General features: G+C 40.9%; 1 protein-coding gene across 6 annotated transcripts; it reads right to left on the bottom strand.

Moving 5' to 3' along the window:
• Window positions 1-30,924: 30,924 nt before the first annotated feature.
• Window positions 30,925-71,718, bottom strand: PCDH10 (protocadherin 10). Of its 6 annotated transcripts, XM_080387752.1 has the most exons (7): window positions 64,873-71,718; window positions 63,258-63,316; window positions 62,593-62,699; window positions 53,814-54,119; window positions 40,391-40,486; window positions 38,300-38,374; window positions 30,925-35,880 (listed from the first exon to the last, which is right to left on the bottom strand). In XM_080387752.1, exons 1-6 carry the CDS (start codon window positions 67,477-67,479, stop codon window positions 38,340-38,342), a joined length of 3,210 nt encoding a protein of 1,069 aa, XP_080243878.1. In that variant the 5' UTR covers window positions 67,480-71,718; the 3' UTR covers window positions 30,925-35,880; window positions 38,300-38,339. The 6 variants fall into 6 exon arrangements, with proteins under 6 accessions (XP_080243878.1, XP_080243879.1, XP_080243880.1 ...); XM_080387753.1 differs by lacking the exon at window positions 38,300-38,374; XM_080387754.1 differs by lacking the exon at window positions 40,391-40,486.
• Window positions 71,719-72,089: the final 371 nt, after the last annotated feature.

Raw genomic sequence — 72,089 nt, 5'->3', positions numbered from 1 at the left:
CCTATCTTCTTTGTGAAAAAATTTTGTACACACAAGGATGAATCATTTCTTCTGTTCTCATACCTTTCTGTGATCCAATACACACTGCAGCTTTGCTGCTCTGGTGTGAATAACTCAAAGAGTAACTAAAAACCCTCTGAAGTCTAGCTCAGAATTGCACTGGACAACAGACGAAAACCTGTTCCCATCTCCCCTCTTTCATAGTCTCTTCCAGACAGTCGCACTCACAAATTATACACAACATTGCTCTACACACTGCCCCCGACACGATGGCAGCATTTTGCAGTTCAGGCTGCAACAATTCACGGTACATGGCATGCCTGTCAGTGAGGCGAAAGACATCTCACAAGCTAGCTCTCTGGCAGCAACATGCCTTAGCCTAGGTCTCTTAGTAGAAAAGAAAACAAACCCCAAAAATAACCCAAAGCATGACATGACTTTCACTCCCCCAAGAGACATTTCAGACATCAGAAAACATAGTGGTCCTATTCTGTCCATTGTTATGCTCTCAAACAGTTGTCACAGTTTAAAAATCTGGTTTGATTTCCTTACATATTATTAAAATCCCAACTGCAGAGTAATCTGTGCAGGCACTTACCTTGGTATAATGGTAGTTGAAGAAGAATAGATACAAGATTTGCCATGCAGATCTACGCACAAAAGTATTTCCAGCATAACCAAACACCTAATACTGTATGCAGGCTTAGGTTTAATCAACTTTATGGTTTTCTCTTTCAGAGGCTGAAGCAGTCTCAGATGGATAAGATTAGGGCTCTGGAAAATGCTTAGCAAGGCTGAACAAGACAATGCCAGAAAGAGCCTACCTTTCAGTAAGTATTTATTCTACCTAACCATCCCTTCCATCATCAGAAGACATAATTTCAGCCTAAGGGTAAGAAAAGAAAATAGCATACAACAACTAAGTAACACAAATTTGAAAATACCCATTTTATAATGACCCAAAAGGCCTATTCCTTTCCATCTATAGTGTCAGAGAATTTAAAGAATACCTGAAGTACTGTTAATGCACAAGAAATTCCCTGACTTGAAAGGGCTTGAATTACACTGTTGTAGAACTACAAAGGTACTTAAAAATAAATCTTCAGCAAATTCTTTCTGTGAAGGAGGAATTCTCTTTTATACCACCCAAACAACCAAACAAGCTCTCTGGAAGACCAGACAGCCCGTACAGTTACTGCTCCGTCTTTTACCATTCTGTATTTATGGTATTTTAGAGATCAAACATGGAGCTTCTCCATAGTATAAAGAAGGAATCCTTTGCATTTGTTCCTTAGATGTTTTGCTCACATAACTATTTAGAGAGCCATGAAATAAAGTTGTTTCAAAAGAAGTTGTTTGCAATACGAAGTTGATGTTTTCAACCTGTATACATGGGGGGGGGGGGGTGGGGGGGGGGGGGGGGGGGGGTGGGGGGGAGTGGGTGGCAGCAGCCGAAGTGCAGTGTTCATTCATGCTTAGATTAGGTTAGGATAAGAGTTGACATGTATTTAAGCTTTTCATGACCCATCAGAACGCTGCCCCAGCTATTTGTTTATTTTTTCAGACACCTTCCTTAGGTAGTGGATAATATGTTGCAATATTGTAACAATACACAGTCTCACAACTCCTGATTCAGTCAGGATGGTACTGCTGTATCCCACCAACTGAGCTTTTCAAGAACAATGTAACACTGCACTGAGCTGCTGCTGTACCGAAAATGAAAGTTGAAGTTCAGAACGTGAGGTCCTTCACCTGCATCTGCCCTGGTATCTGCCTGCCTTCTTGATATCCACAATGGGAGACAAACTTTTGGGGAAAGCAAGATGAAAGAAAAAAAAAAAAGCTGTTATCTCAAAGCTTTATTTTATCAGGTATTTGTATTTATTGTTAGCTTATTTCTAAGGTTATGGATGTTTTGTATATTCTGCGTGCACAGTTCCTTACGTGTGCCTAGTATTGTGCTCAACTCCAGTATCAGGTCACTCACACTCGTGAATTTGCAGGACAAGATCTGTTACGTAACTACTTGTCTAAGCAATTCCCCTAAACTTTACTCAGGAAATTACTCCTCTAATGTCATATATATAACTGAATATTTGAAAACAAGGACTTAATTTCCTTCATAATTAATAAAAACTTTTCTTTTTTAGTCTCCTCTTTTTATTGAAGCCCTTATAAAGTTGGTGCAACATTCAGTGGAAGCTGAAGAACTCTATGGAAAGTCTATATAAACCCAAACAGGTTTACTCCAAATAATCTAGAAATCAAGTCATTTTTATAGACATTTTGGTAGAAATATAACTTATTTATTCATAACCAAAACCCCACCCATAGTCATCTCATTTTTCCTCTCTGTCTACATAAATGGAAGGGGAGAACAAATCCTCTTCATAGGTAATACACTGAGACAACAGGTGAGAAAAGCTTTTGCCCACACACTCGTTCAGTTATATCTCTAAGCATGCTACAGTGTGTGGAAAAAAACCACAGACTAAGTAAGGCTTTTCATTTGCTTAATATGAACTTTGTATGTGATTATGCAAAAACTTTTGATGTGCAAAATAAACTCAGAAAGTTTCAATAAATCCTAAGACAGCTTTTAAACAGACAACAATTTTAACACCTTTATGACACTTACACCCGTCTTACTGTACAGAAGTTGATATTACATCAAATAAGCATACTTTGACATGCAGCAGTGCACAATTACTCAAAAAAAACTGAGTTTGAGTTCCTGCCATACAGGAGGGCTCTGTGCCTAGGTCTGAACCTCATTCATTCAAATACTCTTTCTTACAGGTGGTCGTACAGCCAGTCACAACTTCATCAATTATCACTCAAGTAGTTAGTTTATTCAGGCAAAATAAACACTTCATGGGCTGAATTGTTCAGTGGCCATCCTGTAACATAACGGGGTGCTTACTGACAGGCTCTGGTAAATCTTACTCTAGTAGTTTACATTTGTGAAGCCTGAATTCCCACACTCCCCTGTTGCCTATCTACCAGAGAACACCACTTCACTCCAGACTCCAGCTTCCTCATACAAAGCCGTCTTAATTGATAATTTAAGATAGTACTCCATACTTTGTAATGAAGCACATAGATTACTCCTCTTCATTATGCCCTGGAGAGCAGACTGACAAAAGGAATCAAGTGGGAAGGGGAACATTAACCACTCCAGTAGGATTCTCCAGGGCTCACCAGTTAGCAACCACAGCCAGAAGTACTTATTGCAGCCAAAAGGAGAAAGACTGTTGTGATTAATGGGGGATTTTAATAGTCATTAGGTTGTTTTAAGTCAAGATAAAAATTAAAAAAAAAACAAACCAAACCCACAAGAATAGGGTTGTGCATGCAAAAAAGCAAACCACACCTCCAGAGACCTGAGTACAGTTGGACTCCAAAAGCCAGCTATAAAGGAGATACAGGAAAGGCTTTGGTAAGGACATTTCTCAACCTGGTAAAATCACTTCTCCTTCCTTGATGTCCTTCTTAACTTAAGCAAGGGATATTTTCTGCCCTTCCCAGATCATGGCAAACTGAAACAGGAGCCAAGTCTGTGCAATTTGGTAGGCTTAACCCCTAGACATAGACACAGCCTAGCTGTACTAGCACATAGGCCCTATGAATTCACGTGCAACATTACACTACAGTGATATACTGTCTCTACTCCAATCATGCTCGTTATACTTCATTTCTTCCATAGAGATTAAATGGCTTGAGTCTCCTCGGTTTCTTAACTCATCTGAGCAAAGGAACAATTAGATTTGGAAAAATAATAAAAGAATTAGTGCTGCTCCACTGATCTGCAGATAGTTTTTATAGGATACAAGCAAGATCAGCAAGGGGGAGTGAGAAGGGGAAAAAAAACCCTACTACTTATCACTCAAATTCTTCTCAGGAAATTTGTCCACCCTACCACTGAGTTACCATCAGTTTCAATGAACTAGAATTTTGAAATCCTACTACAAATCATTTCTGCCTGCTCATGAAGTCATAGGCTATGACAGATAGAAAAATACCATACAAGCTATTCCTGTTGTCTTGTAAGATGATCTTAGAGATGCAGAAAAAGCTAACAAGATCTTAGCAAAACACATTTCCAGCTTCTTCATGGAATGCCCGTTCCAAAACCAGAGTTAACCTTTCAGGAACACTGGCACTGAATATGGATGAGTGACACATAAAATAGAACTTACAAGGGAATGTATCTGACCTTGGGTTGTCTCCTTATGACTCAGACTTTAATTTCTGCAAAAGCATGCTACATGTCTGTCTTGTTCAGATTACACTGCATCTGTGTTCTTTCTTTCCATGAACCAGGGGAGTATTTAAAAACATGAGAAGTCTGGTAGAAAGTTACTGGTAATTGCCGTTGTTCAAAGATAAAAGCTATGCAAACGTCAACAAAACTCAAGATATACGAATGATAGTCCCCATGTTCCCGCTTTGGATTTGTGGTTGGGTTTGGTCTGGATTTCTTTGGCAAATTTTCAAAAGCGTTGAAGAGTCTGAACAGCTGGCTTCAACTGTAGAACTACAACTGGTCTTGATTAATGCTTTTAGAATTAAGCACCAAATCACTCTTACCATTTCTACATCACTTCTGCTAGCTCAAGAAGAGATGCCCACCAGCTGAGATGTAGTATCATACTGTTAGATGCATTGGCTGCCTTTCCCATTTGACACTCCCACTTGAAGTGCAAAGCAGGCCTCAAGTGTCAGAATCAGATTCCTGCAGAGACATCCAACAATGGAGGCTGACAAAGTTATTTATGCACTTGCTCTTCTATGGAGCTTTTTCTAGTCATTACAACTGTGCACATCAGGACTTGGCAGGTTTTAGGCCTACAGTATCTTCAGGTAGTAACAGCAGTCATAATCTGAAGCACAAAGCCTCTCTTACCAAGCCCCTATGCAAGGGAGAATTTTAAACTAAGTTTTACTCATGCAAATTACTTATATCTTTCATAGACAGAATCTGACAATAAGTAAACACTGTAAGATATAATACCATTGAGTGAAGTACTTCACTTCATGGGGGGACTTGATTCAGGAGCCAGATAACACCGTAATGAAGCAACCGCTGTTGCAAGGCAGCTGATTATCTTTTCTGCAGAATTTCATGTATCTCTTACTGGGCAGAAAAATGTTTGAGGCAAGCTTATCCTTGCAACTACCAGTTAAAACATCTAGGGAATCTTTTTTCCCCAAGCAGTTCAATAAACAATGATCCTTCCTTGTTAGAATTCACTTTAATATAAATTCCACATGCTATTTTGCAAATAGTGACAACTCAAGTGTTAAACTTAGTAATAGATTCAATGGCCTTTATTCAAAAATAATTTTACTCAAACTTAAGTTTCATGAAAACAGCTATTACTTGCTCCTGCAAAGTCCAACATAATTAATGTAATTTCCGCCAGATGTAATAGGAACAGTTTCAATTACCCTACTTTTCAATTATCCCCCATAATATCTTTTCTTTTAGAAAGACTAGAGTGTCTTTTATTAATAAAGTGTTAAACTGGTAATGATGATTGGGGAAGTGAGGGGAAGAGGGGAGGAACTGTCTACACAGGAAAAATTGTATCATATATTATTTATCCTATCTCACTCAAACTCCAAAGAAAAGGGAAAGACAGCATAAGTGACTTAATGTGAATATCTGAAATGGACACACAGATGAGTTATAAGGATTAAGGTCAAAGGATAGATAAAGGGCATAAATCTGCTCAACATTCATTAAGATGCAGATGTTTTAAAGACACTCCTAATTCAGACTAGCGTTAATAAAAAAACATCTGTAAGACCAGCACTGTCAGATTTCTACTAAAACAAGCTCTTTTTGAACCTCTGCACATGACTTAAGCTAGCAGCACAAAAACGTAATTGGAGAAAGGTCCTTTTTCACTAGGTGCTTAAATCCCATTTTGAAGTACGGGGCGGGGGGGCAGTAGAAAACGTTGCATACTATTAAAAATGCTGTGTCAATCCTTTACAGTCAAAATTGCTGTTTTCCAAAATAACTTCCTTACCTGACATAACATACCAGCTAATTGGTAAGTGTTCATATCCACATATCTAGTCAAGGATCCACAAGTACATTGCACTTGCACAAGCAATGGTATGCCCTGAGGTTACAGGGCTTTCAGAGCACAATAATGCAACAAACACAACCACTTCTTCCAGTGGTGTCCTGGACCATCAGATATTAGAAGGCTTTATTTTAATCTTAAAGAAAAAAGGTTTCTGTGCTTAACAGTGCTGCTATTTAAATTGCTGTACCAGAGCTCTACAAGCCATGAAGTACAGAATATTTTATTGCATAAAAACTGTTCACATATTGACTTACACAGGGCTTTAATTTGCAAAGATCAGCATGCATTCCCTTGTTGGGTGGTTTTTTTGGTTCCTTTTATTTTATGTAAACTTATACTTCAGCATTTTAGAGAATGCACCCCATTCATTTTGCTTGCCATCCCAGAAAGTCATCATCAACTTAAAAGCACTAAATAACTTTTTGTGCTAGACTTAATAATTACAAAGACATCAAGCCAATTTTATAAACTAGACTTAGCTGTTTAGCAGTATTTTATTTTTACTATGCCATCAAATAAATACAGATAGTACAGAACAGAGAATTAAGAAAGCATAAATACCTCTAAAGGTAAAAATTGGGCTAAAACTGTAAGAGAAGTCATATTTAAACAAGTAACGCTGAAAGATAACACAATGTGTATGAGTGGCACCTCAAAAACATGGTATATATTCAAATGTCTAGTCGTGTTTCTATTATAAATCCTGCTTGGTAGCAATTAAAGACTTATCAAAGTTGATTTCCATCAATGTGAAGCCTGGCATTATAGTCCTCAATTTAGACACATCTCCCCTTCTCTAATTTTGATGAACAGTTGATGTAAATCATTCCAGACCTTTTCATTACTACATGAGAAACTCATAACCTTATTCCTTTCCTAAACAAGCAAAAAAGGCTAATAACAAGGAACTGACACAATCAGTTAAATGTTTTGTGGTTGTTTTTTTTTTTAATGCCTAAGAGTAAAATGAGTCCCCAAGACCATCATTACAAAAGCTTCTTAAAAAAGGCCTCACACAGACTGTATTCCAAAGTAATAGGGCCAAGTATGTAGAATCAAAATGATACGTCATTCAACACAATTTATAAATAAAAATATACAAAGGTCCCCTATAGCACTCCTTCCTTGGGTAAAACTGCCTTTTAATTTCAGCCTAGACAGCTGCAAGATTAAGTCTACTATCACACCATGCTAATAGCAGCCTTGTAATGGACAAGTTCTCTTTCAATAAACCACCATTTTTAATGTTCTTTAGGTAAGGTCCATGACAAGACTTCAGTTACAGCTTTGAGACAAATGCTTACCCCACTTCAGCTGCACAGGTGACTGGACACAGCAAACATGCTCCTGACATGGGAAAGCAGAGTCCGGAGCCATACCTTCACATCTCAGAACAGACCCAAGAGCAAATACAGTTACTGAACTCTTCCTCAAACCCCCTTCACAATCTATCCTGCCTCACCAAGAACTGAGGAGGATTTTACAACAGTATCCTTGAGAACACCTGGTGCTACAACATTAAGGGATTAGCAGATTGGAAGTGCACTTTTAAGCTTTCAAACATACACATTTACTATGCTTCATTTTGGACAGTGGGGTGGACACCAGGTTCCTTTTGGGTGAAGCTAAATCACAGCACCCCTTGTACCCCAGTCAAACAGATACTCAGCCCATGGAATCAGATTAAAATTAACCCAGAGTAAAAAAGACAAAAAGTTGTATTGATATGCTTCAAGTGCGCAATGAAGTCCTCAGTTCCTCCCAGCTCACACTTTACATTCACCTCTGTTGATTCACACCACTTCACAAGGCCAACGCAGCCAGAGGCAAACCAGACAAACAAAATAACTTCAGCCAGAAGGAGGAGGAAGACCTGCTCTATGTACAAGACCTCATTCTTTTGCTGGAAGCGCCAGTCCTCACTTAAAGCTAGCTAAAGCTTTACTAAATTTAATAGTTGTCTTTTTTTCAAAGGTCTTTTTTCCAACCTAAACGATTCTATGATCATTCTATGATTCCATGGTTCTAAATTGCTCAGTATTTTAAGATACACACAGGAAGAGATTATGTTAACCCACAACCACCAGCAACCAGGCTATTACAGCACAGTCCTCAGAGCCATTCACTCACATCTTCACTACATTGCCAATGCTATTCTTTAATGGCTGAATCTGAATATCTGACCCAGTCATCAGTAGAAACATTGCACAACAAATTAATGAAAGGAACATAAACCACAAACGACTAGGACAGTCACTCAACAGTTCATCCGAATGGTCCTAAGGAAATCTGAATACAAGTAGTTGAATAACCGCATCCTATAACTTGTCAACTGCATGAGCACATACAGAAGAGGAGTTGTATCTATTTGTCACATAACAATCTTTAAAAATATTTTCAAGAGAACAATAAATTTGAATCCATCAGTTGTGTACAAAGCAAAAAGTAAAACCCATTTAAAAAAGAAATATTAGCAGACATGAACACAAACCAGGGAAAGGAGTGATTTGTTTAGGATAAGAAATCACTTCTCAGTTTGAGCTGAAGCTCTTTGAAGGGGTCAGAGAACACATGGGTAAAGTTGTCAATAAAGTATACTCGTTTTTCCTAAAAGCTTTGTTGACAAATCCTCATTAAAGGTTACTTAGGAACTGAGTTGTAATCAGATGAGAGAAGATCCTACCTTTGACCACTTGTTAACTAATGAAAAAAGTAAACTGTCCTTTCAAAGCAGTTGCTAAGATAGTCCAGGAAATAGATATCTGGTCCTTCATGGTTCAATTCACTCAAGTGATCAAGGGGCAGAGAGGAAGATGGCTCATAAAGAGAAAGGCAAGTAGGGTAACAGAGTTTAAATTTCAAGAGTTGAGGATTACTGTGACAGGTTGGACAGTACGTTGAGCAGGTGCGTGGAGACACAGATAAATACAAAGATGTACATGGAGGGGAAAAAAAAAAATAAGATCAGTCTCCACCTCAAACAAACATTTAAGGAGGGAGAGTTACCACCCAGGAAAGATACTAGAATTAACTCACTATTCAGAAGCAGATAAATTGAAAGTTTTAAATTATTAGGAAAGGAAGAGTAAACCAGAAAGCATCATGATATCCCTTTAAAAGACTGCACACACCATTTATGAATTCACATTGCATGCAGTTCTATTAATCCCATTCCAAAAAAAGAAATCGAAAAAGTAGAAACAATGCAGAATGTTGCGAGGATAACCAAAGGTATGGGAAACTCTTCTTTAGAAAGGGATTAAGTAGATTAGTTTGCCAGCTGAAGAGAAAACTAGAGGAGAGAGAGAGCAGTAGTCTAGAAAATTATGTGTTGTATAAAGGAGCTGAAGGGGAGATTACTTTCTTCTACAGCAGGGCAGGGGGAAGAACTAGGTAGCCCCCAGTAGAGTCATCACTGAGGAATTTAAAGTGAAGTTTTAAAAAGTAATTCTGCTTTTCATGCAAATTTTCATTAAAATTTTGGAAGCTGCTGCTGAACAGCAGCAAATTGAAAGCAACAGTAGGTAGCCCTTAGACCTTCCTGCATTCTTAATCTACAACACAGTACCTGTGCAATATCCATTATGTCTCCAATTCTGCAAGGAGTCAACATGCACACAGCCCATAAAACTATCATTTTTATTCATGTTACACGGGGTTTGAGGATTTATCTGGTTTGTTTGGTTTGGTTTTTTTTTTAGATTTCAAGCTGGCCTGGAAATTTTTGCTTGGCTAGTTCTCATGTAACAAAAAGCATCAGCCTGCATAATGCTCCAAAAAGGATGGTAGAGGAGTTATTTTCCTATGCAACTCAAATCTTTCCCAAAGCATTCACTAAAATTAATTTTAGCATAACACTTATTTGATCACTGCAAATGTTAAACTTCCAGAGGAGGAAAAAAAACAGAAAGAAGAAAACTGGTCATTGGCAAATATTTCATTATGTGCTCTTACAGAACAGCCATGTATTTCCTACAAAGTCTATCTGCTCAAAACCGCTGACAGTCCTCTAAAAATCAGTCCAGTTTCCCTACCTGCTGCTCTTATGAGAGAGAGAAGGGAAAGCACGAGTGGCAGCTTTTGTATCTCTCACCCACAATCCTTCTTCTCTGGGTATGAAATTCACTCTGGCAAAGAACTACTAAATTTCCACTGAAACCACCAAAACCAATACTTGGATACTTAGTCAAATATACATGCATTTCCTGTGTGATGCAAAACTTCATTTAATTTTGATCCTGACTACATCAGCTGAAGTAGGGTAGATGAAAGAAGCCTCACAAGATTTAGAAAGTATTCTGCCCATCTGTAACAGCAAACTAAATCCTGAAACTGCCTGAATTTCAGCTGCCTGAAGTAGGCTTCCCATTTTACCTAAATGCTGAACTAAAGGATGCAATTAAAAAACATAAAAATAAAAATAATAAAAAAACCCAACAACCAACACTAAACCTAAAAAGTAATAACCTGTCAGAGAATTAGCAACTGCTGGGCAGGTTTCCAAGTACAGGACTAGCCATGGCCTTCTTTGGAGCGGCTATAAACTAGTATGCCATGTTCACAAACAGTTGGCTGATCAGGAGTTTGTATGACTATTAATCCATAAATAACTGTGATACAATTGCTGGTTTTTAGTATAGCACTCCTGGGCTCAATAGTTTGTCTTTCTTCCCACGTACAGCTATTTTTAAAAACAAAGACTACTCAGCACAAGTTTGTGTAACTATATTGATTTCAAAACTAATGCATCAATTTATATGAAGCACTTACCTCTCAAAAAAAAATGGTTTTTTACACTAATAGGAAGATACTGAAAAGATTAAAGAGCAAGGACCACCCATTTTGTACAAAAGGATTCCCCCTTCAAAATCATTTTGACAAGGATTAGGAAAAACATAAAAGAATTCCACACAGTACTCTTGTTAAACTGTATTCCTATAGCTCCTTAAGAAAGCAGAACTGAGAGAAGCATACCTTTCATTACAGAAAAGATATAATATATGAAGACCAAGCTCCAGCTTGACCTTTATCTTCATAAGCGATAACTCTCAAAAGTGACCAAAAGGTTAACTAAACTCTAAAAAGGTCATCTGTCTTTAATCTGGCTATATAGATCCTTTTCTGATGTTCAATAATACACAGCTACTGTTCATTAAATATCACCCGTCCATTCTGTATTTTCACCTTCTGTTTTCAAGCAGCAGATAGGTTTTTGTTCTGTCACATGAAATAACTTGCAGCTTCCTTCAGTTCAGCACATTTTCTGGGATAGGAAGTGTTTTAGAGCATTATGTAAATAAATTCCTAACAGTTCTCCTATAAGACTTCTGCAATGTCATATATATATATATATATATGTATATACCCACTAGTTCTGAGCTCACTAGTGCCACCTCCTTTGCCCAAGTATGAGTCTTTCATACTTTTAAGACACAGTAATCATCTCTTTTTGCTCCTCAGAAGTGATGCAGCTCAAATCATATTCAGCTAAAGCTAATTTCAAAACAATTATATAATCCAAAATTGTATCTGAAATGAAACACTGAACTCCAAATTTAATATACAAAGTAATAGTATGCAGAATCAGGTTCTTCAGATGTCTAGAGAGTTAAAGAACAGTGAATGAATGTAAGACATATAAAGGTTGCTTCCTTTTTTAAAACCAAAAAAATTGCTATATGTGCAAATACATTCTGAAAGTTCACATCTTATTGAATTATACAGTTCTTGTCTCTCTCCTTTTTACTATTTTTGCAAGCATTGCTAGTTACAGTTTAGGTTTAACATTGCAGGGAATTAAGTTTACCACTTTTTTTCCTCCTTTCAAGGACAACGGTATTCTGATGGCTTAGTTCCTTCCACTCTTCAATAATCAAAACCCAGCTGATCAAACAGACAAGTGTTATCTTTTCATTTTTCATCAGGTATGTAATGAAATCCATGAAAAAGACTTGATCTAGCACTCATCTGGTTAGCTTTCATGTTTTCTGCAGATCTCCCTTAAAGTCAGTCTCCAATATGCACTGTGAAGAACTTCACTTCTCAAGTATTTTTCTAATTTTTATCTTTGAAAACTGAGAATTTTGAAAGATCACCTAGCATAGAAAAGGAAGTTATTTACAAAAAGCCAAACCAACTCTTCAAACTACAATTAACCTGAACAGAAACTATGTATCAGGTCACCCAAAAAACTTGCTGGTGCTAGATGGGCTTCTCCAGTCCTCCTTGCTTCTGGGATTAAACAAAGAACGTGACTCACAGGCAGATACTACTTGTCCACTTTACCTATAGCAATACAGGAGGAAATGGAGTGTACTTCCCCATGTAGATAATTTTCTTCCAGCTCTCTTCCATCTGTACGATAATTGTTATAATTATCATATTTATTGCAAAGTTCAGAAGTAAATCTTCACTGTCATGCCCAAATTTGTGCATGAAAAGTCGATTCAAACCTAACTCTTCACAGCAAGAGCCAAATAGCAATCACTATCCAACCAAGCACTAGTCTGAAATGCTGAGAGAAGACAGGCTTTCAAAGGAGTGACATCTCCTGAAGGTAGTACTACCACAGACAGATATGTGAGAGAGAGACACAAGAAAAGGGCAGGGGATGATTTAATCCCCAGCAACCGTAGAGTAGTGGACAGGGCTGCTTGTCATGGAGACCGACAAAACAGACTCATGTAAGTCCTTCTTTCCTGGATGCAGAGCATGTAATGGCTCTGTGATTCCCAAGAGGTTTGAGGTTCAGTGTGATGAGGAGTCGTCCAAATAGCAGCTGTGCCTGTCCTCTCTAATGCTCCAAGAGCTGCACAAACCTTAGCATGTATCCTAATTAATTAGGCAGCATTTTATCCTGGTTTCTTCAGGGTAAAGTTATGAGCGAACCATCATAAAAATACCTAAGTCTCACTGGCATGCAAATGGATGTTCATTCTGTCACATGGTTGCAATAAATCACTGGATAGCGAGATGTGACATACTAGCCCACACAGCCATCAGTGTGGCATCTCCAAAATAAGCCTAATATAAAATAGTCTCAACAATCAGAAAGGTGGGTAAGGGTTGTAATCATTAAAAAACTTGAACCTTCCAATGGCATATTGGTTTGTTAACACACATCTGAGCTTACAAATATAGTGGAGAAGACAGATAGATATCAAGCAAGAGGAGAGCACTAGGGAAAATTACTTTCTCCCCAGCATGATTAAAGGAGTTTTCACAGAAAAAGACTTCTAAGCAGCAGTTTTATTGTATGCAATGACAATAACCAGGTACTTTAAACACAGCAGTATGAAATGCAATTTCTTTCAAATTAAGTGAGGTTATTTTGATCAGACAAGTTCAGAAACCTTACCCTCTAAGAATTAAATTGCCTACAAATGTCTCTTTCCAAAGTAGTCTTTTTCTTAACCAAAGAAAAAAGATTTTTATGCACTAGAAGACACAAAACCCCCTATAAATCAAGAACTAAATGGCCAAGCATTTGTAACTTAAATCTCAGAGTTCCCATATTGGTTATCCAAAGAAATTATCTCTTACACCTCTTCCCCTCCATTCAAATTTCTTCTGCACTTTAAAGGAAAGAGTCCAGGCTGAAACAAAATCCAGTACCATACAGAGACTTGGTCTCCACAAGACTTTGGGGGGGTCACTGCCTAATCCTTTTATGCTTCTCCAAAGACAGTAGGCTTACAGGCTCAGTGTTCTATTAGAATGCACCAAGACATTGTTTTGCAAGACAGCATATAAACAGAAAAAAATTAAATCTTAAATCCAAAGGCTGATCAGATTAAAGAAACTGCTGAGGTAGGTGGAATGTCTCTGTCCACCTACTCACATCTCTGAAATAAAGGGGAGGGGTCCCTCCCAGTCCTGATTACTAGCCCATCAGCTTTCAGCCCTTTCTCAAGTTGAGCAGACCTCAAACGACCCTCTCTAAAGTCTCTGTAAAGTCTGTCATCACTCCTGAAGTCAGGCTCACCCAGCAGCTTCTGACCAAAAGCAGGATCTCCTCTTGCTGCCCATCTCACTTGCTGATCACTTTACTCCATTCACCAGAGCCTTCCCCAGTCTGAGCACACTAGGAAAGGAGCATTTTCTCCCTCTTTCCCTTTCCAGTGAAAGTAAAATATGTCCAAGAGTGCAGCAGCAGCCAGGATATCACAGTGTCTCTTTTCTGTCCAGCCACAATTTAACATAACATACACTGTTCAGGTTGCCTGATTAGCAAAACATTTGTCATATACCCTGAATGTGCTACTCCAAACACTGAGCACTCAACCTATTCTTTGACTATTTCACCTCTTAAAATGTATGCTATCTGAACTCAATGCCAGTTTGCGTGACAATTGCCTAAATCAGAACTTTGCTTTCCAGATTTCCTATGTAATGAATAAATAAAAGTTAAGTCATGAGCACAAAAATGAGATTCGCATAGACACTGGCATCATGTTTTCAGTCAGTATTACCTGTCAGTTAACTGGAGAGGTCTTGCATTCAGTGCACTCATTTCTCCGAACCCAGTTTTTAATGTCTATCATGCTCTATATACTACATAAAGGTTCTGCAATGCTTATTCAACTATAGAGAAACTGTCAGGAGCCATACTGTATGTAGACGCTAGTTTGCACATCTCAGTTCAGAGATGTCAGCAAATAGGTTGATAAAAAGTCAGCATAGGGTACCACACTGCAAAGACACCAGTTCAGGTCCCAGAAGTAGGAACAGTGGCAACAGCACAGGATTGCATCTAAGATAAGTGGCAGCGGTACAAGAAGGAAAACTCCTTACTGAGGGCAGGATTTTGTGCTGGAGACATCTGAGCTAGCTTGAGATCTCTGTGCTGTACTGCATTAAAAGAGTGGACACACGGTATCTCCCCTTTTGACTTTAGCCCTTTCAAGCACACACTGAACACTGGATCAGTTCTCCAGGAGGTTATAGGACCAACAAGCTGCTGAACATGCACCCTTACCAAGGAAATACAAACTTTCTTAATTGCTATTTCTAACAAACATTGATAAATGTGTCATCTTTCATTTGATAAGGTGAGTGAAGCTACTACACACCTGTTGTGAGCAAGAATTCACTTTCAGAATGAAAACACATGTCCTATTGCTTTCTCATTTCTGTGAGGATTTTCATACCATTTTCTGAAGTGGTTGGCCAAGGACAACTTATTTTTTAAAACATTTCCTTCACTAAAAGCAAAAGACAAACTTACACACCAAATAATTCTAAGATATGAGATCTTACCAGATAAATCAGACTTCTCATTAGAGTTCCCTCTCACTTACCACCGCCAGAAATTTGTCTGTTACAGAGAAGAAAATGTACTGTTCATGCTGGTGTTCCTGTCATTTTTTTCATTGTAGCAGAACAGCTTTCAGCAGAGAAAAGAACTAGCACATGAAAACGAAAGCAGAACATATGCCTGAGCTTTAATATACAAACTTCTGTCTGGTTTCCCAGAAATTAATAGGTCTTGATCTCAAGATTCCTTCAAAAAACTTTAAATAACCAAGTTTTCAGCTATTACTGCAACCTAAGAACTTCATTAAAACTTCTATTGCCTTCACAAAACTTGAACTGTGGAAGCAGATACAAGATAACAATCATAGCAAAGAGTATCAGCAAAGGGTGTAACTAAGTTCATTAAGTATTTCCACAGCTAAGCCAAATACAGTTCTCACTGCCAGTGAATTTGAATTAGGATATTTGACCTCATGAAGCTGATAACCCAGTGAAGAATCTGAATACAAAGAAAGGGGCGGGGAAGGAGGAAAAGAGGGTGTTAGAACAATGAACTCTACGGTCATAAAAGCACTTGTTTCAAATCATATCACTTGTTTCTACCACACTGAGAGTTGGTTTCTTTACTTTGTCAGCTATAGAGATGCTTTAAGTCAGTGGTCCCCAAAGTCAGGTGCATGCGTCCCAGGGAACGTGCAAGACAAGACAATTAGCTGGGGTGCAGGAAAAAATACTTTTGTACCCATAATAAATAAAGTAAGATTTTTTTAAAAAAAAAATAGGATTTGTTTCATCTTTCTCTCATCCTTTTTTAATTTCTGTGTCTGTGTTTTATAATATCCATAATATATTAGACAGTAGAGTATGTATATAATTTATAAATACATAATCATACACTAGGTGTGCATTTTTTTTTACTATCGGGGTGTGCGATCAAAAAAGTTTGGGCAACTGCTCTAAACAGCGCATACATCCAAGAGTAACATTCTTAATATCCGTAAAGTATTTAAACCCTTCTCAAACATCCAGAACTACAATTTTCTGTTCCATCTCCAAGCAATACCAAACAACAGACAATTCAGCAATAGCATCAGTTAAACTAATCTGGCTATAACACAACCAGATCCTAGCACACATTAATTTTTCTCTTTGTTCCTTCATAACCTCTGAACACAGATAATCCATTTTCAAGTACTAAAGGAAAATGAAGGTTTTCAACTGGCCTATCTATTAAAGCCTCCAGACTGGCTAGATCAAGGCTGAGCCTTTCCATGGAGGTGGAATGAAAAAGAAGGGAGAGATATTTCTGAATATCCACCACCACCACTTGACCGTGACAAAGCAGGTTTCTTAAGTTCTTAGATTTCAGCCCGTGCTTAGCCAAAGAAAACCTCCTATTGTTTCACCTTTTAAAAGCAAACACAAAAAGCTTTCATCAATATATGTAAAGAATTCCAAGATTCAGAAAGTATTACCTCCAGAGCAGCTATTTCTTACGCAGCTCTATTTCATTATTTATGATGCCTCTATTTTTAGAGTAATACCAACAAGAAGAGCACAGCGGTTGGCTTCCATCAACAAAACAAATGCAGCGTTGAGGTCCAGCGCCTGGTACAGCCTTGAAGGGAAATCCATCTGGAGTAACACTCCAGAACACTGTCCTATATAACTCCAAGCCTACACCAGCCCCTTGATTATAGTATCTCACCAGGGGTTTTGCGTTTGGTGGTGGTTGGTTGTTTTTTGAAACCTCACCTACCACTGGATGTGACCAGAGGCCTCAGCAATACATTACTACCACCTGGTGCTTGCAGCCCCAGGAGGGGCTCCCCGGCAGCTGACGCGGCCTGAAGCCTGTCCAGCTGGAGCCGTTTGCTCTAGCCCAGGTGGTACCTATTAGCCCAGTTTTCCCATTGCTACTGCCCAATCTATTTTTCTTGTCTTTGAAGAGCTCGAGCCTCCACCAGCGGAGGCAGGTGGCGGCGCCGGCCCGTCCAGCCCTGTGGAAGCCGGTGGGGCACCGCTCCGGGGCCTCACCGCGCCCTGCCCCGGCTCCAGCCTCCAGCCGCGACACCGGACAGCTCATCCCCCGGCCCAACCGGAACCGCCGGCAGCTTGGTCAGACCCGCCTCACGGCGACGACCACTTCCCGTGGGGCCTTTCCCCGGCCCCTTGAAGAACCTCCCGCAGAGGCCGGGCCGGGCCCGCCCCGAGCCCGCTCTGCCCCGCCCCGCCCCGCCCCGAGCCCGCCCTGCCCCGCCGGCCGCTCACCCCGCGCTCACCCCGCACACACCCCGCGCAACCGGGACCGGGCGGGCGGCCTTCAGGTGCCACTCGAAATTTAAACAACTTAAAAGGAAGTTTTTAAAAAGCCCCAAACCAAAACCTTGGCACTTTTGTGTGACTCAACAACCTACAAAAGTGTGCAGGTGTTTTGGAGGGCCTGACTGGAAACCCTTTCTGTGCAAACATGAATGAAAAAAAACCCAACAACCCACTTTAACAATTTCATAGATAATACATTTTAAACAAAAATGGAATATATATGCACATAATCTAGCAGGCTGCGTTAAAATGTACACATGAGAAAACACTTTACCTATAAAGAGACCTGGCACATAGCCATTCACGGGAAGAATTTGCGTGGCTTTTCAATAGCAGAGCAGGTATCAGTTTTTCCAAAGTAACGTTTTTACGCTGCTAAAACATGCGGAACAGGGCATGGATGTTTCCCATTCCTTCAGCACTGCTGCCCCAGCACAGGCCGCGGAGCAGCGGGCTCCTCCATGGGGGAAAGGCCGAGCCTCGCTGTGCCTGCCCAGCCCAGCACGCTGCAGGCTGGCTTCCTAGGGCCAGGAGTAGTATCTCCATGTAAATAAAAAGATAAAGTAATAAATGAGTAAATAAAGCCCGAAGGCAGTGGGTGGCTTTGTGGCTTCCCGCCTCTCCATCCCACAGGAGAGGCCAGAGGCTGCTCACCCCCCGGCCTCACCAGCCAAAGTGAGGGTGGCCCTAAGGCCTGAGGTAAGGCCTCCCTGCTGGGCCACAGTGGTATTAAAAATATAATCTTTTTATATTCCATAAAATAACATAATTGGCATGACCATGGTGGGACCGCCCAGGGTGATGGTGGGCCGGTGCCGGCAGTGGGGGGGATTGCAGCTCTCCTGGTGGTCTGCTTCTCCCCCCGCACTTAGCACCTACTCACCTTTCTGCTTTAAAAAAGAAAAATGTAAGCTGATAAACTATCCCTAGGCAGTGTTTCTGTGCTGCCCAAGAGAGCCTCTGTGGCCGAAAAGATCCTTCAATAACTTGTCAAGAACTGACGTCGCTGTGTAAAGAACGGTTTGTCTCTGTATCTCATTTTAGATGGATATACATGCCACTTTCATATCCTTCAGCTCAGCATAACATTTGCCCTTTCATGTTCTCATTTAAGCCACTGGGAATTCAAAGCTATTTCAAAGCGTAATTATAGCAATCTGCATATAAAAGGCTATATGTCCTGTGGAGGGCTCAGCGAAAAAAAAAAAAAAGGCAAACTCCTCAAAAGAAGAAAATTAGGAGTAAATCCCACAACTAAGATTCAGTAAAGTTAATACATTTTTCATCTGTTGTGAACAATCTGTGGATTCATATAAACCACCCAAAAATTGTTGAAGCCACTGCACCAAGCCAGTCTGCGTCCATAAGCAAAAAATATAGCTGCTACGAGGGCTTCAAAACTTGCTGCTGGCTGGGCTGGGTGACGGGTCCCTTGTCGACCTCAAAGCACTCTGCAAGGTGGATTTATTGAAGTGGGCTCTGAAGGACAAGCATCTTTCTGGCTGGGGGCTGTTGCAGGCTGTTTAGGCAGGAGGGGTCTGTAGCAACCCTTAAGATGTGATGAAAGAGCTACGGAAGAGAATTTTTAAATCAGTACACGCATCAAGCAGTCTTCACAAAAATATTTTCACCGTGGATAATGAATCATATAATATTGTTTGGGTTTGACTGTATCATGCCACCTTACTATATAAAAAAAAAATGAGATAGAGCAATTATGGCCACAAATGCTATACATGCTGCATCACAGAAATCAGATCATTCATAATATTCCTTACACTGAACATGCAGAGTTAACCTCATGAAACTCAAAAAAATCATTAAAATGTTTTTAATTTACCTTACTCGCTTTACGCGCTTGGCTTAAAATCTGTCTGACAGCTAGAAATATATATTTTTTAAAATTTAAAGTTGAGCTGCACGTAGTCACAGGACTTGAGGAGCATTATAATAAATTAAAATTGGAATATTTGCAACCTAATCACGAGCGTTGGTAATACTGATTTTCTGGGATTAAGTTTCAGAGGTGATTTCCCTACCACACAGCTTCTCCTTCTCCCTCTTTCTAATTTTCCTGGGTTTATATTTGCTGGGGATTACGTTTCTTGGGTTATGTTTCAGGGGTGGTTTCGCTACCATATAGCTTTTTCGTCTCTCTAATTTTCCAGTCTCCTTCCCCACCTCCCCCCTTGTCATGATACCTTCCTTCATGCCAGTCACTTTTCAGTTCTTCTTAAGCTCAGTCTCCTTCATCACCTTTCTTCTTCGTAATTTTAGACTGTATGTAGAAATTGTTGCAGCTCCAGTAGAGCTACCTTTTGCCTTTCCCACTACTTTCTGCAAAAGCAGCCAGCCATTTCACCCTTCCTAGGTGACATGCTGCAGACAAACCCAAGCTTTTCTGTTTTTCTAGGAGGAGCCTGGTAATCATTGTTTAGCTGAGAAGAGCCTGACAAAAAGTTAAAACCAATATTATTAATGATAACAAAGATTAAAGAATTTGCATCCTGGATATTTAGAAATGCAGAGATATATGACTTCTATAAAGCTATATTGTGAAGAGGCTGGAATGCAAGTTTTCATTTCAAAAATTGCAGATTATAATACTCTGGATTCTCAAAGATACGGGAATGACTTAGGGGAATCAGTAAAAACCTGAGAAATGTACAACTAACATTACTGTATTTATAGCCTCTTACTAAAAAATGGATGCCTGGTAATGTTTACCAACTTTGGTTTTTCTTTTCTTTAGCAAAGATATTGCATTGATTTCTAAACTGTAAGAAAGGTCCTTCAATATGGGTGCAGCTCTGATTAAATTTTCTAGGCCATACTACAGTAGCGAAATTAGTAACAAAGGTTGTTTACTTTTAAACAAACTTTAAAACATCCCTTTGATTATAGGCAATTCCTGTGTGAGCATGTATTGGTAAACACATATTACAAAAAATAAAATGCTGGCAAAAAGATTACAAGTAGAAAGAGAAGATTTTTCAGAAGTTCATGAGAGGCAGCATTCAGTCCTGATTAAAAGAGTTTTCTTGCTTGTTATTTGCAAATGCCATAATTTGCCTTTATTTTAAATCCTGTGTATTTTAGAAAATGGATAACTTCAGGCTTTTAACATAGAGTCATTGAAGCATATGGTAATCCCAGTCCCAAACACTAAAATGTGCCTGTCTGTGCCAGCTCTTAATTACCAGCTCATTAACACTCAGGTGTCAATTGCTGGTGGCAAAGGCAATACTCAGTTGGCCTGGTTTCTGTCATGCACAATGTAATTAAATTGACCTCCGCAAAAGAAGCCCAGTAGTTGCCTGATACCACTTGGACACCGATTTCCGCACTAATCACAATCGTGTAATTTAGTGAATCACACAGTGTAATGAGGGAAGACTCTGGAGAGTACCAAATTGTACTTGCATATGTAATAATGACTTTAAGGACAATTAGGGAAATAATCGCTGCTCTGTTTTCTTCCAAGCTAATAATGAACTGCAGTAACTATTTGAGTTTCTGTTGTTGATTTAAAACTTTAGTCACTATCTTCTATCTTCAAATAATGGTTAGAAGCAATTCAAATGTAAAAAAAATAAAAATTAAAAAATTTCCTGGTTTTGTCTGGGGTAGAGCTCATTTTCTTCACAGTAGCTAGTGTGGGGCTGTGTTCTGGATTTGTGCTGGAACAGCGCTGGGAGCAGGGGGGTGTTCTCGTTACTGCTGAGCAGCGCTTACCCAGAGCCAAGGGCTTCTCTGCTCTGCAGCCCACCCCACCAGCGAGTGGGCTGGGGGGCACCAGGGGCTGGGAGGGGACACAGCCGGGACAGCTGGCCTCCGCTGACCCAAGGGATCTCCCATACCACGGGATGTCATGTTCAGCTTGTAAAGCTGGGGGAGGAAGGAGGAAGGGGGGTGGGGGGGGACACACATTCGGAGTGACGGCGTTTGCCTTCCCAAGTCACCGTTACATGTGACAGAGCCCTGCTGTCCTGGGCATGGCTGGACACCTGCCTGCCCATGGGCAGTGGTGAATGAATTCCTTGGTTTGCTTGGCTTGCATATGTGGCTTTTGCTTTGCCTATTAAACTGTTACCATCTCTGATCCTATTCTTACTTTTATCCTTCCAGTTGTCTCCACCATCCTGCTGGAGGGGAGTGAGCATGCGACTGTGTGGGGCTTAGTTACTGGCTGGGGTTAAACCACAACAAATTTAACGCTAACAAAAAAGTCCCATCTTAATTGTTAATTAGCCCCACAACAGATTATAGTTTCAAGTACTATGGGCTGCCTAGTTAGTATCTGAGAGACCTCGATTAGATGGTGTGTCCCAAGAGAAAAGGGTGATTAAAAGGACTTCACAGATATCCAAAATGGGCCAGCGTGCAGCCACCGTCACCTCACGTGCCCTATGTATGTGACATGCTGTGGATGGGGGCAGACAATGGGCATGATACTTCCCAGGTAAAGGCTCTAACTTTGGCACTAACATTTGAACAATTTGTGTAAACACAATCACTCAGTTTAGCCAAGATTTTAAAAACGCAGCTTTCTCTGGTCAATGTACAGCTTTTGAAGAGGGCTCTCTGCCTTGGGGCTTAAGAAGATGAAGTGCCTGAGATTCAGTTTGTCGTATTGAAATTTTTGCACTTAATTGAAGCGTCAAAATTTGGAGCATAGTTATCTTTAGCTCCGTCTTGGCCAGGTAAGCAGCACTAGCAGTCATTTCAGTGCTGCTTCAATTCCAACTCCCTCAATGCTCTTCTCCCTTTCCCTGTATTATTTAGCACCTTACTGCTGTATCCTAATGAGGTCACCTAATGTCGATGTCTAAACTTCGATGGGATCGATCTGGGCTATGACATGCCACCACAATTCAAACTTGTGAATTTCCAAAAGGTCAGACACACCTTAACTTCAGCATTTTGTCTGCATTAGTCCTGAAGACCGTGTGTCCCTGGAGAGATCTCTAGACTTACAAAAGTACTGAAATTCTGGGCTTATATGTCTGTGGAGAAAAGCTCTAACGTTCAATTTTTTTCATCCCTGCTCATCCTCTGCCAGTAGGCCATCTTTCCTGCAGATCTCTTACGCAGTACCACTGATTTTCAGCACTGTATAGATTAGGTTCCTGCTTCTCATTATTGGGCATTTTCCCTTGTGGTCCTCTGTTTGTTTCTCTAAATCGTGCTGTTGACTTTAATAAACTGTAAGATCAGTATGATGAGGGTATCTTTTATTAGCATGTTTGTGCATTCACTAGTGCAAGTGGCACTGCCTATGGATGGGTCTCCTATGTGCTATTGTTTTACCAGTAATGATACATAAAAATCTGATATCTGCACCCAAGTATGAGTAAGAAAAGGTATTTTGTCCTTGTACTGATGCATTGCATGCATTTCATTAATCTGCAAATCACATACAATAAGAAGCAGAATTTTTATGATACATGCAAGTAACTTTTTTATATATAATACAGAATGTCAGGTGTATTTGCATGGGAACGTTGGTTGGTGTCATTTTATAACACATGCTAAAACTAAAACTTAAAAAATTCAAGACTCTGCTCCAGGTATTTTACATATAATAAAAATCTGCATCTTAGATTTTTCTTTTACACTGATACCAGTGGGATACCTGAGCCCTGGGCTTGTGTGTGATCAATTTGATTGTCACAGTGAGTGGTTAAAAAACTACCACCACCGAGTGCAAGCCATCTGATGAATAGTTACTGAGCTGGGAGAACAAAGATTTTTTAAAAAGTAAAAACTTTAGTTCTCTGAGAGAGGTAAACAGATTTGCTGACAAGTTTATGCAAAACACGTAGAAAGAGCAAAATAATTTCTAGAGACGTTACAAAATCTAAATAGATGAAAGCATTTTGTCGATGATGTGTTTATTAAAGGCTGTGAATTCTGGAGAAGTGATCCATCTAACAAAGAGAAAGCAACGCTGTGCAGACATGAGGAACAAAAGAGAAGGATCCTTCTTGAAGAGTGGCAGGCCATCAAGGAAAGACACTTTCCAGTGAAGTGCTAACAGATGTAGCAGGTGAGACTCAATCAGTTGAAAGGTACCCAATTTACAAACAAGAGGAATTCAACACTGTTTCATACATAAGTTCCTACCTGCAAAACAGTGCTCAGCATGGATTGCATAAATATGCAGCTAAGGGAGGAACAAAAATTCACAGTACCTTCCCAGCAGACATTTGTACATGTATCTTGTGTTTGTTGAACAAAGAAAGCTTAACATTGAAATAAAGATGATGGAAATGCCACATCCATAATTCTGGGAGAAAGGAAGTCAGAGTCTTTTTTAATGTACTAACTTACGTCTGAAAAACATTTATACCAGGCACCCTTTAACCTCTGGTTGCTCAGAATTTTTAAAAATAATTCTTTGAAGACGTGAAGTATTTTTAGATTAAAAAAAATTACACTCAACAACTAATTTCTTTGCAGTTGTGAGTTGTTAAGGAGCCACTCTTCAGCCTGAGTATGGACAAGTGATGGTTCCACAGGAATGACCTGCCTCCCACTTCATTCAAGGAAAGGTAACCAAAACATGGTCCCATGTGAAGTCCCAGTGAAGTGAGCTCACTGTGCTAAGAAGCAGATGGTGTTATCCCCCAAATAAGAGTTAGCTGTAATCTTCTGAGACTCCAAATTTTTGCTTATTGTAGTAACTTGTCTGACATAAGCACACATAAACAATCCTAATAAAAGTGCCTGACATTTTAAAGCATTTTTCATTCCCTTTTTGAGTGGCAATACTCAATACAAATTCAGACAGAAGCACTGAGGTATGCAAATGATCCTGATAAAGCACTTGCCCCATGTTCCTTTTACAATGTTGTCACTTATTCATTCACCACCTGTATTGTTTATACCACTTCATTTCTATTTCGTTTTGCTTTCTTTCCCTAAGGAATGAAGCCTTCATTTTTGCCTGTGTATGTTTATCCCCTCCAACACTGACTACCACTCTTTCTGATCATGACAGCTGCTGGTGATTTAACGTACAAATGGCAGCCAGAAATCAGCAGGCCACAGAGTGTCATTTGTTATGCCATTTTGTCTTTGACTTCACACACTCTAAGGGCAATAAAGAGAAGGATGGTACTGATATAATTCAAGGTGATGAGCAGATTCTTCTAAATTGAATGGGCTTCTTGTGATCTTCCATATTATTTAAGGGTTCACAGCCTTCTGAGATTTTGATCCTTTAAGAAAGCCATTTTCTCTCAATTTAGCTTCTGTATGTTGAGTAAGTGCAGGGGGGATACAACAGCACATTAAAATACAAGATCAATCCAGAGAGGTATTCTCACCAGCAGCAAGACAGAACAGTCTCTGTTGCTCTCTTCTTTCTTTTTCAAAAGCCCTAAGGGAACACAAATCCTGGGAATAGGATGGGAACAGGGAGAGATCTTAACTTCTAGCAATATAATCTGGAAGCAATATAGTCTGGATGGCTGCTGAAAAATGGACAAACTTCTGGTATAATCACCTTATATCAAAAGTGCAGAGTGATTAATTTAGATTCCCTTTTATACTGTCTCATTTCTTCTTCCCTAAGTTGTGAGTTCTGTGCTATGACTTCGAGAGGGACAACCCCTTAACTCACTTTTTAATTTGTTTTGCATTCATTGACTATTTATGTATATTCACTCAACTATAAAATTGTAGTTCTAGACAGGTGTTTGGCATTTTGATTAATGGGGTCAGTTTACCTTCTTTACGATGGACCTGGCAGGGCAAGACATTCATCTGTAGTAGACTGGAAGTACACAAACACACACTAGTCTAAGAACCTACCTTTATTCTCCTTGGTTTATGTAGACTAAACTGGAATTGAAGGAGGATTTTACCTGCACACCAACAAGTGTACAAAGTTCTTCAAATGAATTTATTTCCATATGTCTCCTACAGTTTCTTTCGTTATCTTGTTAAAGGTACTGTCAGGCCAATTTAAGTGTCTTGAAGGGGTAGGAGATTGAGGAAAGAGGGAGAGAGAGAGAACTCTTATGGGTGCAAGGTTTTTCTTTGTAAGAGCAAAGCAAGACCAAGAAGATAAAACAAAGACCTTGAGTAACACTAGTGACAACATTTGCACAGGAAATGTTTGATTTATTTGAAACAGCTGATACTCTGCAATCTAAATACTCTAGTATTTTACAATAACATAACATCAAGGAAATAAAATTATCAAAACAAAGCTACATCTCAACATGAATTATTCCTTTCTTCATCCTCTTTGGAATCACTCTTTTACAATGGAGGCATGTTGTGCCTGGCATTTAGTACAGTCTGTAACAACAGGTTAGGTAAACACATATTGGTAATGGCATTCAAAGTACTGATCCTGCAGCAAGGCAGGATAATTGGGAATGATGACCTCCCAGTGTCAGGGTGTTGAGGGGCTGGCGGCTCCCTCGGGACTGGGGGTCCTTGAGGGTGTCAGGACAGGTACCATCCCACCGCCCCGGCCAGCTGCAGGGCAGGCAGAGAGTGGTCAGGGACAGCCCCAGCCCTGGGCATCCAGCATCTCCCTGGGGATGGGCCTGGGCTGAGGAGGGGCTGGAACATTGGCCCAAGGGTGGGGGTCAGCACCAGGCCTGGTCAGGGGAACCAGGATGAGACACAGACCCAGGATGCCTGAGGCCATCAAAATAGTCCAAAGGAGGCTGAGGGGTAGGCAAATCTTTTTATACCAGCAGTTTCATAAGCCACATTCTTATTTTGTTTTTCCTATGTGTCTTTCCAGTATATAATGATAGTGTGCAGGTATTTATTCCAGGGAAATGGTGAAGAAATATTGTTTCTCAGCCTAACTGGTACTGTGATTCTGTTGTCATCCATAGGATGACTTAGGAAAGACCTACTTTCTGGAACTTTACCCAGTTGTCCAGAATCTCCGAACTTTTCAACATCTTCCAGGTAAATACCAGGCAAGTCCTTCCCAGTAATGCATTCTGTTAGTGTAAGATTCTTAGACTGGCCTTACCACAATTGTGTCCAAGTATTTTCTGATAATTAATCTATTTGACTAACATGTCAGGTGTAGTTCGCTCTCTTGATCTCTCCCTTTGGCAAGAGGGCAAGCTCTCTAATGGCTCTGTTATATGCCTAGTGTCACTCTGTGTGTCATCTACAAATACCTACTGAGCAAGATTTTGTACACAATTATACTCACTGGATATATACTTTAGATTGGATTTTATACAACAATACTCACTGGAGAGCAAACAAATGAGTCTATATTTAAGCAGCGATTAGCTGTAGAAAGTGGCACACGTGCCTAGTTCCTGTACCAAGAGATGTTTAAATTCTTTTGGAGACTGGAACAGCAAAACAGGACATAATCCTTCAACTTGCTGTATAGAAACCCTTCCAAGCTGGATATGGGTGCAGAAATTGTCTGAGATGAAGAGAACTGGATGCAGATTTCTCACATCCTGAAAAAATATTCCAAAAGTCATGCCATCTGCTCTGGAAATCTTAGGTACTTAGTCTTTAACATCTTCATAAACATCTTGAAAAAACAGGACCTTATTTTTAGGTGTTGTGGGAAGACATGTATTGAACAGAAAAACTACAGGAGAAAGAAATGCTGACAGAGGTCTTTGTATACCATACCGATCATAGCATTTGCCCATGATGTCGGCCACTGAGGACAAATGATTCTTTTATATGATGGGATCTAGACCCAATTTTGTTTTCCCAACCCTCCCTAATCATCAAATCCAAATGGATTTAGGCTTTGCATGGAAAGATGAAGAGCTCTTCATTTTTCTCTTTGAAGCTGTCCCATTTTGCAAAGAATAATTACATATTCTTCTGACAGAGAGACCAAGGGCACCAAATTATATACTGCTTTCCTGACTACTAGTTAGCTCATTAACCTGAATGTGGGGACATCTTAGTATTGTAGCACCCTTGCAGTTTTATGTTATTTTATATTATAATCACTGTTGTTATGGAGTTTTTTTCTTATTATTTTGATTAAGGAGCTAGGATCTATTCCTACCTCTGCAATAAACTGCATTATGAAATCTCTCAGTTATGATTCAGTCAAACAGGTGTAGTGATACAGGCATCTGTCATAACACTGGGGTACATTTTGCTTACTAATAAAGGATGTGAAGTGCACAGAGCAGTGGTCAATAAAAATCTAACTTTAAAATAAATGTTTTTTCGATTTCCAGCTATGCATAGATTTTCCACTGCTCAACATTATTTTTTGGATGAAAACAGTAAGACTTTTTCTTTCCTGAAGCTTTAGATCTGTGAATATTAGCAATGTGTTCAGTGAAGCTGTAGATTTCACTCTGCAAATGAAGAGTAAAACACCTAACAAGTCTGCATGCAAATGGTGGTTTCCAGTTTACTCCAGAGAGAATGGAAACAGGAAAGAAATTTCCCCAGTCCAGTGAAACACTGTGCAAACTTCAAACTTTTTCTGTTGCTGCATTTCTTGTCCTTATCCCTGAACAGTGGAAGGTCCAGAAATTATTTATATAAAAAAGAAAAAAGGTAAACTACCTGCTCTTGCCTGGATTTTTTTTTCTGGATAAGTGGTAATACTTGGATCAGATTTACTAAATAAAACAAAATTTTATTCCATTAATAATAAAATTAAATTAATTCCCATGTTATCACAGAAGAAGTGACAACAAGAATTAAAGTAGAAAAATTAAACCCAGAAACCTTAATATTAGTGTCTATATGATAAGGTTAATTGAACTCCACCATAATTATAAAGGTATAATTTAAAAGTTAAGCTGGCGTCTCTGTTACTTAACTATATATAATGCCAGGAACTGCCAAGAAACAGCTGACACAAATGGTGAAAAGCACAATGAAGTAACAGCCATTTAAAAGTACTATGTGAAGTAGAATATCATAATATATCTGGGAAGGAAGTTTGTCAGTTGTTAGTTGTTCACAAACAGGGTGAGAAACGCTCCTGGGGGGGTCAATTCTGAGGGCTCGGGGCTGGCCTGGCACCAACACAGCCAAGGGAGGTCCCCTCCAGCTGGGGGCTGTGGGGAGAGGCTGCCTGGCATGCCGTGGGGTGGCCCTGGCCAGGTCCCCCTCCAGCCCACCTGTCCCAGGGCTCTGTCTGACCCTGGTTCCCTGCACCGGGCTTGATCCTGACCCCCAACCTGTGGGTCAACAGCCAGGCTCAGCCTCAGCCCGTCCCTGTCCCCAGGGAGGTGCAGGATGCTAGGGCTGTTGCCCACTTTCCCCTGGAAATAGGTGTAAGAAAGAATATGATACTTCACATGCCATTATTTTTCAACTCAGCTGTGATTGATCTAATTTAAATGTGTATTTGGACTGTCAAGGAGCAGAATTTTTTTTTTTTTTTTTGGGGGGGGGGGGGTGTTGTTTGTTTGTTTAATTTTTAACAGATCATTTCCAGAAGCTCAGTGAGGTTTAATGATATCATTACAAGGCATTTTCCCCCTAGCTTATATTAATTAACTATCTTTTACTTCCAGCACTCTGTCTCTCTTCTCTTTTTTTGTTGACAGTCAGAATATAAATCACACCAAGCCTCTCGCAAAAACTGAATAGCCGTGAGCTCCAAGGGCATCATTTAGCCTCATCTTCAGTGGGCTGAGCAGGAGAATGTTTGCTTGCATTCATCATTTTTTTTTGCAGATAGCATAAGCCACAAAAATATATTGCTCTCGTGGTGAAAACTTTCTCTTTCGTGGTATTTATGTTCCTGAACAAAGCACTATTTAAGTACTATTTAAGTATTAAGTAATGTCATCTGTGAGACTAGGAAAAGCAGAGAACATTCTTTCCGCCACTCCCCCACCCCCTCCACCTTTTTCTTCTTCACAGAGGAACACTACTGCCACACTACTGCTTTTCTGTCAGCATCGCATAAAGTTTCTGCCCTAAATTATACTGCTACCTGCCTAGAAAAGCTGTAGTGATGGGGTGGAATTACCAGGTAATTTTGACATCAGATCTCATCTAGGTCTTTTTTTCTGTTATTGTCATCAAATGGGAATACCCCACACACTGAGGCGAACATGCAAGCCCTTCAGAGGACTGCTTTTATACTCCTAGTAAAAGTTAGACCAGAAAAGATGATAGGAAACATCTTTCAGTCTAGCTCTGAAAGGAGGTAATGTGCTTAGGATCTGTTTGTTACCTTCCAAAGCAAAACTTTCCGAAATACTCATTGTGGAGGTTGTATTTTCTTTGCTTTTTTTGCTCAGATTTTCAGCCAACAGCTATGGCAGTGTAAGATTACCCTGCTCCAATGAATTTTTAATTCTCTGCCCTTCTGCATAGTAAAAACATGAACCTACCTCTTCAGGACTGCATTTCTGTCTTTGTCTTAGAAAATCTAAACAGTGATATCATTTAACTTCTTGTGTTATTTTGCTTTGAGATAAAATTATTAGAAATATGTCTGGTATAAACTGACACGTAGCCATGTCCAGATTTCCAGACTTGATTGCACAGCTTGTTAAAAGCAGAGCTAGTGAAGTTTCCCTTTTTCTGGTGTCAAATAATTTTATTGTAGGCTGCTCTTGCTTAAAAATGCATGTGCATAAATAAAGAAATGAAAACTTCCTTTTGCTCTCCTTCAAATCACTGTAGCTTGGGCCATTGCCTTTAATGGAATTAGGCTCTGATGCATATAAAATACAGTTCAGTTTTGCAACCTGAATGGTTGGATCCAAGATTTCTAAAAGTTAAGATTGGTTTGGTTACATTCCCTTTACCGTGTTGTCGTAAGGCTTTGTTATATATTACTTTTTCCTGTTGGTGTAACTCAAAGATGAGTTTTTCGAAATATGCTTTGAAGCTGAGCATCAGATGAACTTTAATCTTTGAAGTGCATGTATTTGGAAGCAAACTGTTTCATTAATCATTTGGCTTAACTGAATTTTCCATATGGTATAATATACATAAATACTTCAGTATATATTCACCTGTTGCCTTCGGTTCTCTTCAGTAAGAATGGTAAATGTTACCTGAATCCTGTCTGCCATTTTTTATATCTTCTGATTGACTAAAGTGGTTAACATCCAGAGGACACTTTAATCAAGTGCTGACACAGCGAACAAGAAAGCTTTAGCACAGTATGTTTCATCTTGACTCAGCAAGATTTCCAGCACTCACATTTATACATTTTTTGACAGGATGCTTCCTAAATGAAACATTTGCCTTCTGGAGAACTACACCCACATAGATTTCATTTTTCCTGATGTCTGTCAATATCATGAACTTTATTAACAAATTCAAATTCAAAAACAATTTCAATTCAAGAAAGCTGTCCACATTAGTTCTTGCTCGTTTCTTACATATGAGGATATCTACAAAAACACAGATGCTTGTCAATGGATTTTAATGGATGTGTGTATTTGTTTATATATATGTATCCATTTCATACCAAGACAGATTAGCAGATTAGAGACAAAATAAAATGAAGGAGCTCTTCAAGAAGAATTTGAGCTCTGACTGTAGGGATCAGTGCAATGGATTTAACTCACAGTTTCAGAATTTCTCATAGTATAAGATAATAATAAAATCTTGCTGGCTGTCTTTTACATTACTGCAAATTGAATAAACAACTTTCAGTTCTTTAGAGACATCTGATGCCAATGTTTTGCAATCAAATTGCAATAAGTAAATGTATCTCAGATATACTTATTTTGGCCCCTATGCCTTTGTATAGATTTTAATTCAAAAGTCCCAATGCCATGAAACTCAAGACTTGAACATGGAACAATGGCAGGATATGATCAGCTTTCTCCATATAAGACATACAAATATTTAACAGCCTTGCAAAATTGCAATGACAATTTATCAGCCTAGGAAGACTATCTATGTATCCACCCTTTACCCTGAGGAATGATAGTACTAAAAAAAAAAAAAGAAAAAAAAAAAAAGAAGTCTACTATGGGCAGGTAGAATTTTGAAAGTCAAATAACAAAATGTCTGCTTGGTTGTGGGTATAATGCATGAAGAAGGGGCTGAATTCAAACCTTGAATGCAATCCTCCATTCTACACTAAGGAACAAGTCTAACTTTGTAGTATCATAAATGTATTTCTATCCTTCTGTTTGCATTTACTGATAGGAGCATACTCCTGTAAGAAAAAATCCAGTGACAACTTACCAGGTTTTGAACTATAATTATATACACACACACATATCTCCCCACACACATATATAGTGACTATAATGGAGGAAGCATAATCTTCACAAATTGTATTTATCTGTGCATTGTCATTCCACTTAAATTTGCAACAATACTGATGAAAAATTACTACACCTTGTTCAAATCAGCTGAGAATATATTAATGGAAATACCTCTTCTTTTTTTCTTTCTTTCAATAGGCAGCTTAGTAAGAACTTGCATTAAATAACTGGCATTTTATTTCAAGTAGTGAAATGTTCTAGTATTTCTAAGTTTTGGAAGAATCCATCTGAAAGAAACTAAAGTCTGATTCTGAAGAAAGTGAATAGGCAAGCTGCTTAGAAATCCATTGCTACATTTCTAAATCAGGAATTGGGGGGGGGGTAAGGATTTACAGATCTGATTCCACTTCGTTATCCTTTATAAGATGCTGTCTTCTGTATTAGAACTCTAATTTACTCCAAAGACATAGACAGCTTGTTCTCTTATGCTCATAAAATGTAAATTAAAACATTGAATATTGCTTCTGATACCTAATTGAAGGATACAATACTCTTATCCCTACAACTGTGTACAGAACACATCCGCCAAAGCTTAGCGTGCCCTACGAGGAACATCAGAGAACAGCAGGACTGAGAGGCTAGTCCATGCTTTTTCTCTGAGGCAGGTTTAAGTACACTTGTATCATCCCTGACAGCTATTTTTTGAACTGTTTTTGAAAACGTTTAATGAAGGAGATTTCATAACCTTTCTTATCCCAGCTTATGGATGTAGATATTCCCCCTTAATATCTAAACTTTTTCTGACTACTTTTCAGTTTACTTTTGTGTCCAATATGTAAACCAGAGTCCTTATACATTTGCACGGCCTATGCTTAAAGGCAGAGGCGAATACAAAAGCTGATGTTTAAAGGCATTTACATACCTATCACTGCAGATAGGCACCTAGTGGCATGATGAAGTACAGGGGAGATGCTGAACAAGTCAATTTCAATGGGAGCTGGCTGGATGCAGCAAGTATCTTCCCCATTAACACAAAGAAATAGGAGAAATGAGACTCTGTACTGCCCAATGTGCTTCTCAGCACTTCTCTTGGGACACAGCAGCTATGTACTGGGTTTCGATGTGTCCTAAAGCTTGTATCATCAAATGTTATCATACTAAAATTCACAGTGAGCTAGGGAAATGGGCAAAAGGTACGTCTCTAAATATCTTGGGAGCCCAGACTGCAATACTTAAAAACTTCCTTTTCCTCAACAGTTCTGCATCCTATCATGATTTCCTCTGGGGGTCTCCCAATAAATTCAGAAGGATTTCTGTGCATATATGGTCCAATGTCTACGTTACCTAACATTAAAAAAAAAGAAGAAGAAAATAAATCGGTATATGCATTACATACACTGTTCATGGAAAGAGTTCTGTTACAGCAATGAGTGACAGGGTATGATATGGTTGAGTTTTTCAGACAAAATGGCATGCAAAATGTGAAGGCAGTTTCATTAAATAAAAACACTTCAATTGTCCATGGCAAAACATTTCCTTTTCCTCCCAAAGACTGAAAACAACCTTAAAGGTTTACAGTATATGTCTAATATTAAAGAGATACTTAAAAATAAAGAAAACCCAGTTCTAAGAAGAGCAAGGACTTTCTTGCTTTAAAAGCAGAAACAAGACGTTAACAAACTCCTTTAAATGAAATTTGTCACAAATTTCATTGCTTTTCTTCATAAAATTAACAGAGCCTGTAGGTTACTAAAGGTCCCGCTACCTACAGCTAGAGAAACATTTCACTGTTGTGTTTGCTCAAATCAATAGCTATTGTTGGTGCTTTTTTTGTGTGTGTTTTGTATAATATATAAGTTTTAAAAAAGATCCCACAAAATATTTTGTAGTTACACATATGTGTTAGACATACACATTAAAAGTGTTTAACAAGCATATTTTTTTCTTCGGAGTATTAAATTAACAACATTGGGGCTTAGTCCAGTAGCTGTTTGTACAAAGATCTCTCACAAACTGATCAGGAGTCTTTTTTCGATCCATAGCAGGATGGTTTCCATACAGATGATTTATATATTTCTATCTAATAGAAACTGTCATCGTAAACAAACAAACAAAGCAAAAGGAAGAAACCCAAACTCTATTATGACATAGCAGTGGCTAAATTCAGCTTCTCACACATACATCCTGTGGCAGCATTTGTGCGGATGTCAGAATTTCTACATAACAGCATGATCCAAATTCCACTGCAATCAGTAAGAAGTTTTCTCTTGTCTTACTTAATATTGAATAATTGCTAGGAATTTGTTCAAATTTGGCTAGACATTGGTTGGTAACACAGTGTTCTCTCATTTGTTTTCAATGTTTGACATATTAAGATACAGTGGGGGAAAAAAAACACAATACAAAAAGGAAAAAAAAAAGAAAAAAATTTACTAGATTTTTACATTTAGTAAATGGTACTTAAACTCCATGGACATGAAAGTAATTTTAAACTTTACCTTTGAAATTTTACCTTTTTCAATATTTCATAGAAAAGAAACGCTCTAAGATACCGTTTTGGGCCACAGAATTATTACAGAACATAAAGATTATATGCAAGGGCTTGATGCTTGATCCTTTTCCCAGCAAAGATGGTGGCCAACCCTATTTTAACTCCAGTGGGAGAGGGGTCAGCTGAGAATGTGCCATGTTCCTAATTTCAAATCTCCTTTGTGATTAAAGAGTCAATACTTTAGCATATACTTTGCCTTTGTAATTTGAATTCTATCAACAACTATTCCTAGCCACAAGAGAAATATTTTTAGGCAACATATTTGTATAGTTTCACAAAACTATGTCAAAAAGAGATGTGTGGGTGTTTGTGTGTGTGTACATACGTATGTATGTATGCATACTTATGAGTTTGGGATGATTTTCTTAAAATACTTAACTTCACTTACATTATATCTTACATTGCAAAATGTACAGACACCCAGTGTTCTTTTTAACAACATATACAGGTGAGTTTATAGAGCCTTATAAAAGATTTTGTGATTCCAAATTAAAAACCATAGAAATATAATCAAAATAATGGAGAGTGATGTATACCTCTGACAGTACATAGCGCTCATTCTGGTAATATTGACAGCTGCATCTTTGGCATTGAAAATTCATTACAACTTTTAGACAAAATGTTGTTGCTTACAGCTTTTTTTTTTTTTAAACAAGAAAAACAGGATTGACCAAAATATGAATATTGGGGAAGTACTATTAAAGGTTTATTATATTTTTGTTTTCAGCAAGGATAGCTTAGGAACCCTGAATTACCTTCTCACTTTAGTGTATGGTGTAGACTGTATGAATCCATTTAAAAATCAACTAAGTTGTACCACATTTTCCGGAAAATTATATATAATATAATATATATATATTTTATATTTATTTAGAAGCTTTGAAATAGTACAGTAAACACTTTGCAACACGGTGTATAAACTACAGAATGTCTTTGATAATTTTGTGGGTCATCAGATTAACAACATTTTTATGACCCACAGGTGAAAAGAACATGATCACAATCTCTCTTGTAAAGTTGGAATAGTTTGGGGAACACTTGATCACACAAAAATAATATAAAACAGTCAAGTTTAAAACAGTGATATTGCATTTATAATGCACATTTCTTTTATCTGTACGATTGGCTTCTTGTGGTGAATATAAACATCTAAAGGGCTCAGTGACATTTTGGAGAGAGAAAGATATATAGTGCTGTAAACAGGCACACACTGATCAGAGAGGCAAGATCAGTTGCCTCTGAAGTTTCTACAGTTCTACACATTTCAACTCATTTCTCAGGCCTGCTGAGAGCAATTAGGTCCTATTGTTGGCCATGATGTCTCCAACAGCACACAAATCCTTCAGTTACACAGAACTGGATGGCCAAGATAATGAAGTTGAAAGTTGATGCTTTTTGTTGGTCGACTTTTGTGCAAATCATGCTGCTTCGGGTAAGTCCTGTAGAAGTGACTAGCATATCCTTTTCCGTGCTGCAGGAAAGAAAGAAAGAAAGACACTTCTGAGAGGCAATTAAAAAAAATAAAAATCAAGTCTCCAACAGTTCTCGGGTTTAGTATTTCATAGAATGTAGAGAAACAATCAAAACTTGTCACAAACTGTCGCTTAAAATTCCCACTGTAGCAAATAGTTTAACACTGATTCACCTTTCAGAGAAAAGTCTTTTTGAGGCTTGATAGCCCGAAAACCAAACTTCACATGCTGTTTTATTATTCTGTCTAACACTGTCATGGCAAGTATTCCAGTGTGCCTACACTGCATCAGTATAAGAACAAGGCAAACAGTCAGACTTGAAGGTTCAATATTACCGGAGCTTCCAAGCCTATTTTTCCCTAGTTCAGTTTGTTATTTGAGGCAAGATCTAGAATCCCCCAAAGATTCAGAACCCGGTTTTCCCTCTCTTTCAAAGTAAACCATTATCCTCATCACCAAATGACCCTTTAGTGTAGTCCGACAGAGACGAAAAAATGGTGCATTAGTGCTACAATTCAAATTTCAGCATTTACTGTCAGGCTGGAAATTAACTTGTGTTACACAGATGAAGAAGGTCAGTGCATTAGCAAACCCACATTCTAATCCACCAGCTGTGGTAGCTCTATTACCTCAAGACACTGGCTATTTTAACTGTAATTGGGAGCAAAGGTAACAAATTATTTGTACTAGCATTCAGGAAGACCCTAGGTTAAATTCTGACCTCAGTCACACATGAAGTTGAGACAAAGAACTAACTCACTTGCTGAAGTATTATTATCATTATTATTATTATCATTAGTACTATTACTATTATTATCATCAACAGCATTATTGTTTGGAAAATCTTCACTGTTTAGAAAAGCTTGTAATGATAAAATCAGGTTTTACCTTAGCTCCAAATCAACTAAATCCCTACCTGAAATTCAGTATATTTCTGTGCATAAAGTGTTACAACTAGAAAAAAAGAGGAATCCTAACTTTAAAATAAATCTTTGAGTCAAGCTATGCACATATACATGTTAATGCTTGCATGCTGACACACAAACACATCCAGTCTCCGTTCCATTTAACATAAATATATACAATAGCCATACTTATTCACTATATATATTCACTAGTAAACATATGATATGTATCTACTGTATCACAGGGAAGTTAGATTACTTACAGGAAAATGTTAACATGGGTGTTGTATGTACGTCTATTCTAGCCTGCCTATGCCATAGGATGTACGTGGAAATATGTGAAAAACATTTATCTTTGTCTATTGAACCTATCTGTTCAACATATAGACAATTGCCAGATGTGTTACTAACATAAAAATTAAAACATCAAATATATTAGGGTTTGGATGTTTCAATTCTGTAGCAAATTAGCAGCAGAATTAGAAAGGATTTTTAAAAGCTTCTGCAAGATTTTTTTTAACACTGTAGTTAAGATTAATGAGATAAGAATCTTCATGATGTTTTGATGCAGTACAGGATCACACCAATTAAGTTTCTAGACATCTTTTAAAATATCTTATGAAATACTATGAGAAACAATCATTTTAATAATAGTAATAACACTAATAACAGTAACAAGACTTGTATTTGACCTTTGAAATTTTTTTCCAAAAGTTCACTAATAATTTCAGTTCTCTTGTAAATATGTAGGTACAGTAGTCTGGATTGCTGTCTGCCACTGAGGAGCTCATGCTGTAGTACAGACATGGTAGGATTTTCATGGGAGAAAAATATACAGATACACAGCCGGGGCAACTGCTGCTTTCATGCAGCACTGCTGTCCTGCTCCTGTCTGACACAGTGCATTGGGGTGGTCGTGTGGCGCTGGAGGTGCACAGCAAAACCTGTTTACAATATTCTTTCAGATATTATAGACATTCACTTAAGGGCTGTGACCAGTCTTTTGCCATGCAAATTAGTGTGCTTTTTAATTTTTTAATTTCAGTTAATATGCTTATGTTACAAAACAATTGTGCTATTTTACAGCAGTAACTAAATATTACACATTAGGGTGTAGAACACCTGCAAGTCTCTCCACCTACAAAAATCCTTGTCCCAAATCCTAAAATATCCTCTGCCAACACATAAAATGCATTGGATTTCAAAGGCAACTTTTGTCCTCCGTGGGTTTTTTTTTCCATGTATTTGCACAGAAATTTATGTGCTAGCAAATCTCTCCATGTCTATACCAGCTTCCGTCTTTTTACAGATGGGGAATATAAATCAGAGAGGTTAAATGGAAAGGAGGATGGACTTAGCTTAAAACAGAGAGCAATGAAAGTTCTGACATCTGCTTCTGGCTCTGTGTGTGTGCATGCATGTGTGTTCATTATTAAATAAACTTTAGTAAGAAACACTGAGCCTCTCTGTATCACAATTTCTCCATCTGTAAAATGGGAATAATATTGCTTACCTATCTCCTAGAGGTGCAGGAAGGTTTAAATCACTATTCTTTATAATCCACTTTGAGATCCAGAGATGGCAAGTGCTATAGAAATGGAAGTATCAGAGTCAGTGTAAGAGCTGGAACAAGAACACCATAATTTCTGGTGCCTAATATCTCCTCTGAGATCACAGCTCTCTCTTTCATCCCTATTTTATCTCCCATTCCGAACTCTCAAACTAGTGCATAGGGAAGCTTCAAGTCTGTGTGAGTATGGGTACTAGACAGAGGGTTTTAATAAGCCATTTCACAATTCTGTTAATGTAATTATACTATTTGTACATATATTCTAATAGTATTTGAGGTGAACAAGATGATTAAAGAATCACAAGTATTCCACTTGAAATTCTTAGGGTACATGATTCATGCTGTACTGACTATTGATCCTTCCTCAAAGACCTTAACAAAGATTTTGAGTGTTACAGTAAGAGCGCTTAATGAATAAAAGTAATATGGAATTGCAATAAAAACTGGAAATAAAACCCAGAAAAAAATACATTAAAATTCATTTGTTCCTCGGTACACATAACTAAGCCTCCCATTCACAGTTAGCTAATTCTGTGTAGACTGAGAGAAGAAATGCAAAGACATCGGTGGTAGATGAATAGAAAAAGAAATGAAAAACACTAATATGAGAAGGAGAAAATAGAAAATAAAATATGCAATGATTATTCCTAGCTTATGAATCAGAAATAACAGTACATACTGCAAAGCCCTAGTCTGTCTAATAAATCTTCCTTTCACCCTGTTGTGAATCATCCTATTGCATCCAAACTTGATGTCAGACTACTATTTTACAGCCATGAACATAGTCATATACATTTCCTCTTTTGGCAAACCCTAGGAGGGATTGCCTGCACTTGGAAGACCTTCAGACTCTCTGAAACAACATTTTCTCCTGCTTAGTATTGCTAGCTAATCTGACTAGGACAGAGAGAAGGCCTGTTGCTTCCCTCCACAGCTGGCAACCAAAGCAGGAAAAGAAAACACATCCTATGCCTTTTATAACTATTGTCACTTTTCACTCTGTTTTTCACTCTATATTTAACTATATATTATTCACACTATATTTAAGAGCACCATAAATTCCCACAGCACTGTATCTGTTAAAACAGAATGACTGCATAGTTCCCCCAAGTGCCAATGGTCTAAAGATCCAAATGAACCCCGGGATAATAAAACCTCCAAAGAACATCACATGCCAGGCATGCTGCTGCTCTTACAGAAATATTGCCAATCTCCCTTCACTTAGGAGAAAGAAGATGCTTGAACCTAAAACCTTCTCTTTTAAATCAAAGCAAGCTATGCAACAGGAGAACAGGGGAAAAAGCCAGGTTGTAAACCGTCATCTTCTTATTTCAGATCCAAATTCTGTAAATTATCACTATATCCAAGTAATATTTGTCTTCGTATGGGCTTTCAGATACAGGCTTCTATGCAAGCGCTCAATGCATTACTTTTTTTCTTGCGGGTCCCCTGTAAAAAGCATGTGCCCCACCACGCTACATTTATGCGGGTCAGGTGGTCCCCACGCAACAGTGCAACTAATGCAGAGATTACAGGAGGCTGTGATCTCCTGCGTTACACCCAGAAATAGCCCAGCTATTCAGGCTTTTTGGTGAAAGCCTTTCACTTGTAGTGAACAATAATTTAAAAAGGAGTTAATTACCTCATGTACATGATGGCAATGTTGGTTTTAAATTTGCATTATTAACTTTAATTCTCTTTATATTTTTATGGTTTGCTTTACAGTCTATATGTTGACTGTAGCAGATGAAATATCGCCCTTCACTAAGTCCCATTAGTTTTGACAGAGCCGGGAATGGATAATTCTAGTGGCAATCAACAGACTGCAAATTCAGCATTCTTGTTTTAACTTGGCGCAATGAATAGAGACCAGGACTTAAGCGGTGGTGGAAGGCATTCTGTATGAAAGAACTGTATGAAAGAAAGGCTGTTTCAGCTAACCTCAAGCTCTAGTTCAGTTATCAGCAACTATATTTTTGGAAAGAGGTCAACAAGTGAACGGTAATGCAGAGTAAACTACCATAGCTGCCTCACCCTTTGTAGTGGTGCATCCAGGTAAAGGGTGAGACACACGGCTGGGGCTGGGGCTGGGGGATGTAGGATGGGGATTACTCTGCTGCCACCCATGTTCTGTGAATAAAAAAGTATTCCGGTCATTGCATGTGTCAATTCAGTATCTTTTTCAATCCATAAAGTCTTTTTTTTTTTTTTTTTAATGAGCTATTACTTAAGCTTTTCAAAGCATTGCTAATAATACTTTATGAAAATTCCATTAACTATATCATAAAAAGAGATTGTCTTATCCAGTCCGATAAACTTGGGTACACAAATATAAAAATAATATTTTCTCGTATATCTTTTCCTCACAAAGTAATTTCAGGGGAACATTTTTCCTCTTCTCTCAAGGCTTTAGTTAAGAGATTTTGTGCGTCATATCTATGTACTCTGTAGAGCACACACGGACAAAATAGCTTGCACTCCAGATGCCCATGTTACATTTTACACAATTAATGTGGTTTTGTTAACTCTGCATTATACCAAATAGTTGAAAAAAGGAAGATGGAACATACTTACTCTTGTACTTAAAAATAAATTAAAAAAGGCCAACTGTCTCCTAACGTCACTGAGTCAGTTGGCTCCGGCAGCCGCTGTCTATGTGCTTATGTATATGTCTGAAGACTCCTGAAGACCACCAAGAGAGTTGGGTAAGAACGAGACCACATTCTGCCTGGCCATTTCTGGCATGTGACAAGATACGGAAGGCAGAAGAAACTTCTGCACATGAACATGTAAGTTGCACCAAGGCAGAAATTGTCCCTAATAAAGCCATGGAATTCAGTATGACTGAAATGTTCTTTCTGGGATCTGCAAAACCTGAAATATAAACATTGTTTCTAAGATAAACTAACAGCATTTGGACTGATGGGTACAATTACCCAGATTTCATGTGAAACAAACAAAAAAAAACCCCAACCTGGGAGCATTAGGTCTCCAGGCTGTGAATAAATAAAGTAGGCCAAAATGCAGAAGTTTGTAATTGTCGAACTGAATCTTTTCTGGAAACAGGCTTGCTTTTAGCTAAATAAATAAACACCACAGACCATTAAAATCTTTCCTTCCTCTAAGAATACAACTTTACTTCTGGAACAAAGACGATTATGCTAAAAAGCTGTCTTTTGTGTAAAATAATGTAACCACATGTATTGTCCTTTCCTTTTGTCTTATATTAAGTGCATACATTTTCATGTCTATATTCATTTAAGTTCGTTCAAGAAGCAGTGATTCCCAGCCAAGCCAAAATTTGACAGTTTTGTGGTGGGTGCTGCACTGACCATAATCTAGTGAATGTGACAAATAGTTTTACTTACTCCGTGAAAAGGAGGAAAGCGTTTTTTTGCACTTAGGTATGAAACTCCAGTTTTCAAATTCAAACACAAAAGTGTTGAATTCTGTATCAACAACTTCAACAGATTATCAGTCTTTTTTGAAAAAAGTTTATTGATCAAATCTCTGACTGACATATATTGTCACTTCTATTACCTTCATTTCAAGATTGGAAAATACATACTTAAAGATGTTTTTTAGGTTTGGAACATGTCTTAGTAAATATTTTCACATGGCAAATGGGATACTTGATACAAATGTTGACACATCATGACAGTCACTGAAATAATATTTCTCTGGTGCCACTGAGTGCTCTGAGATTTATATTCTACCTGGACTTAGCTGATCCTCTGAAAGAGAGAGAGAAAAAAAAAAAAAAAAAAAAAGCCTTTCGGTTCTTATGAATAAGTATCCAAGTCCCAGTTCATGTAAGCACCAGAAAAAATTTCTCTCTGTCTAGGACTATCCTCAAGCATAGGCTTAAGTTTAAGCACTGACCTTAATCAACATGTGCTTTACATTAAACATACGATTAAAAAGGATTTTCTTTTGAATCAAGTCCTGGATTTTGTCATCAATGTTCTGTGGCACATAAGATACTTTTATGTGTATTTGATTTACTGTTCTAAATGCTGATTTTTTCTTTTTTTTTTTTTCCCCTGCCAGCAACTGCCCAGTGGCATAGTACATGTCAGATTTGATTTATCTCTGGTTGCCATTATTTACTACAGAAACAATGCTTTTTAGTTACTACAATTCAGCACAGAAAGTGCCAAACTATATTCTATAATGTACCATAAAAATACCACAGACAGTTTTCCCACAAGATATGGTGAGCAGAAGAAAGCATTTTCATCTTCCTGTACTATTATAACTGTTATTATCTACCTGAAAACACTAAAGATAATACATGACATCACCATTATATTAAGAGAATCATGGAATATTTAATTTTGCAAGAGTTCTTATAATTATGTACTGTATTAAGACCTATTAAATAACTCCTAAATTATTCCTGATGTATGTCAAACTTAGCACAGAGCATATTCACTAAGAATATTTTCAATTTCTCCATCAACAACTTCTTCTAATTGCATACGTGTTCTAGTAGCAAATTCACATTTTTCCCAGTTCTCTGTAAACTAATAATTCTGGTAGTCTCCTTTGTAATACCAGTATTACAATTTATTTTTTTTTTTTAAAGATTGCTTGTATATTTGTATGCAACCATGTTTTCTCCTCCTCAATCTTCATTCCTTCTTCCTTCATGCAGTTTTGGGTTTGTTGTTTTTTTTTTCCCCAAAATTCACCATTTTATTGCACTTCTCTGAAATCTACAATATTCATCTCTTTAAGCTGACAAGCCTGAAAATGAACATGTCAGTTTGAGAGTTAACCAATGCAGTATACACTAAAGGCTGGCTACAATGTGACTTTAAAATTTTCAGTGCCCTGGGGAGACGAGGAGGAATATGAAACATTCCTCTTAAATTGCTCTTAAATGCCTAAGTTCCCTATAGATTCATGGGAGAAGCAGACACGTCTAAGTCATCATTTGGTGGCCTTCAGACGTGCCTAAATTAATCGTGCTGGATTTGGCCTGAAATAATTAAATTTACTTGTTCTTACACGAGGTAACATGCATTACAGTATTACCTCAGCATCACACAGTGTATTCCTATCCAATTTATCTTTGCCGTGATGTTTTTTCCACCACCCCTCTCTCCTAGCAGGGGTTAGGTGGCATCAGGGTCTGGCAGGTATGTCCCCTTTCTTTCTGTGAAAGTTTTATTTTTCACATCTAAAGCACAGGGCTCAACTTTGTTTTTCATGAGCAGTACATACTGAGATTTCAGAGTCCTTCCCAGTTTACCAAGATAACACACTTAAGTATATCACACAAACTTCTCACAATCCTTTCAAAACTTCTCTTATTCAGAAAGGCATACAGGCTCAGTTTCTACCCATGAACGGTTTGCCCGGGACCATTCTTCATCACTTAAGTCTACCAGAATGGAATGATTTATATCCACATTATTAAAATTTCTCAGCCGTATTGAGCAATATATGGGGGCCACATAGTGTGATCATATTCAATCTGCTTTCAGAAATGATCCCTGGCCTGTGTTCTGACACTGGCACCATGTTTGTTAGGGAAGACAGCTAGCTGACACAGGCTAACAGCATGCCAGAGTGTAGGAGTACAGACCATAACATTCCAGTGCTGGGAAGGATCCTGTTTAATTAATTAGAAGCAGTATAGCCATATTGGACATAATGAATATTGCAAGTACAAAGCACACAGCACTTTATCTCAAGTAGAGCAGAAAAAAAGTTACTACTACATCCCATTTGTAAGCAAGAACTTTTTGAGATCTCAATTCCTATCAATGCACCCAGAGCTGTGTGCAGCTACATTCAACTGTCATCTCAATTCCAACTGAGAATAGATGGACATCAAATTAAAGCAGAAATAGGAAACTAAAAAAGTCACAAAGTGACAGGATTTTACTCTGACATAAGATGAATCCACAATATCAGCATCTATAAAATTCCTTATGAATAAAGAAAGGTTGCATTCAAGCAGTTTCTTAATGAATCCTTTTCCAGTGCTGAATGCAGCCATGATGCTGGAGGTGAAAAGATAAAGTCAGAAGACTCAGGTCACTTGCTAAAACAGGAGTCTGTCATTCCCGAAACTTCTTTGGTGAATCTACTCTGCATCCATTTTTTGTTTCTTTCTAATCCACATTACTCCTGATAACCTGTGAAAATGTCATGTAAAATAACATCATTTACACATAACGAAATAGATTCATGCGTATGCAAGAAATGCAAATTCACTCTTGCAACTCATACATGCACATAGTTTTCAGGTAGAATTTGGGAAGCAAGTTCTGAAGGTTTGCTTCCTCATGTCCGCGATATTTTCTTCAACCAACAAAGACCTATCCTATCAAAGAAAGAAATTAAATTAACTTAGAAGTGTTTGGATTTTCAGCGAATCCACATTGATTACTTTCCTCATACTTTGTTCTTCCAACAATGTATTACGTATTGAAGTTAAACATGGTGTTCTAATTGTCTGTATCTCCTATCTCCTGACTGACAAGAAGGTACCAAATACATCATTTTTCACTCTTCTGACTTCACCATATTCTTTTTCTAAACCAAATTAAATATATTGACAGCTCCTTCCCAGCAGCTGTCATCCTAATGCTAGCATGGAACTGTGAATTCTCGGTGGTTAGTGTACGAACAGAGCGTTTACAGGCTGGCCAGATACATAGCAATGCCGATCCCTACGGCGCGCTTCTCCAGACACAATAAATAGATGTGGTTCCTTCTCCTCCTGGCTATTCGTTGCATTCTTTAATTGGCTTTCCCTGTTTTTCTCCTTCGGTCAAGGAAAAAGAAAAGGGAGGGAGGTCCTCAAAAATTAAAGCAGTGGAAATGACAGTGGAAAATCAGAGTTACTGAACACAGCAAAAGAGCCAGAAACAAGAGTAATTTCCTCTGCTGTGTAGACCGAGGAGTTCCTCAGACAGAGGCGAGCAGAGGGGAAAAGACTTTGCTGCGCGTAGACCCAAGACAAGGCACAATTTCTTCACAATTCAATTCTCCAGCTCCTGACTGTCACAATAAGGAGGTTTGTATGTTTAAGAATAGCATGTATTCATAATAAATAGCACTTGCTCATCAAAAATAAATAACTTTAGTGCCTTTGAAAATTTTAACTGCAAACATCTCATTGCTTTCCAAAGAGACTCACGTCCATAAGTGGCTAAATTACTTTTGTCATAGGATTTAAATTTATAGGACAAGAGGCATTTCTGAAATTTAAACCAGCACAACACAGTAATCTCAAAAATTACTCCTAAAGTTTCAAGCAATCTTTCTGCTGTTAGCCTTTTTTTTATTATTTTTATTTTTTAAAAAATATATATTCCACTGGTAGGACTCCAGAAAATGGTATTTCATTATTTAGAAGAAAAAAAAAAATCTCCACAAATGGTATATTGATGGCAGACATAAGCACTCTCAAAATTGACATAAATGAATAAATACAGCACCAGTCTGAGATAGTTAGATGCACAAGACTTCTGTGTTCCAGTCAGGACTGGAAAATACAGACTTTTACAGCTATTAGAGGGAAAGAAATCATTGAAATGATAAATTTTTAAGAAAAACTAAAAATATTGTTTTCTTTCAAATAACAGTTACTCGAGTTTTTTTTAACTTTTTCAATTATTTTCCTGTACTGTAGTTGCAATGAACTCTAGAGTCATCTAGGATAAAAGATGCATGTAAAAACCTAATAACAGGTACTTTTTTTATCACTATTTTGTACATACTGGGTACTGTTAGTTCTGTCCAAGGTCACAGTTAAATAAAGAGATTCAAGCAAAGAGTATTTAAATATAACAGCTAACACCTGTGCTTTAAAATTAAGAATGCTTATGCTGTTTTCTGAAATACATTATTTTCATAAAAATTTATAAAAATAATGTGATTTATAGGTTTTACTGGGCTACAGCCAAGTTATCTTTGCATATTTATGTATTCCTTTCTAATTCTGCTTTCTGAATTATCCATTTCCTTTCTATTATTGCAGTAATACTCTGTAAGTGTTCTTCCCTTTGAGCAATAGCTGCAACAGGAATATGTTCAGATAAAGAATGCAAACCAGTCATGAATGTGAGATAAAAATACCTTTCAGAAGTTATGCAATACTCATTGAACAGTGAATCATCGTAAAGTGGTTTATTCAAGATCATAGAGTACCTATAATAATGAGTAAAAATACATTATAGTCATGCTCTTCCTTTATTATATTTTAATTAGTATTACCTGTTTAAGTTTTATTTCAGGTTTGGGGTTTTATTTTAAGTTTTATTTAACTAATAGAGATGATGCATATGAAGTGGCAAACTTCATATACATGAGGTATAAGTGGATAAATCCCTTAGCATTTCAGCTACAGAAAAAACGGGAACGCTTTGTTAGAGTTTTTAGAAAAGTGGTCAGTCAGGTTTTTTAGCGTTATTAGATGTTGGCTTTTCAACTCAGCCTCCATTTTTGCTGACCAGTTTTGCAGGTACAAAGTCATTCTCATTTGTGCAGAAATGAGAGCTGTATCCTGTCCCAGGGATAAATTCCTGGATATAAGTGAAGAGTTCCACTGTCTGTGGCAGGTTATGCAGGATATTCAGCTATGCAGATGAGATTTAAAGCTCAAAGACAGAATTTTAACATTCTTTTTCAGCACAAAACTGTAATATTCACAATGGAGCAACTCTTCTAATATAATTTGTTTACTCACACCAGTAAAAATTGCATTTCAATGCAACTTTTTTTTTTTTTTAATCCAGCATTACAACGTTGTCTTTCCTCTTACCCCAAGAAATGAAATATGAACATGCAACTTATTGGTCTAATTTGTTTGTTTACTTCCATGCATTTTTACTTCAAGTATGTGTGAAAATCACAAACTGAGTTAAAAATTAATAATGAAGGGATCAGACAGCATACAAGTTTACCTGATTTATATTAGAAATTAAGCAGGCTAATTTTAAAAGCAAAAGTGTAGACAGGCCTAATTTTTAAAAATTAATCAAGTGCCCCATTCAAAAGAGCTGTTATCTGTGTTTATGCAAATGTAATGCTAGTAAGTCTATCACAGCTGTGATAAAACTAGAGAAATAATTTCGAGAAATGAGATGTAACTAAACAAAAAACCAAAGAAAATTCTTCTTCTGTCATATTAAATATATAAAATTGTAATTTTCCTTCTTTTGTGGGGGGGGAACGGACGGACAGGCTGACACACTTGCCAAAACAGTAAAGACTTCTTGCTTAAAACATCTTTTCATATATTTATGTAAAACATCAGCAGAAAATGTTGCGTTACATATTCTGCCATACAGAAATAGGCTTTTATGATCCTAAGTAGATCAAATAACCCAAATACTTCCATGTATTTTTTTAATTCCTCAAAGGATTGTGAGGCACTTCTTGCCCTGGTATAGAGACACGAACTTTTCTTCTCTAGGTCATTTGTTCTAATCTAATTCAGGGAGATGGATAATGGTTTTAAGTTAAGCCATTGTTTGGGCTAGCTCTGTGGTAGATTATTTGAAATAAAACGATGGTTTGGCTCTTAAACATTCAACTGTGTAAAGACTTTTGAAAGCTTTTTAATTTTATTTGTAAACCAACTTGACTTGGATAGGTCAAGTTGAGCAGGTAATAAATACCATGTAGGAAGAGAATGACAGACTACGTCGATACTTTCACATAAACCCAGGGGCTGGTGCTCAAACCCAAGCCCACCCTCCCTGATTGCGCACACACCTTCGCTGTACCTCTGCTGCAGAGTGAGTCAGTGGCTATCCAGGCTAAGAAACAGAGGCATAGGATGAGGACAAACTTACCTTTAATTTTTTTGGATGATACAAGTAAGTCTCAGGCAAACCATCTGACTCTGCAAGCCTAGAGCCATGTGCATCAAAGGTAGTGTGGATGTTCAGAACCGTGCCACACAAATCAAAGCAGCCAAAGAAATAACTCCTAATAAACAGTTAGCTAAAGAACTCCCTTTTCCTCTCCAATGCACCTTGCTTAGGCTTGCTTAGCTCTTTGGGGAAGAGACCAGCTTTTTTATTCTCTTTCTGTACATGTCATACCTAACATAAAATATGTTGATGGTGTTGCCAATAATTACCATGATAATGATATAGTTTCATCAGTGAAGATGCTTGCATGTATGTAGAAAATATTGCAGAGTTAATTAGGGGGCTACTTTAGTACACAATTATTATTCCAGAATTTCTCCTTGTATAAACACTGTTATTCTGTGTAGTAAATTGTGCCTATGTGTAGGGTTTTTTTAAACCTGTTTCCACAGTAGATTAAGTTATGCAAAAGTCTTTTTTTAGAGCAAAATAAGCATTTCTAAATAAAGTATTATGGCAATATTTGACTGTTTTCGTATCTAAAAAAAAATCCTAACCTGTTAATAGGAAGAAAAAAATATTCAGTAACGTCACTGTGTCAGCTTTAGGAAAGCTGTAAAGTATTATAAAAAAAAATGCACCTCTAGAATGATCCACGATTACAGAAAAAGAAATATTAAAGCTACTTCTTATCAATTATAGACCAAAACACTACTGAGATGGATGTAATGGTGCTGTTCCCACTACAACCATCTTAGGACCTGGTCCAAAGTATTTAGAAATAGATCACAATCAGACTGATCAGGTATTCGTTGTGAAGATAGTCTCCGTTGGATATCCTACAGAATCTGATACAATGGAGCCTAAATCTTGGATTAGGGTTTTTGGTCACTACAGTAAAAAATACTTATAAAAATAATGCTAATACAACCACCACCGAATGACAAATTAGAAATTGCTAGAATCTATTTCAAAAATATAACAGTTGCTCAAAAGCTACATTTTATTTTCCTCACCAGTGCTATTTCACTTATTTCATTTTCTCCAGTCAAGTTCAGAATCTCTTCCATGTTTTATGAACATTCAAGTAATTACAAAAATTTCTTAACTGTTTGCAGAAAGGCAGTGCTCAAATAACATGGATGAATAAGAAGAAATAAGTGTAAATTATGCAGTAAGAAGAATATGCAAATTAGAAAAATCCTGGAGTCACTCTATGAAAAAAATACTTTCAACCCCCCTACAATTTATTGATACCATTAAAATTTTGTAAGTATGTAAAAATATATTCTTCAAAATACACTATTTGAGTACAAAGAGATCTACTTTGCATAACATACAGAATACATATGTTTATGTTGAAACTGGTGCATGAAGAAGTCCAGCGGCTCAGACTAGTAAGGTGAAAATTCGATAATGGGACATACAGAAACCCTTTCAAGTATGAGGATTTATATCTTTTTCTACATTATAATTTGCAATATAGCTGCTGCTGTTTTCATTTATCCATGCAATGACCTAAACCTCAAACAACAAAGAAGCAAACACCCAAATCCCCACTATTAAGCCTTTGGTTTCAATCATACACCATAATCGTAAATTTAGCAGATTACCGTATTATTTGTCTCAAATGTGTATCATTTTATCAAATGTGTATGATCTTATCAGTTCATGACCTGGTTGCCCTTCAACTGTTTTTCTGCCTTGCTACTCTCTTGTTATTGAGAATGGCAAACGAAAGCACCCAGCTTACCTTCTCTGTTTTCATGCAGTCTCCTGTTCACCTCATGTCCCTACCACAGCTTGGCTAAATTAATCAGTACTAAGCTTTTGCTTTGACTTTGCATATAAATATTTTTGGTATTTTTGCCGTTATGCTATGTATTTCTATGGAATGAATAGACTGGCTAGAGCAACATAGTTTTATAATTTTTGTGTTAGGGTTTTGTAATATTTTTTTAGTGTATTTTCAATTCAATTCCTTTTTACAGCCTGGCATTTTATTTCCTTCTTGCTGGCTTTGTACACTAGGGAACGCTTTTTGTAGCATTATTCCATGGTCTTTTTATCTCACAAAGAGTTCAAATTTCTCATGGTAATATACATTGCCTTCCTGACTTATCTTTTCAAAGGTTCTGTACTGAACGTACCCACTGGAACAGTGCAGGAATCACCAAGCAGGCACAAACTTGAGCAGATACACTCATATGGCAAGGTGAAAGTTCCATGTAGAGCTACCCGTTCGTATTTGTCGTTATTGCGCTAATGACACAGCTTAAGCAAGTAAGTTCGCTGTTCCACCACACTGATGCTGCTCTGCCGCCTTTGATTCCAGAGCGAGTGAGGCCAGAAGCAGACCAGGTTCTCTGGACCATGCTTCACTGCACAATGTGGACATAACGTAGTCTATTAGAGACTTGGCTGACCTAAACCATGTTATGGCATCTGCAAATACAACCACCTTCTTCTCATTTCCGTTTCTAGACAATTAATTTTTTAAACTCCATGGATTTCCATATAGACACTTGGGGAATTCCACTTCTGCTAAAATGTTCCATTTATCTTTACGATTTTTTTCTCTTGGGCACAGAGATTCTGGTAATGCTTTGCCCTCTGACAACGCTTGCTCACTTTAGCAGCTTCTTCTACTACACAGAAGCTATGCTAAAGGGGGTTTTTTTTGACAGTTCAAATACACTATATTGATTATTTCTCACCCACTCTATAAAAATTCTAATAGACTGACAACCTTTCTGTGCAATTTTCCTGAACGGGTTCCAGCTACCTTGTTCCTAAACCCCCCAAGTTACAGTTTTATGTCCTATGCTAAGGTTTCTCACTGATTTCTAATTTACAAGATCTGCTACTACTAACTTCTTTGACAATAAACATATCTTCTGGCATTCTTTGGTTACTAGCTTTTGTTAGAACTGCAAATTAAAGAAACACATAATCCACTGACTTCTTCCTATTTGTTTTAGTCAATTTTTTAACAACATCCTCTTCCATGATTCAGTCTTGCACATTAATTTGGAATGGTTACCTGGGATGGGTGGCTTCCTAAATATGCCTGGCTTTCTCCGTCCTTCCTCTGGTAAATACAAATGCAAAGAAACAGTTGAGAATCTCTGCAACATCCTTGTCCTCACTAACTGCTCAAGAGACCATCCAACTCTCTCCTAGGTTACCACACTTGACACTTTAAAAATTGTCTATATTTATTTGCATGCCTTTGGCTATTTGCTCTAAGAAGTCCCTCTTGTCTCCACTGATTACTATCCTAAACTTTACTGTCTAGAAATTAAGCTTTTTTGGGACCATTTTGCTTAAGAATCTTTCCTTTTTTTTAAGAGACCTTTTTAGTTCAAATAGATTTTGTATTCTGCAATACACTTTTTCTTCTTTGATACTGATTTTTCACATGGCCATTTTCATACATGCTGTAACTTTTTACACAGTATTTTTGCTGAGTATGAGGGTTCTGTTTCATACATTTTAATCACTTCTTTAAAAAAAAAAATCATTCTACTGACAAACTGATTTTGATATGATCTTCTTTGTTAAGGAGCTGAATTCAATTTTATTACAATTGCAATTACTCACTGGCTCAACTAAAGTTCCTTCCTGAATCAACTTCCTCTTATGCATTCCTCTTGCCTTACTTATTGAATACATTATTAATAATGAATTATTTACTCACTGCTACAACTACTGTGCTTGCTTGCTTTTCCTTGCTCCTGCTATTTGCTATACAATTTTAATCTAAAATTTTACTAAAGAAAATATTAAATAAGCAAAAATAAAACACAGAAATATCACTCTTGTAGCAGTTTTAGCTTTGAGGTTCAAAGATAAAAAAGCAAACCTAAATCTGGATTCTCAAGTGCAGATTATGTAATACCACCCCTTTACATTCTTTATTTCCAAAATTTTACCTCCAACTTTTTATGCCCTTGTACCAGAAAAGCGTAAAATATAGACCAATGTCTATATGTAAACACATTTTTCACTATATTTATGCTAGCTGAACAGAATTTTAAATCCTTAAACTATCGACAAAATCAAAATGTTATTGTTATTTCAAATTAAACTCCCAGGCCTAGAAGAAAACAAAACAGTACTACCATTGCGGTGTCACCAGATATACCCGTCATCGTAATGCACATCCTCCATCGGAACTCTGTTGTGATTAGACCATCAGTGCTACAAAACTCAAATGTTTAACTGAAGTGATAGAGATGAAATCAGTCCTGCTAGGTCACAGTTTAGTACTAAAGAATGTTGCTTAGAGGTAGATGATGGAAGAGCAGTTAGGGAAAGACAGAGTCATGAGTCATTAGGTCATGACTAAGTGAAATTTCACATTGGTCTTCAGAGTATGACCAGATGACTGACACCTGGTATTTTAGCTTACACAAAATAAGCTGATTGTCTCAGGATAGGTTTTTTTAGGAATGGCTTTCACATATCAGAATTGGTATCCAAATTTAGAAACTTTCAGTAAAGGAAATCTAAAGATTGAAGTGGTAAAGAGACCTCTCTGAAGGACTGAAATACCTGGACAACTACCGAAGAAAGGAGAACTAAGCTGTCTGTGCTGAGAACGATCTGTAGCAAAGATATTCACATGCCAGGACTGCCAGGGTAGCACCTTTCAGAACAACTAATTACTTTATAAAAATAAACAAACTAATACCATTCAGTGAGGGGGGTTTTTTGGTTGGTTTTTTTTTTGTTTGTTTGTTTGTTTTATCCCTGACCTGCTATCCTAGAAGACTTGTGTGTGCTGCTTGAAAAAGGTTCGGTATTGCAATGTTAATGTCTTTGGCTTATTTGGATGAGATAAACATGTAAACTCTTGAAGTCAAAGAGATTACAGTCTCTAATAAAATACAGAAGGCTGCTAAACAGAATGAAAAGACATATTAGATCAAAGTATTACTCAAGGGTTCTACAACTGGCTCAGACTCGAAAAGGAATTATGAAGGTCTTTTTGAGATCTATCACACTCTTTCATGCCACCCAACCATAGCCAAAGGGTGACTAAAGAGAGAGGCAAGATTTTGGAATAAGACAGGCTGCACAGAGGAGCACTGACAAAAGTAAATACTGTGTAGGCTGAAAGATGATCAGACTGAAGGCACAAAGTTCTGTCTTCTTCCTTCCAAACCCTTAATGTTAACTACGTAAATAGTTACTTCAAAATAACACACATACTGTTTACTCACAGAATACTGCTCAGTCATAAAAAGAAGCTCCTAGGACAGTTCTCTCAATTTTAGTCTTAAAAAATGGCAATGTCAACGTTTAAACCATCTATCCAAGAAAACTTTGAAAATAAACCAGCATCAGAGAATGAAACTGAGCAACTCCCCCGCTAATATCAGCTGATACTTTTGTTGTTGACAATCATGCCACACTAAAGACAAGCAAGGTTTGTCTTTTTTTAAAAGCATTGAACAATGCCTTCTTCAGTGGTGCCTGAATCCAAGAGAAGCCATTTTCCCCCACTGCTTCTAAAATTGTGTCTGTATTATTCCTACTATGAATAGCAGAAAGAGCTAACTTTTATTCCCGCAAAGGGAACACTTTCATACAGCTTTTTGAATAGTACTTACTCAAATATGGTGGTTTGTAAGGCGCTCGTGTATTAGACAGCAGTCCATCCAACTCCTTCCTCTCCAGAGTGTTGTGAAGGGCCTTCTCTTTGCCGAAGGTGGAGAAGGACCTTTCTGCCCCCGGCTGGGCTTCTGGTGTTTCAAACACTTCAGTGTCTGGAACGGAGTCCATGCCAGGTACATGGAGATTGCTGCGGTAATCTGCAGCTTGGCGTCCATCAGATGGAACAAAGGAAGGCATCCAGCACCGATCCGAGTGGCCCAGTGCTTTACATTCCTCCGTGCAATTGGAGAAGAGATCCATGCCTGCAAGCATGAGAGAAAAAGAAACTATCGATATAAGCTTCAGCATTATGAACAGCTGCTGGCAGATAAGAAACATTATGCGAAGAAAAGAGAGAAATGGAAAGAGAAATGTCATAAGAACTTCTTCCACTACTTTCATTTCCTCAACAAAAACGAAGTCCAGTCTTCAGAAGTCAAAGGCACCAATTAGTAAGCAAAACTAAATGCCAGAACGTCACACACACACAAAAAATATCACAAGAGGAAGGGTATTGGTGGCCCTCACAAGATCACTTGCAGATCTCAATGTATAGAACCCATTCCAATAAGGTTCCGTTCCGCTTGTGGGTTCACGTCCATGGTTCACCAGTTGAAAACAATTGTTTTAAGAACATGAAGGAATTGTTTCTACATAAATGTACCTTGACAAAAGAAATTAAGTGCCCTGACTGAAGAATTATGGATTTTATTTATGAAAATGAAACATTAATGAATCCTATAAAGGAACTATCTGTGCCTACATTAGTACACGGATAGAGCCTATTGATATTAAAAGCAAATCTTACAAACGAGGAATCCAGCTTCCAAGTGATCAGGATGGCCTATTTAATCAATTGTTGCATCGTTCTTTCAGAAATAGTTTTCATCGCTACTGCAGCAGTCCTTACTATCATCAAGTCATCCAAGTAATGGGACAGAATCCTATAATAAATCACTGTAATTAGCGGTACGAAGGTAGCCGTCGTCCGAGGTGACATGGCTGTGGATACTATTGACAAAATTGTTAATGCCTCCCCTATATAAGCAAACACTTGTCCCTGCCAACACGGAACTGTTTGCTTACAAATCCTTTAATGCTATTAAGATTTCAAATGACAAGCTATGTTTCTATTGACTACCTTCAGATTGGCCTCCCGAAAGAATATTTCCTGTCTGTGAGTCACTAAATTGTTGGATTATACTTGTTTTGAGAGGAATGGTGTATCAAATCACAGGCACACAGTAAAATAAATACCAGCATCTCCAAGCTGATGTTCAACATCGCACAGAAAAGCAGAGCAGTAAAGAAATATCATTTTCTTGTATTTATAAAGAGAACTGAGTGTCTTAGAATAGGTGTATGTCAAAACTGAACTAAATCTGTTATAAACATTGCATTTACAAGCATTGCATTAGAATTACAAAAAATGACACTACTTGCAAGAGAAACAGGAAAAAATCTTGAACAGCTGTAATAAGATTCATGTAATGTAGCTCATTCACCAGCCAACATTGTAAAGAACTGGATTAGCTTGATCTCCAGCGTGAGGATTAGTATTAAGAATTCTACCACTGTTTTGAACCATAATTTGACTCATATTAGTAATATTTATGCAGTATCTCACACTACAAACAACAATCTCTTCAGCAAGAATCTTTCTGAGCTATCAACAAGTGCTTGCGTACTAAAGGCAGTCACTTAGAAAAAATATGAAGAAAGAAAAAAAGCTTTTTATCTCAGATTAATCTCACTTGGTAATTACTTTATTTTTAAATTAAGTAATATACAGTGTTAGGTCCAGTTTTGATTAGAACCTTGCATTGATAATTGGCATGAAGAAGTCTGAAAATAAATTGCTGATCAGTGAACTGCTGAAGAATGCAAACGTGAACTGCAGATATGATTAAGGAATCAGATTAAGATCATCAGACAAGGCGTACAAATTGTATAGTTCTAAATTCCATAGCGGTAGTAGCTGTCAAAGACTGAAAAGAAAGATTTAGATGCAGTCTTCCCAGAAAGAAATTTATATATAAGAATGTCTATAAAATCGAGCATGTGTGTTATCTTATGTATTGAAATGTCTGCACAATAATATCTCTTATGCAAGAAAAGACATATTTTATGAATCTAATTTTTTGCCATTCAGAAGATTTAAGTGACAAGTAACACAACATGGTTATTTCAATTTTCAGATTTCCTAGCAAAGCTACATGTAAACAACAAACAGCCCTACTTTTAAGAGGAAAATTATTACAGTTTACATTTTGCTAACAGTGTATCAGCGACCATTCATTCAACACTTTCTGAAAGACAGCAGGGGAAAGAAAGAATTACAGATAAATATTAATTTTATTCTTTAGTCAATGGGGAGGGAGATATGATAACATTGTTTTTAAGATACATATTCAAAGATAGACCCTTTTTTGACCTTCACAGATTTTATTTCCCCTGGAAAACTACCCTCCATTTTACTATTTCGTTTTCACATCAGCTGCTAAACTGCAAAATGTCTCTACCCAAATATTATTTTTTTTAGTTCCCTTTTGAATACTGCTTGTCTAGTGCAGTGCACTGAATAGTATTATATAACAGCTTATTATAAAAGAGATGTTATAGCCACTATAAATCAGGATTTTGAATAAACAAAGTAATGAATGCAGGGAATATAAAATGTAAGCTTGTATGGCAAACTTTCCCCCCCCCCCCCCCCCTTGAAGGTAAGAACTTGTAAAAGAAAACAAAAACATACACATATACATATGGATTTTAATGTACACTCTTGGAACACACAGCTAGAACGTAAATGCTTTCTTAGGATGGGAACAAAATGTTCAGAGGCCTGGGTTGGGTATTGTTCCCACTTGAATCAGTCACAACATTCCCTAAGAGTTTAATGGGTGCAGAACCAAGCCCTTGGTTTTAGTATTTTGACAGAAAAGAAATTTGAATTAGGAGTCTTATTTTGAAATCCCTGGGCATCTATGTATATTTAAACTGGCAATGATATGAATGCTGGCTATTCCTCCTCCACCTTTTTCTTGTGGGTTGTGGTACACAATTCTCTGTTTCTAATTGAAAAACATTAAAAACGGGGGGAAAGGCTACTTGCTTTTTTCCAAGGAGGAAGGATATATCATGGTAAACAAAGTAAGACAATTCAGCACAGAACTCCTTCATACACCAAGAATCATGTTCTTGATTTATAACAAAAAGAAATGTTCAGCAGTATAACACTTCCACCTCACCTCCCTCATAAATCTGGTAATACATATGATCCTTCAGAACTAAATTATCCATCATAATTGCAAATCCACATTAAAGAAAAATGCTTTCTATTTTTCGCCTAGTTACCATATTAGAACTTGCATGCAGATAAACTGGGATTTTAAAGGTGACTCTGAACTACACATTTCAAATGCCATTTGTGGATACAAATAGGTAGTATAGTGCACTGAAGTGCTTAACAGTGATAAACATTGCACTGTTCCAAGCAGAGCATACATATAAAAGCTCACGGCAAAGGCCACTAGTTAATTCATATTTGTTCAAGTCTTATTACTAGGTAGGCCAGTGGGCAATAGGAGCTCTCACACAACCTTAACTTTGCAGATTTTGAAGGACAACAAGCCCTGCCCCCCCCTTCAAAGAAAACAAAACCTAGGAAAGGAGTTAAAAGTTACGGTTGACATCTGCACCTGAATGTCCTGAACTCAGGTGCTTGGAATCAGGTACTTGGTAGTGTTGCGTTTCTGAAGCATATTCCCCATTTGCTTCCATCTCATATTTCAAAAGGAGAAAATCCGAATTTCCATGTGCATGAGTTCTAATTGGTATGAAAGACAGTTTAGTGCTAAGCAAAAATTAGGCCTAAAATAGTTTTAAAATAATGTATTCTTTCTTAATTTAATTAAGGGAAAAAGAGCCATACACCAGGCTTTTAGAGCAACGACTGACCGTGTTCATACGTATTACTGAGTAAATGATGTAATAAAAAGCAAAAAATACAAATTAAATGTTGACAAAGTATTTTTGTAGTACTGTTATTGACAGGTTTTTTTTCCCTAATTTGTAATTTTTTCAGAACTTTGGCTTTTACTTGGAATTAAATGACACTACACTTTCTGTTTCTTCTGCGGTAGTTTTTCTTATAAAATCTAGTTAGATGTGAGATAGGCATGATGTAGGGAACCAGACCTTCTTTTCAGAGCTCCATCACCAGAAAAACCATCCATTTGGTTAGATTATCCTTGAGCAAGTTACTCATTTCCCCATGATTTATGTCTTGTGTCAGTAAATATGGATAATGATGTTAACCTCCTTTGTAGAAGACTTTCTCTACTGAAGAACTGGACTTTACGAAACAGAGTTATTATCATTCTTTCTTGCTAAGTAATAGGTGTGCGCCTCGGATAAAACTGACTTCATCTGCATGAGAACACGAATAAAGACTCAAACATCTTCAATACTCAGCTCTTCCAAATCTCAACTTCAAAGCCCTATCTGAACCACTGAGATGTGAACATTATTCAGCACGCAGCCACAGGAAAGAAGAGAATAAAAGAAAAAGAAACCGCCCTCAGCTTGAGTCAAAGCACTTTTCTAAGCCATTTTCATGTTCACTCTTACTTTATCCGAGATAGACTCTTAGCCCAAGTGATCTTCAAAACAGGATTTAGTTGTCACTCTGCACAGGCTCGGAAGGAATTCTGGTTTTCTCTGTCCCTTTATCACTAAAATTCTTCTTCTGACTTCTCAAATTCTTCTCCTTATGAACACCAAAATATCATAGCCCTTCTGTAATCATGCATACTAACCCCCTTGGGGTTTACCTAATCTGTACTGCAAAGGTGTGAGGCAGCATTTCACCCTGTGCCTTTGTATCAGACCCCTATCGATTCCCTCCATAAAGTCCACTAGGGGAAACCTAATTTTAGATCTCAGCTGGTCACCACCGCATACTGTCCAGTACTGCACAGAGGAGATTATCCAAAAAGCTGATGCATTTTCTAGTATATACGTGACAGTCCATTTACTTAGCTTCACATCTCAGATATTCCTTCCTGAAGTGCATCTGAGAGAGACGACAATTCAAAGAAAAAAAGTGAAACACAGGTAATATTGTGAAGAACTCTGCATGTTCAGCTTGAGAAAGCTGAGCAGCTACTGAGCAACCATATGAAATAAGTTGATGGCATGAGTCCAAATCTTACAGGACAGGTGTCTAATTATACAATTTAAACATACACACATGCAGAGTATTAATTGGCACCCAAGCTGGCAATTTCACAAGGGAGGCCAAGAATTTAATCAACCATGGGAAATAAACTAACCTCATGCTTAGAAATTACTCCTACAGAACATGATTGAAATACAGTGTGTTAATAATAGGTAGTAGTGCTGTATTAGTTGCATTTGTTCTACAACAAACAGCAGCTTTTGTCTCAACCATTTTCAGACAAGGAAGAGCACAAGTCATTAGAACACACACTTGGGGCTGGAGAAACCCCTCTGTTTGCCAAAAATTTCTTGTGCTCCTTCACCTTTGGAAAGCCATTTTCCAAAAAGCTTGGATTCCTATCCCAGTCAATGAAACGACTACTCAGTCCATGAAAATTAGGCTCTTGAGTATCTCACTGCTTGCCATTCCCTGCTAAATCGAGATGACAGTACTTTTGTACTTCATGGATGTTAAGGTAGAGAAGAATGTGGGTAATTACAGGGCGTCCAGGTGGTACTTTAATGGGAACAAGATGAATCCTTTACATACATTCCAGCACATTTGAAACCATGATTAAATCACCATTAAGAAAATGTATTTCTTGAAAATGAACTAGAATCCTATTTCAAAACATAATAAAACATTTTATGATACACAGAACAGCTTAGTTTGGATTTTTCCCTAAATAATTGTGCAGGATAAGTCTATGACATAGTGATAGATTTTTATCCTGCATATTTTTCTTCCCAATTAATAATTCCCTGTGACACTCAGCTTGGGTAGCAATGGATTACTATAGAATAGCTACTTGTGTGCCACAGGGCTGTTCACTGGTGACAGTAATAGAAGTCATGTACAGAACAGTAAAAAGATGTTTTGCAAGCAGAACACCCTGCTGACTAAAACTGGTACGGAGTGAACTTTATTTGTCAATGTGAACTATCTACTAAGTATTTTTGGATGCAAATGTAATGCTTAAAAAAAAAACAAACCAAAAAAAAAAACCCCAATGAAACCACATGATGCTGCATGGTATCAGGTAACTTCTTGAAAGAGACATTCCAAACTTCTGCCATGCTATCAACCAATGTGCTTTCCTTCAATAATTTAGAAAGAATTGGTTATAGAGCACCAGAACAACTGAAAAACTGAGAAGGCATTCCCTCAGGTATTTCCTATAGCCACTTGAGATCAAACAAGATTTATGCTCCTTTTTTTTTTCTCGTACAATTTGTCGCCAAAAGCTAATAGCAAGAATGATGTTTTCATATCAAAATATCTTGTCATCGCTGAGGTCAAGTGGCACTTTCTTTACATCACAACAGGATTCAGCCCAAAACTTACAGGAAAATTATATTATATGGAAGTAAAAGATTAAAGCAGTTTCTGCAGAGATTTGTTTTTAAATATTTATTTAGAACTAGCCATAAAAAAATCGTGCATGCAAATTATGCTCAAATCACAGCACCAATATATTAAGTTGGAAGTTCTGTGTATTTGAGGTTTCAGTTCCGTTAATTGTGAGTAGACCAAACCTAGTTGTCAGCTTTCATTACTTCGTATGTCAATACCACTGAAGACACAAAAGTTCATACATCATATCAGATTCTTAAATGATTTGAAATGATTTTGAAAGTATAGATTTTTTCCCCTAGCTTGATAAAATTGAGAAGATGAAAATGAAGAATTTACCCAGCTAAGGACTAATGCCAAGTTTGACAGTAGTTCCAGTGTTCACACCCGAGATGGACTACTTTTAAAATGGAGAGAAAGAATAAAGAGCAGAGGCACAACAATAACAACACTGAATGCATCTAAAAGAAAATAGCTTTCAGTTGATGTGCAACTATATGATTATATTCCCACCATCAGTCAAATCCAGCCCCTTCTGCAGATGTTTATTCTTTTCTCTCCTGTTTGGTTATTATGGTTCATTATGTTGAGGGACTAAGCTGATTGAAATGTTCATTGAGATGACTGCTGCAGTAAAATGCGTAAAAGAAAAAAAAAAAAGGAATGCAGGGAGGGCAGGAGGAGAGGGAGCTTTTTATAACTCAGTAGCACTGATTGCTGCATCAGAAACAGTGCAAAAGAAAGGGTGGGGGGAGGCTAAATACATGGCTTTTTAAAACAACAATAAATCATACGCCATATATAGGCCAAAAATGAAAGAGGCTCTGTGTTCAGATGTAAACTTCTGGCAAGACCTGGTTTGTTGTCAGGTTCCCAGACACAAAATAGACACTCTGTTCACTTAGCATGAAGCTCTGCAAGAAGCAGGGAGCTCCGGAGACTCTTGGCTCTTCTCAAGTCTCATTAGGTCTGCATATTAATGACTTGCAGCAATATAAAGGGGCCCTGTAGCAGCCTCCTCTTCCCCTGGTTTCTGGGTTTCCCATCGTTAAGGGCATAGTGACTACAGCAGCAAGAAAATAGAGGACATGAACAGAGCACGCGGGTGAGGCAGCACTGCTGTGACAGTACTGGGTCCCTTGCCCTGGTATCTTCTAAGATGGGGGTCAGGAAAAAAAAAAAAAAAAAAAAAGGATGACTGCAGAGACTCTGGCAGTATAGTGTAGGACACACTTGTAGCAAATCCTTACACATGAGAAGAGCACAGAGGAAACAAGGGGAAAGCAACCACCGTGCTGAATCAAGACACACCAAACCTTTGCAGACTGTGGCAGAGAAGAAAGCACAAACATTTGTGGCTGAAATGCAGTGTGAGGGTGAGAATGAATTCCAGTGCATAGGCTCCAAACAAATGTCCCTTTCAGAAGACGACTGACAGTATGAGAGCAAAGACAGCAAGCTGTACACATGGGAATAACGTTACAATGTATAGTATATATTTTCTAGGCGATTCAAATCACAGTCTTTCAAAGCATTTCTTTACTTTGTCAGGACAGAAAGAAATGTACTTAAGAACACCTTAGCCTTATTAACATGGATATCACTTATACGATATGGTGCCTCAATTTGAATTAAAAAACAATCCTCAAAAAACGCTGAAGTATTACACATTCAGAGCACCCGACGTGTCTCTGCTCCCCAGCAAAAATCCTCACAGTCTGGCTGTCATTCAATCACTGGGTTCATTCTTTCCCTTGGGAACTCCCCCTGCACTTCACACTGCCATGCCAGTTGAAGTGCCTGCTAAACAAAATTTCCTAATGCTTTAAAATTCTGCAAGTCTGCCGTTGAAAACAAATGCACTATAAAATGTACCAACAACTTTGTTTTAGCATGCAGGAAGTTTTGCTACAGCAGATGATGCAGAATACCATACCCCCGCCCCCAACCAAACCAGTAAGATAAACACTGGGAGTGAAAGGGGTTCAGAATCGCCTCCTTGCTCAGGTAATGGTAGTAGCAAGCTGACTTAAACCCAGCCTCCCATACAATAAGATCGCATTATTTACGCCACTCCTGTATTATATTCCTATAAGTAACTGTTCTTTCTAGTCTCCCTGCTTAAAGATCTACTATTTCCATTCTCTTATCAGACTTACCAGAGGATTGACCTCGATTAGTGGCATCATGATCACTGTCTCCTTGCTCACTGTCTCCATGACCACTGTCCTTAGAGCTTACTATGTCTGCTTCCTGGAATGCAGAACTAGACACAGAAACAGCTTTACATTAGAATAAACATGAAAGAGGAACTCGTAAAACATTCTTCTGCCATCACATGGCCAAACACGGTGCTGCATTCACCCACTCCTGCCTGCTGCTCTGCTTCTGCAGAGGGGCTCTGTCCACCAAAAACCAAACTGGCGTTTTCAGACCGTGGCAGTCTGGCTGAAACGGACAGCAGGCATCATCACTCCACCTGGGTTTCATGTCATCGGTACAAACAATTTGGTAGCATTTACTTCAGCTGGATAGATAAATTTTAACTCAGGGAGACCATTGTTTTCTGGAAGACCCTACAGAAGCATTCATAAGTATTTAAAGCACGTTTTAGACTAATACAAAATGAGATTTTGTTCTCTTTTCAGTTGGTTTTGAAACCAGTTCAGAAAAGCCGTAATTCAAACTCATTTAGTCGACAGCATACATACATTCAGTTTCCCATTGCTTTACTACTATTTTACATCCGCAGTAAACGCATTTCTGCGCCCCATTCAGACCCGCTAAAGCATGCGTTAGGAAAATAAGGTTAAGGAGCTCATACCTGTTTACTCGTCGGGGTCTGTCAACTAGATAACTGAGCTCAGCACGCTGATGTTTTGTCTAGGAAAAAGAAAATATGGGGAAATATTTTAAATCTTGATATTTCTGTAACCAACATCAGAAAATATACCAGAGCAGCTCAGCACATTCACTATAAATGGTAATGTTTAGCTGCAAGTAGGCCTACACAATCTGTTTCTAGGATGTAAGGGGAAAAAAACCCCAGCTCTTACTCTCATTTGCACAGATGGGAAAGCATGAGGGATTTTTTTCCTGAGTTTTTTGGGATGAGATTCTGACACGTTTTCTCACAGTGCACGCTGTTGAGCATCACAAGGACTCCCACAAAAATCAACAGAACTATTTCTAGAGTTGTGTACTACTTAGTCTGGGGAAAAAAAAAAAAAAACTTATTGTAATCTAGTTTTCAGCCTGTTTTTAATGCCAGTGTATGAAAATAGGGAGAGACAGTACCGTTACTGCACCCTAAGGAATAAAACACATTGAGATACCCCGGAGTCCTTAAAAAGGCAACAGAAGACAGAGTTGTATAGATGTTTTGAGGAAAGGTCAATCTCACAAACCAGTATTAAAATTGTGCTGCAAAACCTTACACTTGAGAAAATACCACTCAAGCCACCTTTGCCAGACGGGACAGCACTGAGGTTTCAGTGTTCAGGTGAAAGAGAGGATGTGTTGTTCGCACTAGTGCACAGGCAGAGCAGTACTGAGGGCATGCAGGAGCTAACCCAGCAGAAAACGATTAGCAGGGGGGGTATTATGGCATGACATATGATTTGATAGAAATGCTCAACACACTAGATACCACAGTATAGGCAACACAGAGAGAGATATGTAACAGGAGGAGACGTGAAGTCTCTGCACATAATTTCACAGAAACTCTTTCTGGATGCTTTCCTTTGCAAACTCAGCTTTGGGTTACAGAGTAAAGTCAATTAATAAACCCTGACTCACAAATTAATTAAAGTTCCTGCTAACTGTAGAGATTGACAGAGCCCCAGAGGGGAGTTCCCCCAAAGCCTTCCTTGCACATGCAAAGACTTCAGGAAGAAAAAAGACACAGGTTTAAAATGTTGCTTCAGAAACTCCTGTGATTACACCTCACATCATTCCATTAGTGCCAGATGCAGCAACCCTGAGAAAAGCTGTAACCCCCCTGCCCCACAGCCGGCCCACTGGCAGCGGCGCAGGGGGATCGCTGCGCCCCGATGCTGCCCGGCCGGGCCAGCCCCGTGCACAGGCACGCCGAGGGGGGGGGGGGGGGCGGGACCCGACGGGATGGGATGGGACACTTCTGGCTGCAAGTTTCTGAGCCCGGCCGTGGGGGAGCAGGCGGGGTGCTGCGTGGGGGGAGGGGGGCGCCCCGCACTCCCCTCTCCCTCGCCTGCCTGCGCTGAAGCCCCCTCCCAATACATGAGCGGCCAGCGGGGAGGGAGGCGGCGGACGGGTGACGAACAGGGGAGAGGAGGGCGAGGGGGAAGCCAGGTGCTGGGGGGCAGCCCGCAGCGGGGCACGGCCGCCCAACGCGCCCCCCCCCCCCCCCCCCCCGCGGCCCAGCTGGAGGCGGGGGGCGGCGGGGGGCGCCCGGGCCTTACCTCGCTGGACAGAATGCTGCCGTTGGAGATGATGTCGGGCTGCTGGTCGGCGTAGCCGGTGACGATGGCCCCGCAAGGGTTGTGCTCGGCGTCGGTGCTGCGGGAGGGGCTGCAGGGCTTGAGGAACATCAGGTCGGTCTTGGCGGACTCGGGGGTGAGGCAGACCTGGTAGCAGTAGTTCTGGTTGTGGTGATGGGAGCCGAAGCTGCCCGACTCCTCCACCGGCACCTGCGCCGGGTTGCTGGGCACGTTGGAGCTCTGCACCAGCATGATGTCCGACTTGCTGAGCTTCTTCTTGCGGGCCCGCGCCTGGCGGCTGCAGCAGGGGCAGCAGCAGCAGCAGCCCAGGCAGCAGTCGCTGGCCAGGCAGGTGTAGATGTTGAGCTTCTTCTCCTTCTGGCAGCGCACGGCCAGGACGATCATGGCCAGCAGGAAGATGAAGGAGACGGAGCCCAGGGCGATGATGAGGATGAGGGTGAGGTCGAGGGAGGTGTCCCCCCCGGAGCGGCTGGGACGATGCTCGCCGGAGCCGCCGCCGCCGCCGCCCCCCGCGCCCGCCCCCGCGCCCAGGCCGCCGCCGCCGCCGCCGCCGGGCCGCTCGGCCGCGCCGTCCACCAGCACCACCTGGATGGCGGCGGTGGAGGAGAGCGGCGGCTGCCCGTGGTCGCGCACCTCGATGACCAGCTCGTAGGGGCGCTGCGGGTCGCGCTTGGCCGGCACCCTGCGGGCCGTCCGCAGCTCCCCGGTGCGCCAGTCCATGCGGAAGAGGCTGGCCTCGTTGCCCCGCACGATGCTGTAGGTGAGGCGGGCGTTCTCCCCGTCGTCGGCGTCCACCGCCGCCACCCGGCTCACCAGGTAGCCCGGCTCGGCGCCGCGGGGCAGCGCCTCCCGCGCCGGGGTGCCGTTGCGGCCGGGCAGGGGGCTGACGATGGCGGGGGCGTTGTCGTTCTGGTCCACCACGACGATGTTGACGGTGGCGTTGCCGGCCAGCGGCTGCGGCTCCTCGCCGGCGTCGCGGGCCTCCACCTGGAAGCTGAACTCCTTGAGCTGCTCGTAGTCGAAGGAGCGGAGGGCGTAGAGGAAGCCGTTCTCGGAGTTGATGGAGACGTAGGTGAAGACGGACATGCCCTGGATCTGGCTCTCCAGGATGGAGTAGGCGAGCTGGGCGTTGGCGCCCTGGTCCCGGTCGGTGGCGCTGACGGCGTAGATGTAGGCGCCGGGCACGTTGTTCTCGCTCACGTAGACCTGGTAGACGGGCTGGCTGAAGCGCGGCGCGTTGTCGTTCACGTCGCTCACCCGCACCTGGATGGACTTGCTGGTGCTCAGCGGCGGCTCGCCGCGGTCCCGGGCCACCACGGTGAGGGTGTAGGCGTCGCCGCCCGGCTGCTCGCGGTCCAGCGGCCCCTCGGTGACGATGGTGTAGTAGTTCTTGAAGGAGCTCTTGAGGCGGAAGGGCGCGTCGCCCTGCAGCAGCTCGCACTGCACCTGCCCGTTCTCCTCCGAGTCGCGGTCCGAGACGCTGAAGAGGGCCACCACGGTGCCCGGCGCCGCCGCCTCGCTCACCGCCTCCTTGACGGTGGAGAAGCTGATCTCGGGCGCGTTGTCGTTGGCGTCCAGCACCCGCACCAGCACCTTGCAGTGCGCCGGCACGGCGTTGGGCCCCAGGTCCTTGGCTTGCACGTACACCTGGTACACGCTGCTCTCCTCGTAGTCCAGCTCGCCGCTCACCTCCAGCCGCCCGGTGCGCGGCGCGATGCCGAAGAGCTCCCGGGCGCGGGCAGAGATGTGGCTGCTGAAGGAGTAGATCACCTCGCCGTTCTGCCCCTCGTCGGGGTCGGTGGCGTTGAGCTGCAGCACCAGGGTGCCCGGCGGCGAGTTCTCCGGCAGCGACACGGTGTAGACGGGCTGCTCGAAGGCGGGGACGTTGTCGTTGGAGTCCAGTACCCTGATGGTGAGCAGGGCGGTGCCGGTGCGCTGCTGGGGCTGCCCGCCGTCCACCGCGGTCAGCACGTAGCGGTGCACCGCTTGCTGCTCCCGGTCCAGGGGCTTGTCCAGCACCAGCTCGGCAAAGCGGTTGCCGTCCCCCTGCGTCTGCACGTCCAGGGAGAAGTAGCTGTTGGGGGTGATCTCGTAGGTGCGCAGCGAGTTGGTGCCCACGTCGGGGTCGAAGGCGCTCTCCAGGGGGAAGCGGGTACCCGGCGTGGCGCTCTCCGAGATCTCCACGGTGAGGTCGGGCTCCGGGAAGGAGGGCGGGTTGTCGTTGATGTCCAGCACCTCGATCTCCACCCGGAACAGCTCGAGGGGGTTCTCCAAGAAGACCTCCAGGTGCAGCAGGCAGGAGGGGCTCTGCTTGCAGATCTGCTCCCGGTCGATCTTCTCGTTCACGTAGAGCACCCCGGTTTCCAGGTTGAGCTCCAGGTAAGGGCTACGGGAGTTGGGCGCCGTCTGGAAGCGGCGAGCCGAAAGTTTTGTAATGTCCAAGCCCAGGTCCTCGGCGATATTCCCCACGAACGTGCCATGCTCCTGCTCTTCCTGCACCGTGTAATGGAGCTGGCAAAGGGCCCCCTCCACCATCCAGAGCAAGGCAAAGAGGAATAGCACAATCATCTCCAAACGGGGAAAGAGATTCCCCCTCCCCAACACCTCCTCTTCCAAAAGCCACCACTACCACCACCTCCTACTCCTCCTCCGAAAATACACAGTACAGTGTGTGTGCCTGTGCGTGTCTATCTATGTGTGTGTGTGTGTCTCTGTCTGTGTGTGCGCGCCTGTGTGTGTGTGTCCGCGCCTGCGAGCGTGTAGAGAAAGAGGGATCGGGGGAGGGGGAAGGAAGGGGGGGGGGGGGGGGGGGGGGGGGAAGGTTGATTTAGGGGGGTGCTAGATATTATTTCTTCTGATTCATGTTAGGATTTTTTCTCCCCCATCTCCCTCCTTTTTGTTACAAGTATTATTGTTTCACACGCTGACCAAATGAAGAAGACAGGCGTCCCCGCTTCATCTGTGATCTTCGAAATAAATGGCCAACTAATAATAGCTATTAGCTGGATGTATCTAGAGATACACAGTAGCCCGCTTTTATTTATTCCGAGAGTCTTGGCACTGCACCGCGGCAGCAGCAGTGGCGGCGGAGGCAGCAGCAGCAGCAAATCCCAAGGAGAGGATTTCTATATTTCAAGATTGTCCTCGGTTTGTCTTCCTGGTGGGAGCTGGAGGGGTAGATGCTGCTGGAAAAGCCGGTGGACATGCCCTCTTTAGATGCAAGAAAAAGGCAGAAAACCGCGAAATTAAAAAAAAAAAAAATAATTACAACCCGCAAAAAGATTTCATAGCAAAAAAAAGGCAGAGAACAGCTTTGCTACCCAAAACTTTCATTCCCTGATTTCTCTGGGAATTCCTCTTTTTTATTTAAAGAATTTAGATTTTTCTCTCTTCTAGTAATAGTCTTTCATTTTCTTCTTTTATTGCTATTATTATGTTCATCATCATCATCATCATCACTCTGCTTTTTATGGATGTCCTGATCAGTTTTTTTTCCTCTCTTGCTTCTTTTGCGTCTAGCCCCTCTCTCTCTCTCTCTCTCTCTGTCTGTGTCTGTCTCTGCTTGCTGCTGCTGCCGCCGCCGCCGCTCGCCTCCCGTCCCGGCTCCGGTCCCGGCCCCAGCCCCGGCTCCTCTGATCTCTGCCGGCAGTTTCTGAGCCGGCAGCGCTCGGCTTTTCTGTTTTTGCGCAGCGCTCGGCTCCTGCCAACCAATCAGCCGTCAGCAACGCCCCCAGGGGCGGTACCCCATTGGCCGCGGCGCGCGTCAAGTAGGTTGCGTCACAGATGGGAGAGCGGGCGAGCGCGCAGGCAAGGCAGGGGAAGGCAGGCAAGGCAGGGGAAGGCAGGCAAGGCAAGGCAAGGCAGACAAGCAAGCAAGCAGGCAGGCAAGCAAGCAAGGCAGAGCGAGCGTGGGCCACGAGCTCCGGAGGAGCTGCAGGGGAATGCCTGCCTGCCTACCTGCCCGCCTGCCTACCTCGCTCCCTGCCTGCCTCCCTGCCCGCCTCAGAGCGCGGCCGCTCCCCCGCCGCAGCCGCTGGGTAGGGAGATCGCTGCTCGTCATCAGCGCGCACACACGGGTAGTTGTAAACAACCTTCTCCTTGGAGAGGGAGTTTCCACCAGCTACTAACTTTCCTACACTAGGCCGGGCGCAGTAGCGCGTTTAGGAAAAAGCATAAACAACGGGAAACTTGAGATCCTCCCCATTCCCCCACGGGCTGCCTTAGATAATTAGTTGGTTTGATGGTGGAGAAAGTGCAACTTTCCGTCATACGTCTGGACAGTGTTTCCAGCCAATTTAAAGTGTGATGAGCCTACGCTAATTTTTGCCGATTCACACTTCGGAATTTCCACTAACATAACGAGAGCGTCCGGTGCGAGGGAACAGGGAAACCGGGCGCGTGTCTTATGTCACCGGCTACTTGGGGCGGCGGCGGCAGGGCACCCCTGGGCCGGGGGGGACAGGTGCAAAGAAGCAGCACAGGCTCACCGCCCCTGATCCGGTTTAAGTGAAACGCTCCGGTACCGGGCGTGAGAGCCGGCCGTCCCCGTGCTCCCGGCGCTGCCAACGCCGGCAGCAGCAGCAGCTCCGGGGCTGCCCGCCCGCACCCCGGGCTGCGAGCCGCCGTTCCCGGCAGCCGCCATCGGGCTGGCGACTGTCCGCAAATGTTAGTGACCCGCGGCGGGTGGCCTCCCGCCTCCCGCAGCAACAGGGCATCCTCTCCTTTTCCCTCCGACAGCGAGAAGACAGCTCTGTGCTAAATAAAGTCGATTCTACCAATAGTGTCTATAGCACGTCAAGCGCTCGACTAACACGTTTGTTGATCGATGCGTTTGGCTGCGAAGCGACGCTGGCGCCGAGGAGAGGGCGCAGCGCCGGGGGTGCGATTCGAGCCGGGTGCTGGCAGATGTGAGCCCCAGCTGTGTCGGTGTCCCGTACTGCCCGCGGGCTCATGGCCACCGAAGACCCACGTCCGTAACTTTACCAAATGAAGAAAGTAAAGATTATTAAATATTTGTCGTTCTTTATTTCACAATGTTGTCGTTTTCGAAGAGCAACACAAAAGCAGCTGCTGCTTTGACCTCATCTTCAATCCGTCAGTAAGCAGTGGCTGCCTGCCATACATTTCAATAAACTATACCCTCAGATGCGTTCTGCGTTGCGGAAACGCAGGGCTCTGCGTCCCAAACTTGCGCGGGCAGCAAAACCGCCTTCGCCTCCGGGCGCGCCCCTGCCCGCCCGCCCCGGGGAAGGGGTCCCGGGGGCACCGGGCGCCCGGCCGCGGGCAGCTGAGCCCGGGGCACGGCCAAACTCACGCCGCCGCGGCCAAACCGACCTCAGCGTCACGCCGGGGGCCGGTTCCGGCCCGACAGCTCGTCAAAGCACACGCCCCCCACCACCATCCCCGGCGCGAAGCGGGTTAACGGCGCACCCAGCCGCGGGCACCGCCGGCGGATCGATGAGGGAGCGGCCCCCCGCCTCCCCCGGGGCACAGCCGCGCTGCCCCGCCGGCGGCGACGCCTTGCGGGCGGCAGACTCGGCGTCCAACGCGGCGGCCGCTCCGCGCCCGGGGCTGCTGCCGGCCCCCGCGCAGGCAGCGGCGCCCCCCGGGACCGGACCGGTGGGCAGCGGCGGCCCCCGCCCCGCTCCGCCCCGCCCCCCCGCCGGCGGCCGCAATCGCGGGCGGCCGCAATCGCGGGCGGCGGGCGCCCCCCAGCGGCGGCAATGGCGCACTGCGCCCGGGCGGCAGCACCGCCTCCGCCCCGCGGGGAGACCGGGCCCGTCGTCCCCGCGGTGCCCCCCCCGCCTCCCGGCTCTCACACCCCCGCCCGCCGCCTCCCCTCGCCCACGCAGCCCCTCCGGCCCCCCGCGGGCCGAACGCGCCGCTCGCCGCACCCCTGCCACCGCGCCCACGTCCGCCAGCGGCTGCGGCGGCTTTGAGTAGTGGGCTAGCGGCGCCCGGTGCGGCCTCGCCGCGGGGCGTGCGGGCGCGGGCGGGGGGGGGCAGGCGGCAAAGCAGCGACCGTGCCTGTGTGCGGGGGAGTCGCCGGTGCTGCCGGCCGGCGCGGCAGGCAGGGAAATGGCACCCCAGCTCACATTTCGTCCTCCCCAGCAGCCCCCCCCCCCCCCTCCCGCCCACCTCTCGGCGCTTAGAGCGGATCTAAGCGCAGCCGGCGGGTCGATGTCGGTGGGTGTTTTCCAATAAAATGGATTTCGTCAGAAAACCGCCGGCTGCCGCTGCCGGTGGGACGCGGGTGGGGAGCCCGCCGCCTTGCCTGCCACACGCAGCAGCGACCGCGGCATCTCCCCGCGCTGCCACCAACCCGGACGGCACGGTTGGGCCCCCGCTGCCGCGCCGGGCGAGGGGCCGCGCCGTGCCAGCCCGCCCCTAGGGCCGCGGCCGCGGCCAGGGATTCACCGTGACCCGAAGCAGCCCGTCTCTAAACCCCCCGCCGCCGGAGCGCCGGGAACGGCGATCTCTCTGCCTTCGAGGGAAGCGGGCAGCCCGGGCAGGCGGACCCCCAGGCGCCTCGGACGCGGAGGGGGCGGCCCGGGGCCGTGACCGAACGCGCCCCCGGGGCCCGGAGGTAAGGGGGGGCGGGGAGGAGCGGGGGCCGGCGCGGCTCCGCACTGCCGGGGCGGCCTCGGGGCGCTCCCACGCAGCGCGCTTTGTAAGGGCGGCCTGAAGCGGGGGGCTGCCACCAGGCGGGATGTCCGTGCATCCATATGCACACACACGTACCGGCGCGGGGGGAGCAGCCCCGGGGCGGCCGGCGCCGCGGTGCAGCCCACCCCCCCCCCCCCACCCCCCTCCCAGCTCCATTTTGCGCGGGGCGCGCAGAGGCGGCGGCCGGTTCCCCCGCAGGCTCCGCGCTGCGCTAAAACCCGAGCAGTGAATTAAAAGCGCCGATGATCTGAGGCAGCCCTCTAATGCAAAATGACAAATTGCACTTAGGCAATACATGAACGAGAAAATGATTTATGGATTTTCACGACGGGCTGAGCAAATGAAGGCGACATGAATTATACATCCTAATGTGCAGTATATCATTTTCTAATAACACTGTTTTAGTTCTAATGCCATATGCTGCTCTCTTCGATAGGGGGTATTGATTAAATAAAAAGTCCGAGGGCTGTCTTTAAACCGGTCGCATATCTTCTGCAGGCACCAGCTGAGGT

Source organism: Falco punctatus, assembly GCF_963210335.1.
Source record: "Falco punctatus genome assembly, chromosome: 1".
NCBI classification, from domain to species: domain Eukaryota; kingdom Metazoa; phylum Chordata; class Aves; order Falconiformes; family Falconidae; genus Falco; species Falco punctatus.
Note: the sequence above shows the minus strand (reverse complement) of the source record. Positions and strands in the feature narration are given on the sequence as shown.

Excerpts from the sequence above, each read along its gene's own strand:
- PCDH10 (XM_080387751.1), bottom strand. The coding sequence starts at position 67,479 with ATGATTGTGCTATTCCTCTTTGCCTTGCTCTGGATGGTGGAGGGGGCC. Across the intron at positions 63,317-64,872 it reads GCAGCATTCTGTCCAGCGAG|ACAAAACATCAGCGTGCTGA; the intron begins GTAAGGCCCGGG and ends TCTTTTTCCTAG. Across the intron at positions 54,120-62,592 it reads TAATCGAGGTCAATCCTCTG|GCATGGATCTCTTCTCCAAT; the intron begins GTAAGTCTGATA and ends TCATGCTTGCAG.